This window comes from Hordeum vulgare, chromosome 6H (assembly GCF_904849725.1).
Source record: "Hordeum vulgare subsp. vulgare chromosome 6H, MorexV3_pseudomolecules_assembly, whole genome shotgun sequence".
Taxonomy (NCBI): Eukaryota; Viridiplantae; Streptophyta; class Magnoliopsida; order Poales; family Poaceae; genus Hordeum; species Hordeum vulgare.
In genome coordinates this window covers 510,928,944-511,001,032 of record NC_058523.1, presented here as the reverse complement: position 1 = coordinate 511,001,032, position 72,089 = coordinate 510,928,944, and the positions used below count along the sequence as shown (strand labels likewise).

At 43.6% G+C, this 72,089-nt stretch overlaps 3 protein-coding genes across 3 annotated transcripts; 2 read left to right on the top strand and 1 right to left on the bottom strand.

Annotated features, from left to right (window-relative positions):
* The first annotated feature begins 3,916 nt into the window (after positions 1-3,916).
* On the top strand, positions 3,917-5,356 carry LOC123403997 (glycine cleavage system H protein, mitochondrial). The gene is made up of 4 exons (XM_045097896.1): positions 3,917-4,227; positions 4,704-4,792; positions 4,864-5,034; positions 5,143-5,356. The coding sequence occupies exons 1-4, from the start codon at positions 4,119-4,121 to the stop codon at positions 5,266-5,268; spliced, it is 495 nt and encodes a 164-aa protein (XP_044953831.1). The 5' UTR covers positions 3,917-4,118; the 3' UTR covers positions 5,269-5,356.
* A 30,133-nt stretch (positions 5,357-35,489) lies between these two features.
* LOC123400978 (DExH-box ATP-dependent RNA helicase DExH15 chloroplastic) lies at positions 35,490-46,336 on the top strand. The gene is made up of 16 exons (XM_045094693.1): positions 35,490-36,026; positions 37,391-37,566; positions 37,944-38,057; positions 38,345-38,453; positions 38,536-38,622; positions 38,968-39,086; positions 40,273-40,450; positions 40,590-41,189; positions 41,268-41,546; positions 42,594-42,800; positions 43,103-43,447; positions 43,993-44,229; positions 44,701-44,921; positions 45,524-45,623; positions 45,714-45,860; positions 46,067-46,336. Exons 1-16 carry the CDS (start codon positions 35,505-35,507, stop codon positions 46,163-46,165), a joined length of 3,540 nt encoding a protein of 1,179 aa, XP_044950628.1. The 5' UTR covers positions 35,490-35,504; the 3' UTR covers positions 46,166-46,336.
* LOC123400979 (formin-like protein 16) lies at positions 46,291-50,605 on the bottom strand. The gene is made up of 2 exons (XM_045094694.1): positions 49,054-50,605; positions 46,291-47,928 (listed from the first exon to the last, which is right to left on the bottom strand). Exons 1-2 carry the CDS (start codon positions 50,298-50,300, stop codon positions 46,476-46,478), a joined length of 2,700 nt encoding a protein of 899 aa, XP_044950629.1. The 5' UTR covers positions 50,301-50,605; the 3' UTR covers positions 46,291-46,475.
* Positions 50,606-72,089: the final 21,484 nt, after the last annotated feature.

The following is a 72,089-nucleotide window of genomic DNA, read 5'->3' as shown; positions in this document are numbered from 1 at the left end:
ATAGCTTGGATGAGCTTTAAGACCCAAAACTTTTGCAACATATTCTCAATACCATATGATTTAAAAATATTCAAAAATATTTCTTTGTCCAATGGATAATTATGGCCATAATAGTTATTTCTTTTCTGACCAGAATTATCCCTTTGTGAAGCAACCCCATGATCCCAGTTTTGAAAAATTCTCAATAAATTCCTGTAGTTACTAGGGATCATACATGGTTCCAGTATGTAAAAACATCCCATAGTCCAGTAAAATTTTGAGCAAAAACACTCTGCTAAGTTTTTGCTAAAACAGGACCTTCGTGAAGGAAGTGCCAGCTAGGAGTGCACAATGGAGCTACAAATTTTTGGGCATGTGTGCACTACCAAATGACACTTCCCCACCAAATGACACTGGTAGCAAAGCTTAGAATTGAGTGCTAGGAGCTCATTTGTGTTCTGGACCAGAAAGATGGTTTCCAAAGGAACTATATTCATTTGATCTTCAAACCTTGTCAATCTTTGCCAGTTTAGAGTCTTTTCTATGCTGATTCTGCTAGACCTCTGATCTTGCTCTAATCCCAACCCTGTTGAGCTCTAGAACCTCCCAAAGTATGCTGGCAGAACCTGTTGTTGATGTTCCTAGTCGCAGCAGAGCTTGTATGTTCACACAAGCAGTGGATGGTCACTGATGGAAGGCTGGTCGACGCAATAGACAAGGTTTCAAGGCTTGCGTGGCATCAGGGTGGCCGCAACCGTGGTCATCACGGTGTTGGCATGCCACAGAGCGCGCTCTGCGCAGCTCCAGTGACAGCCGAGCCACCCCGAGCTGTCAATCGCTGCCCCCCCTTGTCCTAAGCGCCGACGAGGTCCCTGGTAGCCGCGTGGCACCTCCCGAACCCTGTGGGTCGCCGGAGAAGGCCGCCGTCGCTCCGGCCCAAGCTTCGCCACGGGCAACTCAGTGGGCTTCGGCCACTGTGGTCGTCCGCAAGCCATTAATGGCTCCGGACCCGTCCCGTCGCTCCCCTGACCTCCTCCATCACCTCACCCCCACGCCGCGACAGCCAGCTCGCCGTCCTTGCTCAAGTGGCAAGCCCGAGCCTTGCCGCTTCGGGAGAGCTCGGCAGCGCACGTCGCTGGCCTATATAAGGCGCTGCCCGAACCCCCCTAGCTCCCACCCCTCTCCTCCACCTCTGGATTAACCCTAGAGACCCCCAGCAAGAGCCGGGAGCTCATCTCCCTCAGCTCCAGCGACAAGCTCCGCCGCCAAATCCCCTCTGTCGCCAGCCTCCTCCGCCCTTCCCCAGTCTAATCCAAGGCCATCAGTGTGTTCCCTTGGTCCCTCTGGTGCTCCTCGAGCCTTCGGTGAGTCGAATCCCTGCCGGAACCGTCGCCGTCGACGACCATTGTAGCCTCCACCCGCCGGAGAAGAAGGGGCGACGTCGTCCGTCCACCTCCGGAGGAGCTACGGGTACACGGAGGACCGTCATCGAGCGCCCGATCCATTCACGTCATCTCCGAGCCTCGCCGCCGTCTCTATCGCCAGTGAGCGTCGCCGGTGAGGCGCCCTCCTCTGTTCCCCCTCCTCTCTCTCTGTTTTAAAAGGGGCAGGCCCCACCTGCCAGTGTATGTGGCCTGCGGCCGAAGCGTTAAGTGGAGGCGCCCCTCCACTTTACGCCTTCGATGTGGCCCCTCCCAGGAATTTTATTTCTTTTATTAATTCCAGATTTAAACAGAAACTTTGACCATTTAAATCTTTTTATTTACAAGTCCAAATCACTTTATTCTTTTTGCATTGGGTTGGTATTGGAATTCTTTACAATCTGGTAAATTTTGGTATTTTTCCCACACTCATAGAATTTATGGTTAATAAAAAGGTATTTAATGCTTTTCCTTTTCTTTTGCTATTTCAAACACATTTTAAGAGGGAAACTTTGAAGACCAGGAGTGTTTGAACAACCCCACTGATCAAGGCAAGCCATCATATCCATGTGATGTAGTTTTGCATAGCATAGCTCACATATTCATGCATTATACTTGCTTAACTTACTAAGAAATAATGGTTTAATAAACAATCATATAGAGATATATGCTTATGATTATGAATCACTATGGTTACTATGGCATGGTGGATGATCATGAGTCCCTGACCGGGCATAATCGTACAACCACCTCTTGCCGGCATGGGAAGGCCCTGACTTGGGTTGTCCGCGTGATCTCTCACCAATATGCCCCGAAGAGGGAGGGTTATGCACGCGTGCCACCTTGGCCCGGTGGGCGGTGATAACCCTGTGAGCCCAGTTAAGTTGAGTTGGGCCCGTCCCCGGTTGGGATAGTTTTGTTTGGCCACGACGGTGGCAGGTGTCATGAGGACACATGTGTCATGAGGGCACAGGTGTCATGAGGACACAGGGCCACCCAGGGCAGGACTCCGGAAGGGAGTGGTTGCCGGGGATATGATGAGAGAGTCACGGGTCAGGCAAGTTGCGTTGGAGCAATGCTGGTCCACCCGAATGGGATCGCGAGGTCACTGCTCCAGAGTGTGGGTAAAGTGTGCAACCTTTGCAAAGTGTCAAAACTATTCGAATAGTCGTGTCCATGGTAATGGATAGCCCGACCAGACATCAGTAGATGGTCAACCGTGTGGATGTTAGTAATGATGGAAGAACCCTCCAATTGAGGGGAGATGCTGATAAGCATTCCGGTGGTTGTGAGACAACCCCGGACGTGAGTAAGTGGATGTTATAAAGCCAAGTGGTTTTATTCCTAATTTTTTGCCATGCTATTGTTTACCGCATTGTTTGGTTATTATGAGTTTGCGAGTACATTTCAAGTACTCACCTTGTGTATCATGCTAGATGCAGGAGAAGCCGAGGACGGAGGTCCTCATGATGCGTACTAGGAAGTGTCGACAGCAGTGTCCCTGTGTATGGAGTTGCCGCTATGTTCCGCTACGCCGTAGAAGTACTTAGTAGTTTTGAGGCCCCACTATGTATCATAAATAATGTTGATACTATGGAGCACCAAGGGTGCCTTTGGCCTCGCTATCCTTGTAAGATATGTATTTGTAACCTTATGCTATCAATAAAGTCTGTTCAATTCTGTGCCAAGTTGTTGAGTGTTTCCAGAAGACATGATCTCTGAGTTGGAAACACTGGTAATCCGATTCGTTGAATCGGGGTGCCACATGTCGCTGGCCCGTGAAGACCCATATGGGGCCCAAAGGGCCCAGATCTGGGCCTCGTGGGCACCGCCAGCCTGCGCCGTCGCATCACCCCGTCGCCAACGACGAGGACGTCGCCAGAGTCCGCCCCCACCCATGCAGGACCGCCGCCTCCTTAGTGCAGTGCCCAGAGCTGCTCTGTCCCGCATCGGAGGAGCCCCTGGAGGGGAAGGGCCAGGGGCCGCTGCCGCAAGCGTCGCCTGGGCCAGGCCCGCGGCGGGAGCCGACGACGATGCCAGGGAGGGGGTGAAGGGAGGGGGCTGGTGGAGGGAGCCGCCCGGCGGGGCGTGGCGATCGCGGTCGCGGACACGGTCGGTGCGGGGAGTTCTTTGCTTCTAAGTCGCTGAGGGCATCTTCTAGGCGGATCTTCAAATCTTCGGTATATGTTTGGACCGTAGTGTTCGGATCTCTTTTACCATCCAACAGAAATTTGTATATCTCCGTTTAGCAGTTCAAACGTACAGATTTCGATATAGTAAAAGCAAAGATGGAGAGATTTACAGAAGTACGGACAAACACTTCATCAATCACATGCATGTCCCTCTTTTCTCTCTTCTCTCTCTTCTTTTTGTGTTCCCATCTGCACTTCACCAATCACATACATACCTAGGACGATTTTGAGACCTCAAATTTGTTTAACATTAACCAATCGAATTTGGACCAAGCTAAGCGGGCCCTTAATGGCTCTGCTCTAAAGCAAGGATGAGGCTATGAGCACCCATCAGCCATAGAAATCCTATCCCTGCACACCCCTCTTATTTCGTCCCCCCTCTTCCTGAGCCAAACAATCCCCATTTCCCTATCCTCCCACGGCCTCTTTCCACTACTACCACCGAGCCAACATCCCCTACAAGGGGAGGGCAGAGAACACACATTCACTTTGTTGCTTCAGGTTGCAACAGCTAAATTAGGCTACAATGGCTCTGAGGCTGTGGGCGAGCTCAGCTGCCAATGCCCTCAAGATTTCAAGCAGCGGCGCCAGGGCCGCTGCCCCCGCCTACTCGATCTCCAGATACTTCTCCACTGGTACAGCTTTGCTATTCATGCTAACTGAAGTAGTCTCAAGTAGGATTCAGCAAGATGCTTCTCCTGTTTTCGTAGAGAGCATATGCAGTGTGCAATGTTCTTGTGTATTCTCTGCCGGCCAGCTCTTTGCACTCAACACATTGTGGTTTTTTTACCTGCATATTATGTCCTTCTGGTCTGGTCCTTTCCTGTTACCCAAAAAAGGAAAGGCGGAAAAAAAATCTTCACTTATAACAGAAGGAGGGATAGTTTTTCTAGAAATGGGAATAGTTGCTCTGCAAGCAAAATAGTTTCAGCTTTCAGCAGCACAGGATGTACGTGCAGAATAGAAGGAGGGATATATTTTCTAGTTCGAATGAATGGGTTTTCTCCGTTGCTGTCTGAGCATTTAAGTTTTTAAGTTTCTTGAATGGAAATGGACGAGGGAGCTCGTTGTTTCGAAAAAAAATTGAAATGGTTTTGATATGTGTTTGCAGTTATTGATGGCTTGAAGTACACTTCCTCCCACGAGTGGGTCAAGAACGACGGCTCCGTGGCCACGATTGGCATCAGTGACCACGCCCAGGTGAACAAACAGCACCCCCTGCATGCTTCTTCATATGCCAATCCCGTGTCAGTAATAATCGCCGGGTGCAGGGCCATCTCGGGGAGGTGGTGTTCGTGGAGCTGCCGGAGGCCGGCACGAAGGTGAGCCAGGGCGGAGCCTTCGGCAACGTGGAGAGTGTGAAGGCCACCAGCGACGTCAACTCGCCCATCTCCGGCGAGGTCGTCGAGGTCAACTCGAAGCTGTCCGAGGCCCCCGGCCTGGTATGCGCGCAAAACGCCTCGCCTCCGTCGGTTAGAAATCCTTTCACCTCCTCCATGTAGTGATCCTAATGAACTTCTTTGCTGTTGCGATTGCGCCGTGGTTGGCAGATCAACTCGAGCCCGTACGAGGAGGGGTGGATGATCAAGGTGAAGCCGAGCAGCCCCGCGGAGCTGGAGGGCCTGCTGGACTCGGCCAAGTACACCAAGCACTGCGAGGAGGAGGACGCCCACTAGGGTTTCTTGCTCGCTTATCATTCCTTTTGTTGCAACCATGTCGACTACTCTTATCTACAATAATTAAACCAGCTTTACCATGCGTTCAGTTCATCGGTTCCAGTTTTTCTTGTGTTTGTGTACATGGTGCGCGAGCCACGCACAGATCCACCGGCTTGTTATACCATTTCAGTAACCATGACAAAAGAGAAGCATGTGCAGGGAAATGCACTTTGGTTCTTGCAGGTTGTATATGCACTTCATATGAAAAAAAAATCAAAATAGTTTAAAATTATTTTTGGATTAAAGTTGACTTTGTTTTGCACTAGTATCAAAAATTTCAGGAAAAAAAACTCAACATTGACTCCTGGGCAAAAAAGACAAATTTATTTGCTATTATAGATCACTATTCACACTATTTTGATCGAAATTTTATCTTTTTTTTAAAGACGTCAATGTGTAATTCTTTTTTGTGGAATTTTTTCTATAAGTATAATGAAAGATCAAATTTATTTTCAAAAATATTTTCAGAATTTTTTAACTTTTTATTAAATTGTTATTTTTTTTGCATGTATGATATATATACACCCAGGAATCAAACGTTTCCCTCCAGCATGTGCAACAGATTGTGTGTGTTCTTTTCCAACACAGCGAGCACAACGCATCCTCCCACTCTTACGAACACACATCGCACACTCCATATTTATTAACACATCTGAAACACTAAGCCGACACAACAAATTATGTGTGTTTGTTGGCTTTGCTTTCTTATTTCACGTTAGAGTGCTCTCCTCCTCCCACCTATCCTTGGCACCATAAAATATCGTAGGTGGCAAAACTTAGTAATCTTTGGAAATGTCATAAATAAACGGTGAAACAAAAATCATTTTACCTGTGGAAAATTGTTTAGCTATCGTTCGGGAAGATATTGGGCCAAACAATTAACCGAGGTCTCATTAGGCAGATGCACGTCTCACAGAGACAGAGAAACTATTTTTCTCGAGGGTTGCAATTGCAATTGTGCCTCCCTCACCCCCTTCAACGTGACCGGTTCCAGTGAGATGTATAGAGGAGTCGGCGGCGTTTATGGAGAGCATGCTATTGGCAATCTGCACTAGTCTTATTTTGCTTTGTATACTTCTGCCCGACTTGACTCGGTAAAGTTAAGTTGTGCACACTGTGGTGGTTAGTTTGGATGCAAGGACATGCATTCGAGAAATCGATCCTACAAATATGGGAGCGCAGAGAAGCTCTTCTGGGTGGAGCGGTGGAGAACATAAAGGTTGTTGTCGTCGGTCGAGGTTTGAGTATTCTCATCTTCTATAAAAATAAAACAGGAGAGTCTTTTCTCTGTTCACATTCATTATTTTTTAAATATGGGAGCCCATAGGTTAGAGAATCCACAAATTCAGCGACCAGGTCAAGATACACTTCATAAGAGACTCCCCAATGGGGGTGTGTCTGCACCCCTTCTAGCTCAAACTTGCCAGCCCTCTTGTGTGTTTTCTTGGCCTCCGGAGAATGAGATTTAGATGATTATCTCCCCATGAGCCACTTCTTGATCAAAGCATATACGTGCGATGACTGGACTAAAGGGTCTATGGAGTGACAGAAACATGCCCACCTTAAATTATGGAAGCACGTCATCCTTATAATCGTTGAGGTGGTTGAGGATGTCCAACGAGGAGAAATTATGCTCGAGATAGGCCCAACTGTCTAGTCCTGGTCATTGTGGGGAGGCCAAGGTCATTGTCGAGCCCTATCACGGGGAAATCGGTAGAGGACGTCTCCTTGGGAGGAATATGAGTCAAAATCGAGAGGATTGTTGATGATATCGCCTAGACGAGATCAACGTGTATGAAAGGACATCTAGCCCGTAATGAGGGTTTTGGTGTTAACGACATTATGATTAGACGACTAATTATGTTTCAAGTTTATTCTTAGCATACACAACATTGGAATGGAACATAAAGTTGGTCGACAACACCCTAAGCTAAAAGGATAAAAGAAGATAATGTGTCAATTTTCTGCCGGTGATTTGACGTTTGAGTCATGTGTATGTGATACGTGTTTGCTCTCTCGTAAGAGTGGTTGGGCATTCGCAAAGTGTAAGGATGGTGATGTAACCTGGCAATAAGTACTTTTTTCCTTCAATAGAGAACCAGGCTTTATCGAACTAGAAGGAGTTCTCTCGACAAACAAAGTCATTGGTACATGCACACGGAACACAACTCAAACTTGTCCCCAACACATCAAGAATGTTGTCAAGCTTCATGTCGAGCTAGTTACAAGATAAAATTGCATGGCATAATGATAGTTGGTAGAAAGGTAAAAGTGTAAAACAATACAACAAAGAATAGTAATTGTAGTGAAATTTTGGTAGTATAGAATAGACACACGTGGTATAGGTTCACTAGTGGCATCTCCCTCAAACTAAGTGTGGCAAAAGTAAAATGTCAAATTTAGAGTGGCAATTATTATACATTATTAAAGCTAAGTGTCGCAAAAGTGAAATAAAATTACTCTGCTTTTGTCACGGAATGGCAATTATTATAATTGTCAAAAGCTAAGGGTGGCAAAAGTGAAATGTCAAATTTTAGAGTTGCATGAGGAAAATTGGCAAAAGCTGGAGTGGCGAAAATAAAATTTTCCATACTAGTATGGTGTAGTGAACAAATTACAGTTGGGCAACAATTAAATAATAATATTTATATTTATGACTATGATCACTCATGGTATAATCTCATATAGGCATTACATCAATGATAAGTAGACAGTTATCTATCTACAATTACCACTAATACTCCACTCTAAAACCGCTATCCAAGATGCATTTCAAAGTATTAAGTTTAAAGAAACAAAGAATTATAATAATAATGATGGCATAATGTAGACAATACAACATCAATCAATATGATGAAAAAACATCGTTTTATCTTTAGTGACAACAATACAATACATGTCTTGTCCCTTTCTGTCGTTGTGATGTAGAACGTCACAAGATTAGAACCCAATACAGTGTGTCACTCCCTCTTAAGAAATACCATCAAACTTGGCCAAAGAAGACATATAGACTAGAGAGCATACAAAGCTATCAAATTATACAACAAGAAAATCTCAAACGATTCAATTGAATTCCACGAAAAATCTAATAATAAAATGATAATTCATTATATCCCAACAAACACATCCAACAATTAAACCGAATTGATTCTGATCATGTGAGACAGTTCAGAAGATCAAAGAGAGAGGGGGAGAGAGGGCCATCTAGATATTGCTATGGACCCTAAGGTCCTAAGGAAACTATTCACACATGGTCATGAAGGCAGCAAGGTTGATGAAGAAGTCTCCCGTGATGGATTCCCCCTTTGATAGAGTTTCAAAACAGGCTTCAGATTGGATTTCCTTGGAACAAAAACTTGTGGCAGTGAAAAAAATAAAAAAATGCAAAGGATTTCATGAAATATGGATTTTATAGGCAAAAAAATGAATGTAAGATAGTGCAATTGGGGCCCACACGACCATGGGGCGCGGCCAAGGCCCTGGTCGCGCCACCACGTAGTGTTGGGCCAATGTGGCTCCTCTCGTGTGCCTATGATGCTTTCTGGAACATTCGTGCCCCAAAAAACATATTAAATCTTTAGGTTTTTGACATACGTATATATTATTTTCTTTTAAGTAAAAAACATGCAGAAAATGACAACTGATACTAGGCACTGAATTAATTGGTTAGTCCATAAAAATAATATCAATTGGCTTAAAAGTATATACAAAGTGATAATACAATAGCATGAAACAATAAACAGTTATAGATACATTTGAGACGTATCAATACTTCTCCATAGTGTGTAATTTTGTTGTATGTTCATGCCTATTATCCTACAACTATGCAATGTTTAAAATATTTTGCTAAAACTAATCTATTAATTCATTGTATTCCTATTTTATGTTGTTTTTGTATTTCGGTAAAATAAAATACTTATGGACCCGAGAAAAGTCTAGAAAAAACATAGGGCCTTATGATGCCCGGTGGAGCACTACAGCCAAAGTCCACAAATGTGTAGGCGTCGTGTGGCTGAGGGCACCTACACATCCCACGCCCCCCTTGGTGCTCTCCTCTCGTCACGACACTACATGTACCCCTAGACCTTCATCTTATTTATCGTCCATTTTTTCTCCGTCACCACTCATGTTTCGTGGCAATCTTCATTTCTCCTCAAAAACCACCAGAGGCAAAGGTTATCGATTGACGGACAAAACCAAGTCGATACGATAGGCGAGCAAAGTGAGCGAGACCAAGACGGGCCAAACTTGTAGTATAGCAAAGGGGGGCTACTATATATATACATGATTAGTAAGCCGTTTAAGACATAAGAATAATAGTAAAGTAAACTAATGTACAATGTGATTGATCAGACGGGTACCAAGGAGCAAGAAAACATATGCGCATGCATGCGCAAGGGATGAGCGTGAAATATGTTTCTTGTTCTTTCGGTAACCCTCTTTCATTTATGGATTTGCTTGCGAGCATTCCCGAATGGAAAATGTGTGTTGCCAAGCAGAGAGACGACGTGTGATTCATGGACCTAAATTGTTTTAACTTGGCACTTTGGGCAAAGCAACATGGAAGATTTCTTTGCGTGCTAGACTGTTGAGAGCAAAATACTCCTTTCATGGTGACCTTCTGAACTCCAGTCTGAAGAAGCAAAACTCTTACACTTGGAATAGTTTATGGTGTGGTATCCAAACTTTTACAAGGGGTCACATATGAAGAGTCGGAGGTGGCTCTCAAATAAATATATGGGTGGATCCATGGATTTCGAGTAGCCCCATGCCGAAGATAATGATGACAAGGGGAAACATTGTATTTACAAGGGTCTTTGAGCTAATTGATGAAGATAATAGAGTTTGTGACAAACATCTAATTAGTGATTTGTTCTGTCCAATTGATGGGCAACACATTTAGAATATCCCCCTAGCTTTGGGGACGATGGAGGATTTTGTTCCATGGCATTTTAAACAAAAGCGTTATTTTATTGGTGAGGTCGGCTTATCATGCGGAATGGGAGCACCAATAAGGATGAAAGTTGAGGATGACAAACTCTATACATGCCTAAAGTACTAGTCTTGTTTGGCGAACCATTTGGAATCTATGTGTGCAACCAAAACCAAAATTCATGTACGGAGAGCGTTGCTTGTTGCCATTTCACGTCATGGAGTCCTAGCCAATAGTAATATGGTCACAAGCTCCCAACGTCCGGCTTGCAGCTCTGATAACGAAAGCATTAGGCACACCATCTTCCTATGTCCACGTGTAGATGAGGTGTGACATATCCTTGATATGAGGACTCCTATCACCGACCTATGCATAGTTGAAAGGGGAAGAGGTTATGTTCTCGTGGATCTTTTTTGTCCCCAAACACTACAACCCTACATTTGGTGGATGCCCATCACAATGATCTTGTTGCAACAGCGGTGTGGTATGTGTGGTGGGAACCCCCGTGATTTACCCATAGCGACAAGCTTTCAGAACCAACCACATCACCACAAGCTATCTCAGCATTGGCAAAAAAAATCAAGAGCAAAGATGAAGACTTGTTGGATTAGGAGACATGGATGGACCAAGCCACTAGAGGATTTTGTTAAACTCGGTGTTGATGTTGCATTTGACCTCGACAAAGGGGTTGGTGTCACGGAACGTTGCATGGGACACATAATTTTTCATACGAACACCCAAGATCTATTTATGGAGATGTATATCTACGAGACGGGGAGTGCATCTACATACCCTTTGAAAGGACGTGGATGTCGCCTAGAGGGGGGGTGAATAGGCGCTTTAAAATAATTAAGGTTTAGGCTTGAACAAATGCGGAATAAAACTAACGTTTAATATGTCAAGCACAAAACCTCAAAAAACTAGGCTCACCTATGTGCACCAACAACTTATGCTAAGCAAGATAAACAACTAAGTGATAGCAAGATATATGACAAGAGACAATATGGCTATCACAAAGTAAAGTGCATAAGTAAAGGGTACGGGTAAGAGATAACCGAGGTACGCGGAGACGATGATGTATCCCGAAGTTCACACCCTTGCGGATGCTAGTCTCCGTTGGAGCGGTGTGGAGGCACAATGCTCCCCAAGATGCCACTAAGGCCACCGTAATCTCCTCACGCCCTCGCACAATGCAAGATGTTGTGATTCCACTAAGGGACCCTTGAGGGCGGTCACCGAACCCGTACAAATGGCAAACCTTGGGGGCGGTCACCGAACCCGTACACGTGGCAACCCTTGGGGGCGGTTACCGGTACCCGTACAAATTGCTCGGGGCAATCTCCACAAACTAATTGGAGACCCCAACGCTTTCTCGGAGCTTCACACCACAATGATTGAGCTCTGAGACACCACCAAGCTTCTAGGACGCCAAAGCATCCACGAAGAACAATATCTAGGGTACTAAGTACCAAAGGTAATAAGCTTCTCAAACTTCACTTCCACGTATCACCGTGGAGAACTCAAACCGATGCAACCAATGCAATGGCAAGAACACACGAAGTGGTCAAGTCCCTCACACTCAAATCCCTCCACAACAACGAAAGCTATGGAGAAATATGAGAGGAAGAACAAGGAGCTCACAAAGAACTCCAAGATCTAGATCCAAGGGGTTCCCCTCACATAGAGGAGAAAGTGATTGGTGGAGATGTGGATCTAGATATCCTCTCTCTTTTCCCTCAAGAACAAGCAAGAATCATTGGAGGGATTGAGAGTAAGCAAGCTCTAAGAATGTCAACAATGGAGGTAGAACAAGAGCTTAACGGATAGATTAGGCCAAGGGGGAAGAAGACCCCCTTTATATAGTGGGGGAAGGAATCAGACCGTTACCCCCACTTACAGCCCGAGCCCAGCGGTACTACCGCTGACCCTTCGGCGGTACTACCGCTGGCTGCAGCGGTACTACCGCTGAGCCTATGATAGCGCAAAGATACTACCGGGCCAACCACCGCCAAGAAAGTCTTCGCAAAAATGTCCGACGCAGTACAACCGCAAAGATGACGGTGCTAAAAACTTGGAACGGTACTACCGCTGGCCAGGGGCGGTACTACCGCTGGGACAGCGGTACTACCGCTAGGTCGAGCGGTCCTACCGCTCGCCACTGAAACAGCCATAACTTTCGCATACGAGCTCCGAATCGAGCAAACCCAAGCTTGTTGGATTCAGGACGACAAGAGCTATCCAAACAGCCCATGGAAATCTTAAGACCATGCAGATATGAAAATGCCAATGATATAGAGATGTGAGTCCTCTATGAATGAAGAACCGACAAAAACTCCAACATCGAAAACATCTTAGTAGATGCATATGGACTCCGTTTTCGATGAACTCGAGCTTGTCACGAAGATGACCATAAGCTCTAAAACTCACAAAGAGAAACACCAAACAAGAACCAAGAAGTATGATGCAAGGATGCAAATGGTTTGAGCTCTCAACGAACGATATGATCAAGATACTCACTTGAGAGCCCCCCTTGATAGTACAACAATCTATCCTAAACAGAAAACCTATCAAGGGCAAACCTATACCTTGCACCTCGTCCTCTTGAGCTAGATGATGATGATCTTGGCTTCCTCAAGATGGACCACCTTTCTTGATTGCGTTGGCTTGATGAAGACTAGTTGATTGCTCCCCCATACTCACTATGGGTGAGCCACTCTTCAGCATATCTTCACAAGTCCATTGCCACCACAATGGATGGCAAGCTTCAAGCATGATATCTTCGTGCTGATCCACTTGAACTTGCACATCACAATCTTGATGACGATCACAACTTGACGTCATACTTCATGGGTTGTATGAGATCTTCCCTTTGACGCAAGCCCATGGAAACACACCTAACCCCCACATAGAACTCTCACGAAGACCATGGTTAGTACACAAACACGTAATGGACAATGCTTACCATACCATGGGATCACTTGATCCCTCTCGGTACATCTTGTACGCTTTGTGTGTTGATCATCTTGATTTACTCTTTGTCTGAGATCTTGATCAACCATGTGTCTCTATGACCATTCTTTGGATAATACTTTGAATACCATCTTGGTCATCATATAAACTCCTTGAACCCAACAGATGGACTTCAAGAAGTGCCTATGGACAAATCCTATAAATGTAATTTAAGGCAACCATTAGTCCATAGGAATTGTCATCAATTACCAAAACCACATATGGAGATATATGCTCTAACACCCTTATTGATCGCTAAGTGGGAAGCATTGAGAAACACGGTGGGTGTAATCGTACGTCTTCGTGATCCAATCACGATCCGTCCCGATCTAGCGCCGAACGTACGACACCTATTCGTTCAGCACACGTACAACTCAATGACGTCTCTGCCTCCTCGATCCAGCGAGCGAAGGCGAAGTAGTAAGTTCTCCAATAGCACATTGGCATGGTGGCGGTGGTAGTGGTGTTATCTCGAGAGGGCTTCACCAAGCATTGTCGCGACGCGACGGAGGAGAAGAACTACTAGAGGGAGAGAGGGAGGGATGCGTCATGGCTTGTGGTGCGGATCCCTCCCTCCCCCTCTCTATTTATAGGTGGAGGAAACTTGGAGGAGGAGGGACAGTATCGCGTGAACAGTACCATGTGAATAGTACACACGTAAACAGTATTACTTGAATAGTAACCCTCTTTCCCAAGTAATACCTCTTACCTCCTATTTTAAAGGGATTTGGTCTTATCACTTGGGGCAGACGCATGGGACAAGTGGAGTTGTTGCGCCTGTCCCATGAAAGGCTGGTGCGCCCCCTTTAGAGTCCATGTGGACCCTCTGTGGGCTTCCGGACACCTTCGGAACTCTCTGAAACCTCCTAGAAGCTTCCGGTAGAATACAAAAAAATCAAACTTTTTTCGGAAACCAAAATATGACTTTCCATATATAAATCTTTACCTCCGGACCATTCCGAAACTCCTCGTGATGTCCAGAATCTCATCCTGGACTCCCAACAACATTCGATCACCAACATACATAACTCATTAATACCATATCGTCATCGAACGTTAAGCGTGCGGACCCTGCGGGTTCGAGAATGATATAGACATGATCAAGACACTCTCCTATCAATAACCAATAGCGGAACCTGGATGCCCATATTAGTTCTTACATATTCCACGAAGATCTTTATCAGTCGAACCACGATGTCAAAGATTCATTCAATCCTGTATGCATATCCCTTTGTCGAGCGGTATGTTACTTGCCCAAGATTCGATCATCAGTATCTTCATACCTAGTTCAATCTCATTACCAGCAAGTATCTTTACTCGTATTGTAATACAAGATCCCATGACTAACTCCTTAGTCACATTGCTCACAAGCTTCTTGTGATGATGTATTATCGAGTGGGCCCAGAGATAACTCTCCATCATACGGAGTGAAAATCCCAGTCTTCATTCATGCCAACCCAACAGACACCTTTGGACATACATGTAGAGCATCTTTAAAATCATCCAGTTACGTTGTGACGTTTGATACACACAAGGCATTCCTATCATGTCACCGAGTTGCACGATCTCATGGTCATAGGAATAGATACTTGACATAAATAAAGCAGTAGCAATAAACTAACACGATCAAGTGCTATGCTTACGGTTGGGTCTTATCCATCACATCATTCTCCTAATGATGTGATCCCGTTATCAAATGACAACTCATGTCTATGGTCAGGAAACCTTGACCATCTTTTATCAACGATCTAATCTAGTAGAGGCTCACTAGGGACGTAGTATTTGTCTATGTATCCACATATGTATGTGAGGATCAAGCTTGATGCATGGTGAAACCACTCATCAAAAATTATCTTGATACTCATTTAAAAAAATCAGAGGGCCATGTTTATCTTGGTACTCATACTAAAATGGTTGTATGCATCCGTGGTTGGTGCAGAGGACGCGAAGTGAAAATCTCTCCAATTTTTAGGTTCGCCCCCATGGGCGGCCAGGGGGAAAACGTAGTTGCCGCTCGTGAGAGGCCTCTCCCTCACCTCCCCTACTCTTTTCCGCCGCCGAAGGGCATCATTGAGCAAAGCCCGGCTGGCGTCGTTGGCGGCAGAGCGATTTCCCTCCTCACCTGGTGCTATGCGGCACGAGACATAGCGTGTTGCTAAGGAGCAAGGCACTCGGGCGAGACGGCTCGGCAGCGATGCGACACGACCGTGCTATGGCCGCGGTGGTGTGGAGGCAGTTGCGTGGAATTTCTGGTAGGACGTGTTGGCATGTTGGAGGCGGGGCGGCTAGATTTGGCGGCGACTGGATCCGGTCCAAGCATGCGGCAACGAGGGTTGCGACAACGCGTGATCGTTGGCGGGGGATCACTGGCCTAGGCCAGATCTGGTCGTGGCTGGTGGTTGGATGCGTTCGTGACGTTCGATGACTCTCCCTTGGTCACCGAGTTTCAGACCGACGTGGTGGCGGGTACGGCCCACCGGCTACTGGGCGGATCTTGGCGGGTTCTTCTTGATCACGTCGGGATTCAACCCTTGTCTGGGTCCTTGACACCATAGGCAACTCCAGGGGAAACCCTGGGTCTCATTGGGATCCAGTGATGATGGTGCTTTTGTATCGTAATACCTCTCGAGGGCATCATCTTTGGAGTTTGCTCAGGTGGAAGGGACCAGTGACGCCGACGACGCACATACTATGGTGCGACTGTCGATGAAAATCGTGCTATGGTGCGACTGTCGATGAAAATCGTGCTAACTTTGGCCATGTGATGACGAGAGAATGTATATACTTCTCACCCCCTCGTTGGTTACCCCAAGTGCAAGGTTGAGATGTAGTCAGCAGCAAGTTTCCCTTACATGAAGACTGTAAGGTTTATCGAACCAGGAGGACTCTGAGGTTCAACAAGTAGGTGTCCGATGCTCTGGCGCTAGCAGAAGATGTGGACCTGCACATACAGCAAATAACTTTGCTCCCAAGGAGTACAGAGAGGTTGTCAATGGTGGAAACAATGGTGGAAATATGGACCGGAGTCTCATGATGTTCACTAGTGATGTCTCTCTCCCAAAAGACGATAAACAGCTATGTGAGGTAAACAAATTACAGCTAGGCAATTGACAGAATTATAAACGCACCACAATGCTAATCATGCTCCTTGATTGTTAGAGGCTCAAAAGTAATGGGCAGTATGCCAAGACAAGTAGACCGTTTATTCATCAGCATCTACTTACTAATCATCCACCTTGAGATATCTATCCACAACATCTCGTTGGTATTAAGTTGTGAGTACCACCCAAAGTGTAAACTCAAAGCAACGGACAACTACATTGACGAACTTTCCTTAAGGTAAACAATCCTTGCAACCGCGGTCACAAGCACCGTTGTTTTCTCCCTGGTGGCAACATCACATCCCCTAGTCTCATGTTTCTGTCACTCAAGCTAGACATGAGGGGGCATGAACCCACAATCATGCATAACGCTCCCTCTTAGAGTTACAATCTACTACTCGACCAAAGCAATAAATAGCAACGGAGAACATGCATGAACCACTAAAGAACATAATATAAAAGGAGAACCAAATATATAATACAATCTGAACATAATCTCATAATCCATCGGATCCCAGCAAACTCAACATAGCAACAGCAAGATGATTACATATGTGCCTTGATCATGTAGGGTAGCTCACAATGACTAACCATTGAAGTATAAGATTGGAGAGAAGACATCGCATAGCTACTGGTCATGGACTCATGGTCCAAGAAGGACTACTCACGGCACATCCGGGAAGCGTCCATGGTGGTGGAGAAGCTCCCGGAGATCATTCCTCCCTTCGACAGGGTGCCGGGAAGACGTCTCCTGACGCTCACAATCTCGAAAGCGCTGCGACGGCGGAACGATGGAAGAATTCGTGATTCTGGATACGGTACAAGGGTTTTCCATCGGAAGGGTAAATATAGGACAAATGCGGGCGTCAGAGGAGGTGGGGCCCACCCAGGCGGCCTGTGAGCGCGGCCAGGGGCCATGCCGCGCAGGGTGGCCGCCTGGGCAGCCTCTAGCTCCCCTCTGTCCCATCTTCGATGATCTGGAAGCTTTGGTCACACTGATATATATTTTTTTTTCTCGGGATTTTGGGGACTCTGGAAAATTGGGTAAAAGTCCATGCAAAAAAAGACATCAGCAGACAGAAACTAGCATTGGGTGCGCTGAGTTAGTAGGTTAGTCCAAATATGTGTAAAATGATACAAAAGTGTTGCAAAACATATAACAGTGCCACCCAAAAGATCATGGAACAAGCAAAAATTATAGATACGTTAGGGACGTATCGACATCCCCAAGCTTAATTTCTGCTCTTCCTCGAGTAGGTAAATGATAACAGAAATAATTTCTATGGTGACATGCTAACACACATATAAGAACTACACAGTAAAGCAAGCAAGATATTCAATTCAAGTCAAGACAATAACAAGCAAGAGTCCATATCTAGTATTGAAAATAGCAAAGTAAGAACATAAAGGTGCAAGAGCTCTCGTTGTCCGTGACTCGAGTGTCTCCAAATGGTGTTTGCGTGCAAGAAGTGGGAGATGGGTTGAGAGTATGAAAATATTTTTTAATTGAGAACTCAATCTACTAAAATTTCACACTTGGACTCCTTCGGAATCTTATTTTGACTCATCCCCGGACCACTAGTCAGGCACAAGTCAAAATGATCCTCTCCCTTTCGACTTTAAGCACTCATGCAATGGATGAGCGTAAGCAAGATATATTGGCACTTAGGATGGCAAAGAGAATAATGATGGGGAAGGAAGACAAAAAAGGTGTGAAGGGCTCACATCAATGAGGACAATAATAGGTGAGAGAAAACCAAATCATAGATATGATGTGAGGAGTAGGGATTGCCATGCAACGGATGCCCATATGAGCTATGGTAAGCTCTCCAATGGAACTAGCGGGGGGTGCATCCAACTTGTTTGCTCATGAAGACCTAGATCTCATTTGAGGAGGCTCGTCGTTGGAATATGTAAACCAAGTTCTATAATGTAAGGGTCCCCACATAGTTATGCATGAATGATAATCTCTATGTAGTACAAATATAGCAATGGAGTACGAGTGTGGATCTTTCAAAAGTAATAGTAGTGTTGCCCCTTCTCTCTTTTTTTTTATTTTTTATTCTTTTATTTTTATTTACTTTGTGGCCTCTTTGGCTCTTTCTATTTATCTCTCATTTTTCCTCTTTGGGATCTTTTCATTTTGTCCTCTTTGGGATATTTTCCTCACTTAAGGGCAACACTCTATTTTTTACAAGAATAGAAAGAAAAATCTTCAAACTTTATAAGAAGTACTCAACATAAAGAACAATGAAAACTATCATGATGTATGCAAATGTATGCCTCTACGAGTGTAGCAGGATATGCAATGATGCTAGCGCGTCATGTAGCAATAATAATAAGGGCAAAGCCCAACTAACATGCGGCTCCTCGACCAAGCAAAAGCATGTATGACATGAAGATCAAGTCATGAGATGGTGGTTGTTGCATGGCAATGTATCTCGAAAAGGCTATGGAAATGTCTTAATAGGTAGGTACGGTGGCTGTTTTGAGAAAATATATAATGATGCTTGTGTATGACAGACCGTATCATGTCATGGGTTTGGATGCACCGGCGAAGTTTGCACCAACTCTCAAGATGAGAAAGGGAAATGCACGATACCGAAGAGGCTAGAAAAATATGGATGGTGGAAGTGCCAATAATCGAATACTCACATTAGTCCAATGAACTCATGCACTTATTATCGGTAACTCTCTATCTAGTCACGAAATTCACAAAGAGACAAGCACCCCGAGGAGGATTGTTTGGGGTTTTGGTTATCCTTGCGCATCCTCGACCCATGGTAACGTGAGGGTACTCTATATATTCCAACCCCTCCAGAGGTTAGCGATCCATTTAATAGCTAGAGTTCTCAACTAGTTCTTTAGTTTTTGAAAACACACGGATTTCCCAAAATACGACACCTATCACTAATAGGCTCAAGCTCTTGGCACCAATAGTCCAAACATTACTCAAATCAGTACCTCAAAACTATTGCAAGTTACTACTATACTTAAATAGCAACCTTAATTACCTACTCATGCAAGACACACAACTCAGTGCAACAAGCCAACTCTCTAAACAAGATAGTTCAAGAGAGTTTCAAAATCAACCTAAATATAAACTCTTAAAAGATAAGCATGAAAAGTAAGAGCTAAGCATGACAACAGCTACGAGAAGATAAAGAACACACAAAAAGGATAAGCATGAAAACTCATGTTGTGTTCTATGGTGGAGTGAAGCGTGTTTCTCTCCCAAACAAAGAAGGCTAGGGTCCAACTTGTTATGAACAGCAAGCAAAACTAAAACAAACTAAAAAGTAAAGAGCGAGACGCTCCAGGCATAGCACATAACATATGAAGTGATAAAAATATAGCATGGAGAAGGACGAATTGATGATTGTTGATGGAGAAGGGGATGCACGGGGCATCCCCAAGCTTAAACGCTTGAGTCTACTTGAATATTTCTTGGGGTGCATGGGGGCATCCCCAAGCTTGAGCGTTTTACACTCCTCGATCTTCTTTCATCATCATCCATCGCATACTTGAAAACTCCCTTCATACGCAACTCATCATAAGCTGATTAGAGTGGTTAGTTCCCTTAATAAAATAATTCACTCTCTACTGGAAATAAATATTTTCAGGAAGAGTTTCTGTTTCTCAAGATTGCCAAAAGGTTTTTGCAAAGAAAAAGCAAGCTCAACCTTTGCAAAACAATGGAAATGCAAAGCAGGGTAGAATATGGGAAAAAACAGACCAGCACGTAGTAAATAATTGTTTCGGGGCACTTCTGCAACTCAAATCAAAAAACTCAGAACTGACGCTAGAAAGACAATTATAAGAGCATACTTTTAAAAAATCAGATCAAAAAGATAATCTGGTGATGTTTGGCGAATTTTTCTGTCACGCTGACAGAATCTGTTTCTGGACAGCATGTCACAACTTTTGCACTTTCTTGCAATCGGAGGCTAAAACTTGGCACAAGACTAGAAAATAAAGATACAATGATGTTTCTACAGTAGTAACAAACATCAAGTCCACTAAAACTGAAAGTAAAAACAAATTGGGTTGCCTCCCAACAAGCGCTTTCTTTTATGCCTTTGAGCTAGGCATGATGCAAAAGATTAAGTTATATCAACTCCAAAAGAATAACTTGCCCTTGTAACGGACTCATAAGGTAACTTAATCTTATTTCTAGGTAAGTGTTCCATTCCCTTTTTAATGGGAAATTGGAATCTAGTGGTTCCCTTTGTCATGTCAATGATAGCACCAACGGTGCAGAGAAAATGACGTCCCAAAATAATTGGACATGAGGGATCACACTCAATATCCATAATAATAAAATCAACGGGAACGTAATTATCATTGACAACAATAAGAATATCATCAATTCTCGCTAAAGATTTCTTTATTGAAGAATCAACAAGATGAACACCAAAAGAACTTGGATCATAAGGTTTCAAATTAAGCATGTCATACATTCTTTTGGGCATAACGGAGGCACTAGCTCCAACATCACACAAAGCAAAGCAAGAGAAATTATTCATTCTAATTTTGACCATAGGATCTTAACCATATTCTAGTTTTCTAGGAATATAAGTCTCTATCTTGAGCTTCTCCTCCCTAGCTATGATAAGAGCATTGGTAATATGCTCGGTGAAGGCAATATTGAGTGTACTAGTGTGGGGTCCTTAGCCATTCTTTGCAAAAAGGTGATGACTTCAGAAAGACTACAATTGTCAAAATTAATAACATCGTGATTAAGTAGAATTGTAGTGTCATCCTCTATTTTTGATTTGCTCTCAGTTATAAGAGTTTGGACGTCATCCCAAGTTTGGGGACGTTTAGGAACAACTTCAAACCAAAGATTTGGTTCCTTCCCGGGGAGACCATGCCTAGGGCATAATTATCCATGATAACTAGTGTAATCCCAAGGTCTATTGCTTTTATAAATTCCCATGATGGAAATTCGGGCAATAGAAGTGAGGGTAAAATCATTGTTGATGTGATTAGTGAAGTCACACAACTTGATGTTCTTAGTGGAACCCATAGCAGCAACAGCAAGCAAGAACAACGCAACTAATTATTTTGTGGTTTTTGGTATAAGACTCTAAAGCAAAAACTAGAAAGCAAACTGACAAGACTGAAAAACAAAGGTAAAGGATGGTCTGCAACTCCCCTATCTTGAGGACTGGAGTCCCCAGTGACGGTGCCAGAAACTTTGCTTGATGACGAGAGAATGTATATACTTCTCGCCCCCTCGTTGGTTACCCCAAGTGCAAGGTTGAGATGTAGTCAGCAGCAAGTTTCCCTTACACGGAGACTATAAGGTTTATCGAACCAGGAGGACTTCGAGGTTCAACAAGTAGGTGTCCGCTGCTCTGGCGCTAGCAGAAGACGTGGACCTGCACACACAGCAAATAATTTTGCTCCCAACGAGTATAGAGAGGTTGTCAATCTCTCCGGCCTTGTAGTTTGCAAAGGATCAAAACACAAGCGGGGATAGTAATGGTGATTGCAATGGGAAAGGAAATAAAACAATAAATGATGGAGGTGTAAACAGTGGTGGAAGTATGGACCGGAGTCTCATGATGTTCACTAGTGATGTCTCTCTACCAAAAGACGATAAATATCTATGCGAGGTAAACAAATTACAGCTAGGCAATTGACAGAATTATAAACGCACCACAATGCTAATCATGCTCCTTGATTGTTAGAGGCACAAAAGTAATGGGCAGTATGCCAAGACAAGTAGACCGTATATTCATCAACATCTACTTACTAATCATCCACCTTGAGATATCTATCCAGAACATCTCACTAGTATTAAGTTGTTGTTGGGAAACGTTGCATGGGAAACAAAAAAATACCTACACACACGAAGACCTATCATGGTGATGATCATCTACGAGAGGGAGATCGGATCCACATACCCTTGTAGATTGGTAAGCGGGAAGCGTTAATAAACGTGGATGATGTAGTGGTATGTCTTCACGATTCAAATCGCCGTCCCACGAACAGCCCCACAATCCGTCCCACGAACCGTCTCGCGATCCGTCCCGATCAAGTACCAACGGACGACACCTCCGCGTTCAACACACGTACAGCTCGATGACGATCTCCGCCTTCTTGATCTAGCAATATAGAGGGGGAGGAAGATGAGTTCGCCGGCAGCGTAACGGCGCTCCGGTGGTGGTGGTGATTTTATTCCTGCAGGGCTTCGCCTAAGCTCCACATAAATCCGATCTAGAGAGAAAACTACGAAGTAGAGGTGTCGGGATGCACGTGGCAAAAGTTGTGTATCAAACTCCCAAAACCTCTAGTATATATAGGAGGAGGGGAAGGGCCTTGCCTTGAGGCTCAAAGGAGCCTCAAGGGTTCGGCCGAAGGGGAGAGGGAGGAGTCCTCCTCCAATTCGGTTTGGAGGGAGGAGTCCTTCCCTCTTGTCCCACCTCCTCTCTTGTTTTCCTTCTCTTTGGTTTTTCCTTCCTTAGCCGAAATACCCACTTGGGCTGCCCTTACCAGCCCAATAAGGGCTGGTGCGCCTCCCTAGGGTCTTTGGGCTGACTCCCAAGTGGGTGGGGCCCTCCCGGTAAAACTCCAGAACCCATTCGTCACTCTCGGTACACTGCCGAAAATGCCCGAAATCTTTCCGGAGACCAAATGAGACAAACATATATATCAATCATCGTTTCTGGACCATTCCAGGACTCCTCGTGACGTCCTAGATCTCATCCGGGACTCCGAACCAAACTTGGTAACCAGCACCTATAACTCAACTATACTGAAACGTCACCGAACCTTAAGTGTACAAACCTTGCGGGTCTGAGAACTATGTAGACATGACTCGGGACACCTCTCGGTAAATATCCAATAGCGGGACCTGGATGTCCATATTGGATCCTACATATTCTACGATAATCTTATCGGTTGAACCTCTATGCCAAGGATTCATATAATCCCGTATACCATTCCCTTTGTCCTTCGGTATGTTACTTGCCCGAGATTCGATCGTCGGTATCTAATACCTTATTTCAATCTCGTTACCGGGAAGTCTCTTTACTCGTTCCTTAATACAAAATCACGTGTCTAACTCTTTAGTCACATTGCTTGCAAGGCTTGTTTGTGATGTTGTATTACTGAGTGGGCCCCAAGATACCTCTCCATCACACAGAGTGACAAATCCCAGTCTTGATCCATGCCAATCCAACAGACACCTTCGGAGATACCTGTAGAGCACCTTTATAGTCACCTAGTAACGTTGTGACGTTTGATACACACAAGGTATTCCTCCGGTGTCCGGGAGTTGCATGATCTCATGGTCATAGGAAGAGATACATTGACATGAAGAAAACACTAGCAATAAACTGACACGATCATATGCTACGTTTATAGTTTAGGTCTTGTCCATCACATCATTCTCCTAATGATGTGATCCCGTTTATCAAGCGACAACACTTGTCCATGGCTAGGAAACCTTAACCATCTTTGATCAACGAACTAGTCAACCAGAGGCTCACTAGGGACGGTGTTTTGTCTATGTACCCACACATGTATTTGAGTTTCCAATCAATACAATTATAGCATGGATAATGAACGATTATCATGAATAAAGAAACATAATAATAAATAATTTATTATTGCCTCTAGGGCGTATTTCCAACAATTCTGAGTCCCACCCAAAGTGTAAACTCAAAGCAATGGACAACTACATTAACGAACTTTGTGTAAGGTAAATAATCCTTGCAACCGCGGTCACAAGCACCGTTGTTTTCTCCCTGGTGGCAACAACACATCCCCTAGTCTCATGTTTCTGTCACTCAAACTAGACATCAGGAGGCATGAACCGACAATCATGCATAACGCTCCCTCTTGGATTTACAATCTACTACTCAGCCAAAGCAATAAATAGCAACGGAGAACATGCATGAATCACTAATGAACATAATATAAAAGGAGAACCGAATATATAACTCATAACAATCTGAACATAATCTAATAATCCATCGGATCCCAGCAAACTCAACGTAGCAACAACAAGATGATTACATATGTGCCTTGATCATGTAGGACAGCTCACAAGGACTAACCATTGAAGCACAAGATTGGAGAGAACACATCACATAGCTACTGGTCATGGACTCATGGTCCAAGGAGGACTACTCACGGCACGTTCGAGAAGCGTCCATGGTATGCCATAGCAGGGTGCCGAGAAGAGGTCTCGTGACGCCCTGATCTCGAAAGCGCTGCGGCGGCGAAACGGTGGAGGAATTCACGATTTTGGATACGATACAAGGGTTTTCCATCAGAAGGGTAAATATAGGCCAAAGGAGGGCGTTAGAGGAGGTGGAGCCCACCCAGGCAGCCTATGGGCGCGGCTAGGGGCCAGGCCACGCAGGGTGGCCGCCTGGGCAGCCCTTGGCTCCCCTCCGGACCATCTTTGGTGATCTAGAAGCTTTCGTCACGCTGATTTTTATATATTTTCTCGGGATTTTTGGGACTCTAGAAAATTGGGTAAAAGTCCGTGCAAAAAAAATACATCAGCACACAAAAACTGGCACTGGGTGCACTGAGTTAGTAGGTTAGTCCAAATATGTGTAAAATGATATAAACGTGTTGCAAAACATATAACAATGTCACCCAAAAGATCATGGAACAAGCAGAAATTATAGATACGTTAGGGACGTATCACCATGGTAGACGATGGCGGCATCTCCGATGTCGTTTCCCTATCGAGGCATCGTCGTTGCAGTTTACGTCATTAGTCTTGGAATGCTCCAAGGGAAACCCTATATGTTGGTCTCTTGGATCGGACAATGACAGCGCCTTTGGTGCCATTCGCCCTCCTGAGGGCATCATTTTGGAGCATGTGTTGGCTGGATGGGACTAGAGGAGGAGTGGTATTCCATCTACCGCAAGGCCGATGATGGCCTAGACGACATGGTAACGTAGAGTTTCGGCGACGGGCACGAGCAGATGGATACGTGCAGGATGGTGGCGCTGTCTGGCGCCGTGGTGGCGTCGATGGCAGGCTTGAGAAGGTCGGTGCGTCAGTACCTACTCTAGAGATGGATCAGTGGAAGACAGTGGCGGTGGCTTCTGAGAGTGCGCATGGACAGGTGTGTGACACAATCTCAGTATGTGGCTCGGCTGGGGCATCCGGCTTTAGATGTTAGGCTTTGGTGCGATGTCTGTTTGGTATTCAGCTCAAATATTCGACACCCCTTCATCAAGGGCATAGGAGTAGCGACAAGTGTTTTCAAGATGGTGGCTTAAGGCTTACTGATGTATTACTTTGTAAGTTTTTTCTGAATGATTAATAAAATGACTACATGCATCACCTAGATGCACAAGCCGGGGGTGTGTCCTCCTTTTTTTTAAAGTTCTATTAAGTTTTACCTTTGCCCTATCAAAGTCAATGTGGCGGCCAATGTGCTCGCCAGTTTTTTTCGTGAGTATGCAATTGCGTACCGTATTTTTATAGAAGATAAATAGTTACAAGACTCCACTAGTAGATGCGAACATATATAGCGGAACACCCACACCCACGCCAACACCCTCGCTAGACTACTCTCTCACAAAACGTTGCGAGGCTCCTACTTCGTCAAATGCCATTTTTCACTCTTTGATTTATTCCAGAATGAGATCCACTAATCCGTTTTCCTACATCTATTGGTGCTTTATGTTGAACACTCTCGTGTTATGATGTTTCCATAGAGCTCAAGTGGTGCTGATAACGAGGCTATCAAAGCCTCGTCTATCCACAGATCTGTATCCCTTTCTATTGGTAAGCCATCAATCGATGAGAGTGTTCGACTCCGAATGCATCTGGATGTGAAGGCGAAATTTGTCGAGGCATTGATGCCAAACCTCGAATGCGTAAGTGCATTGCATGATGATGTGCTTGTTAGTACTCCCTTCGTTCCTAAATATACGTCTTTTTAGAGGTTTCACTAGAAAACTATACACGGATGTATATAGACATACTTTAGAGCATAGATTCACTCATTTTGCTCCATATGTAGTCCCCTAGTGACATCTCTACAAAGACTTATATTTAAGAACGAAGAGAGTAAATCGGAACTCTCGCGATTGTTTGGTTCTGATCAACTCGTCGTTGACGAGTTTATTAATGTATCTGATGGGATTCTATAGCCTTAATGAACCCCTTCACCATGATATCGTCAAGTACCAGTCCCGTTTTTTCTGGACGAGGAAAGGCAATAAGCAAAAATTTCACATGGTCAAATGGTCTAAGATATGTAAACCCAAGGACTAGGGCGGTCTTGGGATTATTCCATCTAAACGAGATGAATATTGCCCTCCTAGCTAAATGGCTATGGAGGATTGCCTCCGGTGAAGGAGGCCTATGGTTAGATATTATTCGGGCAAAATACCTTCATGGAGAGCCAGTGGCGTTCACCCCTGGGTCTGGGGGATCGCAGTTCTGGCAATCCATTGTGTGACTCATGCCTGTCTTGCGGATAGGCTCCTCCATCGAAGTGGGGAGGGGCAACTCCACTTTATTTTGGCTTGATCGATGGTGCGACCCCGAGGACTTCGCCTCTCGTTTCCAGCCTCTATTCTGCATCTGCGCGCAACAATTCATCTTCGTTGCACGCGCTTTACCGGACCTAGCGGGTATTGCCTTCAGGAGGTCCTTCGGTCCCGCTGAGCGGGACCTCTGGGATGAGTTAGTTCAGTGTGCGGCTTTACACTCTCTGTCCCTAGAGGAGGATGTAATCCAGTGGCACCTTGAGCCTAATGGACAGTTCTCTACCAAATCTCTATACCACGCAATCTTGCCTACTCCAGGACCGACCGAACTGAACATTGATAACCCACAAGTATAGGGGATCAATTGTAGCCTTTCTCAATAAGTAAGAGTGTCGAACCCAACGAGGAGATAAAGGTAGGACAAATATTCCCTCAAGTTCTATCGACCACCGATACAACTCTACGCACAATTTACGTCCGCTTTACCTAGAACAACTATGAAACTAGAAGTACTTTGTAGGTGTGAAAGGATAGGCTTGCAAGAAAGTAAAGAACGCGTAAATAAAAACTATGGGCTGGTTAGATAAAGAAACAATTACGTTAGTTTAACGAGTGTGGAAAAGTGGTGGTAGGAGTTGCGGAATTGTCCCTAAGCAATTGACTAGGTTACTAGACCGATAGCAAGTTTTATGTGGGAGAGGCCACTTCTAGCATGTCATCCCTTACTTGGAATTCTATGCACTTATGATTGGAACTATTAGCAAGCATATGCAACTACTAACGTTCATTAAGGTAAAACCCAACCATAGCAATAAGATATATTGGTCCCCCTTCAATCTCGTATGCACCAATTTCTATGCTAGGCTGAAGCTTCTGTCACCCTTGCCCTCCAATACAGTCCTATCAACATACTATTAAACCTATGGTGTGATCCACGCGCGCTCTCATATGATGGGCACCAAAGGACAGCAACATAACCACAGGCAAATTAAACCAATCATAGCAATTCATCAATCACCGATAGGACAACGAAAATCTACTCAGACATCACAGGATGGAATCACATCATTGGATAATAACATGAAGCATAAAGCACCATGTTCAAGTAGAGGGTACAGCGGGTTGCGGGAGAGTGGACCGCTGAATATACATGGGGGAAGGTGATGGAGGTGTTGGTGAAGATGACGGAGGTGTTGGTATAGATCGCCGTCGCACGATGATGTCCCGGGCGGCGTTCCGGCGCCGCCGGGAGAGAGGGGGGGAGAGCCCCCCTTCTTCTTCTTCTTCTTCTTCCTTGACCTCCTCCCTAGATGGGAGAAGGGTTTCCCCTCTCGTCCATGGTCTCCATGGCGGTGGAGGGGCGAGAGCCCCTCCGATATTGGATCTCTCTCTCCGTGCCCTTCTGTTTCTGCGCTCCCAGATTTTGGCTTTCACCATTTCTTAAATTCCCAGAGATCCGTAACTCCGATTGGGCTGAAATTTTAACACGATTTGCTTCCGGATATTATATTTCTTGCGGCGAAAGAAGGGCCCCAACCGCCTTAGGGATTTGTCACAAGCCTGCCAGCCGCGCCCTAGGGGGGCGCCTCCTGGGCTTGTGACCTCCTTGGGCATCGTTTCGCGTAGATTCTTCTTCCCAAAAATCATAAATATTCCAAAAAAAATCCCCGTAGGTTTTTTATTGCGGTTGGACTTCGTTTGGTATGGATAATCCGTGAAACAAAAAACATGCAACAAACAGGAACTGGCACTGGGCACTGGATCAATATGTTAGTCCCAAAAATAGTATAAAAAGTTGCCAAAAGTATATGAAAGTTGTAGAATATTGGCATGAAACAATCAAAAATTATAGATACGACGTAGACGTATCAGCATCCCCAAGCTTAATTCCTGCTCTTCCTCGAGTAGTTAAATAATAAAAAAGATAATTTTTGATGTGGAATGCTACCTAGCATAATCTTGATCATATAATCTAATCATGGCATGAATACTGAAACACGAGTGATTCGAAGCAATAGTCTATCATTTGACATAAAGACAATAATATGTCAAGCATACTAACAAAGCAATCATGTCTTCTCAAAATATAATGGCCAAAGAAAGTTATCCCTACAAAATCATATAGTCTGCCTATGCTCCATCTTCCCCACACAACGTATTTAAATCGTGTACAACCCCGGTTTTAGCCAAGAAATTGTTTCATACTTTAGTGTTCTCAAACTTTTTCAACTTTCACGCAATACATGAGCGTGAGCCATGGACATAGCACTATAGGTGAAATAGAATATGGTGGTTGTGGAGAAGACAAAAAGGAGGAGATAGCCTCACATCAACTAGGCGTATCAACGGGCTATAGAGATGCCCATCAATAGATATCAATGTGAGTGAGTAGGGATTGCCATGCAACAGATGCACAAGAGCTATAAGTGTATGAAAGCTCAAAAAGAAACTAGTGGGTGTGCATCCAACTCGCTTGCTCACGAAGACCTAGGGGCAATTTGAGGAAGCCCATCATTGGAATATACAAGCCAAGTTCTATAATGAAAATTTCCCACTAGTATATGAAAGTGACAACATAGGAGACTCTCTATCATGAAGATCATGGTGCTACTTTGAAGCACAAGTGTGGTAAGGATAGTAGCATTGTCCCTTCTCTCTTTTCTCTCTCTTTTTTTGGTGGGCTTCTTTGGCCTCTTTTTTTTATTTGGGCTTCATTGGCCTCTTTTATTACTTCCTCACATGGGACAATGCTCTAATAATGATGATCATCACACTTTTATTTACTTACAACTCGATAATTAGAACAAAATATTGCTCTATATGAATGCCTCCGACGGTGTACCTGGATGTGCAATGATCTAGCGTAGCAATGACATCAAAAAATGGACAAGCCATGAAAACATCATGCTAGCTATCTTACGATCATGCAAAGCAATACGACAATGATGGCGCGTGTCATAATAAACGGAAGTTGCATGGCAATATATCTCGGAATGGCTATGAAAATGCCATAATAGGTAGGTATGGTGGCTGTTTTGAGGAAGGGTATATGGTGGGTGTAATGCACCGGTAAAAGTTGTGCGGTACTAGAGAGGCTAGCAATGGTGGAAGGGTGAGAGTGCGTATAATCCATGGACTCAACATTAGTCATAAAGAACTCACATACTTATTGCAAAAGTCTATTAGTCATCGAAACAAGGTACTACACGCATGCTCCTAGGGAAAGGTTGGTAGGAGTTAACCATCGCGCGATCCCGACTTCCACACAAAGGATGACAATCAAAAAAATAAATCATGCTCCGACCTCGTCACATCACGGTTCACCATACGTGCATGCTACGGGAATCACAAACCTTAACACAAGTATTTCTATGAATACACAATTACTCACTAGCATGACTCTAATATCACATCTTCATGTCGCAAAACTATTGCAAGGAATCAAACATATCATATTCAGTGATCTACAAGTTTTATGTAGGATTTTATGACTAACCATGTGAATGACCAACTCCTGTCAACTCTCTAAATAGGTATAAGTGAAGCATGAGAGTTTAATTCTTTCTACAAAAGATATGCCCCTCTCTAACAAATATAAGTGAAGCAAAAGAGCATTCTACAAATGGCGGTTTTCTATGTGTAGGGAAACAGGCAATCCAAACTTTAAATGATATAAGTGAAGCACATGAAGCATTCTATAAAGCCACCAAGGACTATCTCATACCAGCATGGCGCATAAAATAATAAGGAAAAATAAACACAAAAGACGCTCCAAGCATTTGCACATATCATGTGACGAATAAAAATATAGCTCCGAGTAAAATTACCGATAGATTGTAGACGAAAGAGGGGATGCCTTCTGGGGCATCCCCAAGCTTAGACGCTTGAGTCTTTCTTGAATATTACCTTGGGGTGCCTCGGGCATCCCCAAGCTTAGGCTCTTGCCTCTTCTTATTCCTTCATCCATCGTGGTCTCACCCAAAACTTGAAAACTTCAATCACACAAAACTCAACAAAACCTTTGTGAGATCCGTTAGTATAATAAAGTAAATCACCACTTTAAGTACTGTTGTGAACTCATTCCAAATTCATATTAGCATTATATATAATGTAATCCAACTTCACCATGGTTCATACCCCCCGATACCACCCATAGATTCATCAAAATAAGAGAACAATGCAAATAAAACATAATCTGTCAAAAACAGAACAGTCTATAGTAATCTGAACATTTACCATACTTCTGATACTCAAAAAATTCTGAAAAATTATGAAAATCAGGTAAATTTTCATATCAATCAGCATAAAAAAGAATCAACTCAAAATCTCTTTCTGGATAGGAATTAAAAATACTTTCGCGAGCACAAAGTTTCTGTCCTTTTCAGCATGATCAAACAACTATCACCCAAACTAATCATAAAGGCTTTACTTGGCACATTATTTTTATAATACAATGGAATTTTACAAGGGGATAATTATTTTTGCGAGAAACTTCCATGAAAAATTCTACATTGTTTCCATGAGCATGAACACAAGTGTTCAAGGTCGACCCTCACTTCCGCAATGCATCACCTTTCAATCGCTTCTCTTTTTGAAAAAGTTTTAAGTTCCCTCTATATTTTTTTTGTTTTTAAACTATATAAAATCACTCAACTTAAATAAATTACTCTCTAAAACTTCCGGGTTGTCTCCCAGGCAACGCTTTCTTTAAAGCCATTAAGCTAGGCATAAAGTGCTCAAGTAATGGATCCACCCGGATCCCAAGATATATCAAAGCCAATTTTAATTAACAATTATTTGTAATTTAGTAGTGAGCACAAGTTAACATATATCATGCAATGACGAAGTCTAACTCTCTTCCTATGCATTGGGTCATAAAAGAACAATTCATGCACATCAAGTAAAGGCCAATACATAGCATAAGCAGTTTCTTGCAATTTTATCGTATTGGAAACATAGAGAGGTGGAGATGTAGTTCCTCTCTCATAATAATTGCAAGTAGGAGCAGCAAGCACATGCATATTATATTCATCAAAATCATCATGTGTAATAGTATAAGGCAACCCATCTATGTAATCCCTAATAAGAGCAAACTTCTCCGATATAGTGTAGTTGGGAGAGTTCAAAAAGATAATAGAACTATCATAAGTGGGTGCGATAGCAACAATTTCATGTTTAACATAAGGAACTATAGCAAGTTCATCTTCATAAGCATCATTCATATTGGCATCATGGCCACAAGCATAGCAAGCATCAAGTTCATCAAAAAGGGATATTTCAAATGAATCAAAGGGATCATAGCAATCAACATATCATTCATCCTTCGAAGGGAAATTAAACAATGTATGAGTTGAAGAGTTACTCTCATTAGAAGGGGGGCATGGGTAGCTAGTATGCTCTTCCTCCTTTTGTTCTTCGCTCTCCTCGTCATCTTTTTCATGTAATGAGCTCACAGTTTCAGCATTTTCTTCTTCCATAGTTTCCTGCAAAATATTAGTCTCTTCTTGGGCAGCGCAGAATTTCTCCATAAATCGATCAATATGGGCATTATATTCATAATTAGTATAACAATAACGAAGCATAACCAAATTTTCAGATCGGTAAGCAGCATCACCATTATCATCACACCTTTTAAACAAAGCTTCAATTTCATAAGCACCCATAAAAGCAACAAACTCTTCTCTTTGTTCCACATCATAGTAATCATATATACCATTAGTATAAGAAGCCAAGGTTTCATTAGCATTAAATTTACAAGAAAAGGGAAGGTGTTTAGCCTTCATCCTAGAGCCACAAGTAATATCATATCTCGAGCATAGCTCCCAAGCATACCATTTCAACATATGAATTTGATCCCATAATAGTTTCCCTTTTTGAGTCAAGCGATAATCCCTAAAGTATTCACGTTGATCCAACGTGTATCCCATTATAAAATTTAATGGTGTTTTCTCAGGATTATTAAAGAAGTGCATAATATTTTCCACATAACGAGCATCGAGGGTTTTAGGAGGTTCCCCATCTTCATGAGTAGCAAGTACACCTATTTTTTTGGGTATTTCGTGTTCCATATCCATAACTAAAGATAGAGAACAACTTAGAACAGCAAATAAATCTACTTAGTGATAAAGCAAACATGCACACACGAGAATATTCACCCCACGCTATTGCTCCCCGGCAACGGCGCCAGAAAAAGGTCTTGATAACCCATAAGTATGGGGGATCAATTGTAGCCTTTATCGATAAATAAGAGTGTCAAACCCAACGAGGATCTAAGGGTAGGACAAATATTTCTATCGACCATCGATACAACTCTACGCACACTTTACGTTCGCTTTACCTAGAACAAGTATGAAACTAGAAGTACTTTTGTAGGTGTGAAAGGATAGGCTTGCAAGAAAGGAAAGAACACATAAATAAAAACTAGGGGCTGGTTAGATAAAGAAACAATTACGTTAGTTTAACGAGTGTGGAAAAGTGGTGGTAGGAGTTGCGGAATTGTCCCTAAGCAATTGACTACGTTACTAGACCGATAGCAAGTTTTATGTGGGAGAGGCCACTTCTAGCATGTCATCCCTTACTTGGAATTCTATGCACTTATGATTGGAACTATTAGCAAGCATATGCAACTACTAACGTTCATTAAGGTAAAACCCAACCATAGCAATAAGATATATTGGTCCCCCTTCAATCCCGTATGCATCAATTTCTATGCTAGGCTGAAGCTTCTGTCACCCTTGCCCTCCAATACATAGTCCTATCAACATACTACTAACCCTATGGTGTGATCCACGCGCGCGCTCATATGATGGGCACCAAAGGACAACAACATAACCACAAGCAAATTAAACCAATCATAGCAATTCATCAATCACCGATAGGACAACGAAAATCTACTCAGACATCATAGGATGGCAACACATCATTGGATAATAATATGAAGCATAAAGCACCATGTTCAAGTAGAGGGTACAACGGGTTGCAGGAGAGTGGACCACTGAATATAGATGGGGAAGGTGATGGAGGTGTTGGTGAAGATGACGGAGGCGTTGGTGTAGATCGCCGTCACACGATGATGTCCCGGGCGGCGTTCCGCCGCTGCCGGGAGAGAGGGGGAGAGAGCCCCCCTTCTTCTTCTTCTTCCTTGACCTCCTCCCTAGATGGGAGAAGGGTTTCCCCTCTGGTCCATTGTCTCCATGGCGGCGGAGGGGCGAGAGCCCCTCCGAGATTGGATCTCTCTCTTTGTGTCCTTCTGTTTGTGCGCTCCCAGATTCTGACTTTCGCCGTTTCTTAAATTCCCGGAGATCCGTAACTCCGACTGGGCTGAAATTTTAACACAATTTTCTTCCGGATATTATCTTTCTTGCGGCGAAAGAAGGGCCCAACAGCCTTAGGGATTGGTCACAAGCCTGCCTGCCGCGCCCTAGGGGGGCGCCTCCTGGGCTTGTGACCACCTCGGGCATCGTTTCTCGTAGATTCTTCTTTCCAAAAATCATAAATATTTCAAAAAAAAAATCCCTGTAGGTTTTTTATTGCGTTTGGACTTCGTTTGGTATGGATAATCTACGAAACAAAAAAACATGCAACAAACAGGAACTAGCACTAGGCACTGGATCAATATGTTAGTCTAAAAAATAGTATAAAAAGTTGCCAAAAGTATATGAAAGTTGTAGAATATTGACATGAAACAATCACAAATTATAGATACGACGGAGACGTATCAAACATCTTGTGGGAATTCAAGTTCCCTCTCAAGATCCGTATATTCCTATGGCAGCTGCTGCGCGGCCGGGTCCCATCCGGGACGGAGGTGTTGAAAAGGAACGGACCATCCGATGGGTTGTGTCCTTTGTGTAGGGTCTCAGAGGATTGCAACCATATCTTCTTCACTTGCCCGACCGGTAGGTTCATGTGGAGCTGTGTACGGGAGGTGGTTGGGGGCAGTTGGTGTCACGACAACCTGCCCGACATGTTTGTCGAGGTGCTTCTTCGGTCTCACAGCGCCGCTGTGAGACCGACCCTCTCGGTTACCATCGGTGCCCTCCTCTAAACTCTATGGAATATTCGTAATAAGCTTGTGATAGAGCATGTAATTCCTATCCGCGCGACTGATGCAATTTTCAAATTGTGTGGCTTTCTACGGCTATGGTGGCCGCTTAGTCGGCGCAACGACCAACACTCCATCGACACGGTTGGCGCTGCATCGAGGGGCGTTGCCGCCCGCATGGCTTCCGCCTCAACATCGCTGCTTCGTTCTCCTCCAGACCCAGATTAGCCTAGCTGTCATTGACTCTTCCTTGGGAATTATTGTGCTGCTCCCCCGGCAAGACTTCATATTTTCGTTTGTACTTTCATCATGGTTGTGTTCCAGTTGGCGTTTGCGTGGGTGCGTTAAACCTTGTGATATCTTGTATGCTTTGACCGATGCTTAATTATAATATATAAATATAATAAAGCGGGGTAAACCCTTTTTCGTTGTTTGGAAGCCAAAGCCTACTGATTTAACCGCCATGAAGGCATTCCCTGAAAAAAAAAACTTGAGGCTGGCGTAAACCCAGGTCGTTGGCGTATTTCCGGTTAGCATGTGGAAGAGCGAAGATTAAAATCCTAGCATTATCTCGTCTTCCCCCGCCTCTTCCGGCCGAATGACCAGTTCACCTTCACCACACCCTCCCGCCATGCACTGCCTCGCCCCCCACTTCCTGCTCCTCCTCCCGCTCCCCACCGCGCCCCGCCACGCGCCACCCCAGACCCCACCGCCGGCCCTCCTCCCGCCCTGCCGCCCAGCCCAATCCCAAGCCCACGCCCACGCCCACGCCGCCCCGCTCCACCGCCCCTCCGCGCGCTCCCCCTCCCGCGCCGCCGCGCCGGTGTCCGACGAGGACGAGGACGAGGAGCCCGACGAGGAGGAGGAGGAGGATGAATACGAGCTAGACATCCGCGACGTGGACTATGACGAGGACGATGACGGGGAGGGCGACGAGGAGCTGGAGGAGGGGAGCGGCGGCGAGGACGACGAGGAGGGGGATGCGGCCGCGGAGGATTCGCGGCAGGAGACCGCGGAGCGGAGGCAGCGGTCGGAGCAGTACAAGTCGCAGCAGGTGGCCAAGCTCGTCGCCGAGGTGCGGGAGTTCGGCGACGATATCATCGACTACAATGAGCTCGCTGGGATCTACGACTTCCCCATCGACAGGTTTCAGGTACCTGACTCGCGCCGATGAACTAATTCTGGTTCTACTCACTGAAGCTGTATGGGTTTCAGTGAGAGCTTGTCGATTTCGGAGTCTTGAAATGTTTTGGCATTTGTTGCTCTAGCACTGCCAGTATCTTATACTTGTATCTAGTTTCAAACTAGTACTTTGTCGAATCCGTCCATCTACTCCCTCCATTGATGTTTTGCGTATTTCAATATGGACTATGTACGGACTGAAATGACTGAACAAGCACACTAAAATGTGCCTACATACATTCCATTTAGAAAAATAATAATTAGAACATCTTATAATAGTGAACCGAGGGGAGCACCGCCAGCTTATTTAAACCAACTTAGTTGAACCTAATTTTAAAAGCTTGGATTCCATGGCTGGCCTAGAAACACAGTGATCAGAAAAGGGAAATAAAAAAAGAGGTGGTAGCACTGCTTAGAACTCAATAAGCTCAGTCACATAACGCGACAGATATCTCAAGATAAAACAAATCATGCTAATTAAACATATAATCAAATATTGTAGCTGTATTTTGTTTGCAAATATAATTTTCGCAAACCAATTGTTTTGTACCGATACTGTAACACAGTAAACCATGCAATTGTGCGGGCCAATCTGCTAGTTAGATACATGCCATTACACGGGGGACATCTCTTGTGTTGTCTACTGCAATACACTTCCTAACTTGTGGCATCATGGAGCTCACTGAGGTCTTGCTTTTGTACTGTGCTTTCCCGTGGTAGATATCTTCGTGCTATAGGATGATTTTGGAGATCTTCTCTTCTTAGGGAGCTTACTAAAATGGGATAATCTTGGATGGTTCATATATTCAGACTGCAATTTATATCATCAATTTACCTTAAGACGGGGCCATCTTGTCTGGTTCAATTTCAATTTATCTTAAGATGGGGCCATCTTGTCTGATTTACCTTAAGACTGCAGTTTATATCATCAATTTATGTCATGTTCTCGTTAAGCACTGCAATTTATGTCATCTATTTTATTTATTTCAGATGGCATTGTTAGTTGATAAGCTACTTTCAAGTTGTTTTGTGTAATGAGCAGCACTAAGGCTGTCATGTCTTGATAAAAAGCTAGCTTACTTGTGCTGAAATTGTAATGTTGAGTCCATTTCCAGCTAACTGGCTGAAACAGTTAGGGGGTAAATTTATTGCTTTGGTTTTCTGCAAACAAATCTACCTCTTCCCCTTTGGCAATAATAAAAAGTTTCAAAGCTTGAGACATAATTCCTTCCTGATTATTATACACAGAGATGAGATAGTGAACATTCCTTCCTGATTATTCTTTGGAGTGACATAACATGTTTTTTTTTTACACTGTTTCCTATCTTCTTTTAGCGCCTGGCTATACAAGCATTTCTAAGAGGCTCGTCCGTAGTAGTTTCTGCACCTACAAGTAGCGGGAAGACACTAATCGCAGAAGCTGCAGCTGTGGCAACTGTTGCCAGAGGAAGGCGTCTCTTCTACACGACACCGTTGAAGGCCTTGTCAAATCAGAAGTTCCGCGAGTTCCGGTAAAATGCCACTTTCATGATTCATGCCATCTGTTTTACAGATTTATGACTAAAACCTGCAAGGACTACCTTTTGTCTTGCGTTAGGCAGGACATGCCTAGAGTTATCATCATAGTGACATCCTCATGCTCCCAAGTTCTAACTGACAGGGAGCCTTGCAAATTATCAGTTTAGGTGTAAGTTGAAACTTGTGTCAGTTCACTCATCCACATGATTGTCTGGAGAACATTTATGACTGTTGGAAAATTCCATCAGCTTGTCTGTTGGAGTATTTATTAGAGTAGTGCAAGGCTGAGACTGTTATATAATTTTCCTAGATAGTCAGACTCCGAGTAATGCATTTATTTTGACACATTGCTATTGTACAATAATTTCAGGAATACATTTGGTGATCATAATGTTGGTCTTCTTACAGGAGATTCTGCTATCAATAAAGATGCTCAGATCCTAATAATGACGACAGAAATTCTGCGTAATATGCTGTATCAAAGGTATTTATGCATGAACAAGTATTTTAACACTTTTCCACTTCCAGCACTGGAAGCAAATATTGCAGATGCATTCCATGACTGGAACAACTACACTAGTATCATAATTCAACTATATATATGTTCAGTATTTCGCATTTGAGAATAGCATGATTTATTTTATAGCTACTTATGTTTGGGGGGTTGAGGTGCGAGGAGATTAGGCTTTAGCAGTAGTTAATTATTGGTTGTAACTGATGTTGCTTGTCCTGTTTCTGAAAGAATCCCGCCATCTTTTATTTGGACTGCAGTGTTGGTATGTCAGCATCGGATGGTAGATTATTTGAAGTTGATGTCATTGTTTTGGATGAAGTCCATTACTTAAGTGATATCTCTCGTGGAACTGTTTGGGAAGAAACAGTATGCTACTTTATTACTCTCTTGTTAGTCTTCATGTGTTTATATTGGTCATTTGACTTATCTATTTTCGTCACATCCTTAGGTGATATATTGTCCAAAGGAAGTTCAGCTTATATGCTTGTCTGCCACTGTTGCAAATCCTGATGAATTAGCTGGCTGGATTGGTCAGGTAACTGTAGCTTTCACTTATCATTTTGTGCTGTATTGATGATACATGATTAGTGGATTAATTGTATTGTACTCGCTCCCCAATTTTCGGTAGCATCGTAGGTGTAATAGTTTTTCCACTTCCTATTGTAATGATTGTATATGAAGCACCAGAAACACTTGCACAGTTTGCTGAAAGAAAATACATTCACCAGCACATGCGGGTATAAATTTTGGGTTTGCTGTGATCATTAGCATTCTCATGCTTGTGCAAATGCCGCCAACACGTTGTAGTTTTCCTTTATTTCTGGTCTGGTACCACATGATTTTGTACTTGCAAAATCAGTTCTTATGTCTGTCTTTGTAGATCCACGGGAAAACGGAGCTGGTGACATCGAGTAAACGCCCCGTTCCACTAACTTGGCACTTCTCGAAGAAATTTGCACTTCTACCACTTCTTGATGGAAAGGGAAAGAAAATGAATAGGTGATGTTCTTGTTAGCACCATAAACTAGCTTACTTTCCAAATCAACATGCATATAAAGAAGTACTTCTAATAACAATATGCAACCAGCTGATTTGTTTGTTTTAACAACGTTCACTCCCGTTGATAAATTGGACCATCCCATCAGAATGTGGGCAACTGCCATTGATTGATCTAAACAGTTGCATCATATCTGCCAAAAAGTTAACTGTATATTCTTCACTGAAAATTTAACTCGTCTAGTACTTTACTCTAGGTGCCTGCGTGGGCGTGCATGCCTCATTACCAATTGTCCAGTAGTCAAGCCAGCGGTTTACTAAACGGTTACCAAGATTAGTCAGGTACAAGACGTATAAAGGGCACTTCAATGTCTATTGGTAATCTTTAGTCATGGAGCCCCCAAAAATATTAACCCGCATGATCATCTGGGGATGACATAGCTGCACTTTAAGGCAGCTTAAATGGAAACAGGTGTGCGCTAAGTGCAGTATGTTCAGCTGCCAAATAAGAGGGTTTATCTGAACCTAGTAGGGCCTACTTAGGTCAACCTTGCTTACACCATTAGCTATGTCCATGCGCGTTAATATTATTTGGATTATCAGAAGTATTCCTGGAAATGTATTTAGCTGTTTATCTACTTTCTATCATATACTTTATACCCTTTTGTGTGAAGGGTCAAATGCCTGCAAATAAAGAGAACTAGTCTATGCTTATCACTGTCTTGGATGCTGATTCTGACAAGGTTTGCTTTGATAGTCATGACCAAACTTTTTTCATTTTTTGTTATTACTGGTAGTATGAAAACTGAACGTCGTTCGGTTGGCTAGAGGCGTGTGAGCTCCCAGCCTACCCTTGTTCGAGGCCTAACCTGCTATCAAAGATGCCACAGGTGCTAGAGCCTGTTGGTCGAGTTTTATTTTATTGGAAGTATCAAGGGCACACATGATTTCTTCAAAGTCCATCTGGTTGCTTATGTTGTATACTTATTCGTTCCTTATGGAAATCGATAATTGTTTGACATCCATACCATTAACTGGTTATGCTACCTTTGTGGGTTATATGACACTGGATGGCACTTTAAGAAACATTGTAGGATATCTCGTGCATTCCAGTATAGCCTCATGCACATTATTTATGTTTGTACCAAATTTAAGTCATGTATTCATCATTTTTGTTCTATCCATACAGGAAGTTGAGAATGTCTCACGTCCAGAACATATCTTCTCCAAAAAGTGATTTCTATTACGTGAAAGGAAAGAGGAAGGTTAGAACAAATAAAAATGAGCAAGGTAATAGAAGCCCATTGGACATATCAAAACAGGTTCAATTGTCCAAGCACGAGGTTACCAATATGCGCCGTTCCCAGGCATGGACTAGACTCACTTTTATGACATGCATTTTTGCATAATGGCTTTAAACTGCTCATGTTCTTTTTTGTGAGACCATGTCAGATTAAAGGGTGCTATGACTAATGGGTGTCATTTCTTGATTACATCACTATGCAGGTTCCACTAATACGTGACACTTTATCACAGCTTTGGGAAAATGACATGCTTCCAGCTATTTGGTTTATCTTTAGTAGAAGAGGATGTGATGCAGCCGTTGAATATATCGAGGATTGTAGACTTCTGCATGATTGTGAGGCTAGTGAAGTTGAACTGGAACTTAGGAGGTTCAGGATGCAATATCCTGATGCTGTCCGGGAAAATGCTGTGAAAGGACTCTTGCGAGGAGTTGCTGCCCATCATGCTGGTTGCTTGCCACTGTGGAAGTCTTTCATTGAAGAACTGTTTCAGCGTGGCCTTGTTAAAGTAGTCTTTGCAACAGAAACCCTTGCTGCTGGGATCAACATGCCTGCTAGGACAGCTGTGATTTCTTCTCTCAGCAAAAGAATTGATGCCGGGCGCCAGCTCTTAACCCCAAATAACCTATTCCAGATGGCAGGTCGTGCTGGAAGGAGAGGGATCGACACAGTTGGGCATACTGTTCTTGTTCAGACTACTAATGAAGGGCCTGAAGAATGTTGTGATGTTATCTTCGCTGGACTTGAGCCACTTGTTTCACAATTTACGGCTTCATACGGGATGGTTTTGAATCTCCTTGCTGTATGTATCTTGCTGTAATATATCTGCATATTTTCTTGTTTTCTCGTATTGTCTGATGAGTTGGAATGTGTCGCCCAGGGTTCGAAAGTTACTCATAAGCAGAAAGAATCAGGTGATGTTAAGGCTAAACGTTCTGGAAGAACATTGGAAGAAGCTCGGAAGTTAGTGGAGCAAAGCTTTGGGAATTATGTTGGGAGCAATGTAATGGTTGCTGCTAAAGAAGAGCTTGAGAGAATTCAGAAAGAAATACAACACCTCTCTTCAGAAATTACAGATGAATTCATTGACAGGAAATGCAGGAAGGAATTATCAGAGGAAGACTATGCTGAGATTTCTCTTCTACAAAACAAATTAAAGGTAATGTGTATTACTTGGTTTGGTTTATGTATATATTAAGAACATGGAAATCCATCTAAGGCCCTGCTTGGGATGCCGTTTTTGTGCCGAATACACTTGTAAAACAAATACACACCTCCACCCACCGGTTTAGTTTTCAGCTGGTTTTATACTTATGACCGGTATAATACCTCTGTAAACTATTACACCTGTAAAAACAAAACGAGTTTCCAAGCGGGGCCTAAAGTACTCCCTCTGTAAACAAATATAAGAGCGTTTAGATCACTACTTTAGTAATTTAAATGCTCTTATATTTGTTTACGGAGGGAGTACCTAATATTCTTACAGTTCCACTTATAAATGCTTAATAATTTGTGTCAATGTATTAATGACAGACAAACATGATCTCCCTCGATTCTTTGGGCTGACACAATACCATGGTTCTTTAAGAATTAGATATGGTGCATGTAGCTCTTCTTTGTATCATTACTTCATTTCATGTTTACAAAAATAATTATATGCCTTTGCAGTTTACGGCATATTAGAAAACACTTTAAAAATCAAGACGGTCTTAAGTATACATGTGCCCCCTTTTGTTTTTAGCAGTCCTCTTGTTTCAGTCTGTCTATCGACTTCTATTTCTTTCAGAGCTTAGTTTAGGATTAGGTTTGGTGGTCTTTTGTCGGGAAATTCATCTCATTGGCAACTGAGTAGTATTGTTTTGTTTTGTTTACAACATCGAAACCAAAACGACAACTGAAACCCTTTCTATCTTAATGCAAACATGTGAAGCCATCCTTCGTGCTCTAGAAGACCCCCACCATGGGGGCACTTGAATTTACCTAGCATGCTAATATTGACATATGGCTTTGCCTATAAATGTTAAAATTTAAAACCTAAAATGATCCATCAACTTCAAAACGCAGTCGCTTTTAACTCATGGACACTTCCAAGAATTCGAGTAGAAGGTATCACATAATTAAAGTTTTTTTTTTCATAACTTGTTAACCGAGGTACTGCTTATGATGTATTATTAGACCTTATATGTTCTACGCACTTGTTCCTCAGGAAGAGAAGAAGATACGAAATGAACTGAAAAAGAGGATGGAACTAGAGAGAATGGCTGCATGGAGAACTCAATTAGAAGAGTTTGAAAGTGGTCACCTCCCTTTCATGTGCTTGCAGTATAAAGATAAAGATTCAGTTCACCACACTATTCCTGCTGTTTTTATTGGAAGCCTCAGCTCGTTTGATGATCAAAAGATTGCCAGCATGGTGAGTGAATAAGTTTCATATTGCATGAGAATCGTAGAGGGAAAAGCTACATGGTTTTACTTCTGGGATTGTGTACATCACTTATTGTGCACATTCTTGGCAAATGACAAGCATTAACTATCGGATATGCACAAACGAAAGTTCCGAACCACAGTAGTTTACAGCCTTTGCTATTTGTATATCTAGATGTTTGTTAGGCATGCCCCAAGATATGAATTGTGAAAGTTTTTTCTACCGCTTTGTCTTTGTGATTACTGTCCTAGTGTCCTCCTCGTGTATTCTTATGAAAATAAATATTGCAGCTGGAAGATGATTCTATTGGTCCAGTCAAGCAGGAAGTTGATAGCGAGGGGCAACTTCATTACCCATCATACTATGTTGCTTTGAGTTCAGATAATTCATGGTATCTATTCACAGAAAAATGGATAAAAACTGTTTACCAGACAGGGCTACCTGCTGTTCCTTCAGTGGAGGGTGGGCCACTCCCTAGAGAAACCCTGAAGCAGCTCCTTTTGCGTGAAGACATGATCTGGGATAAAATCGCAAAATCAGAACATGGTTTTTTATTATGCATGGACGGATCCCTAGACACATGGTCCTGGAGTCTAAACGTTCCTGTGCTTAATAGCCTCTCAGAAGACGATAAGGTTTGCACTTACTCCTTGGCTTTCCCAATATTTTGTGCTTTTATTGTAAATTAGAGTTATCTCTTAGTATCTTTAAAAGATATTGATTTCTCACAAGATTCACTAAGTGTTCATTTCTCCCATCTGTCTTGTAATAGGTTGTTCATAATCATAGTGGTTGGACCATAGGACTGTAGGAGTAATATACCGTACTACTGACAGTTCTTTTAATCCGTGTCTTCTAATAGGTTGGTGAATCATGTGGTCAGACCAGTAATACACTGTGCTACCGAGCACTGACAGTTCCTTCTAATATCGGTAGATAACCAACGTAACATGGACATCCTCATTTCATATATTATCATGTACTGCTATTCAAATCGTGTCTGGTACAAAGTTACGAATTATCATTTGCAAGTTGCAGTTCTGCTGACATTTCGGCATGCAGTCCTGTTGACGTTTTGGCATTGAATTAGCAACTTGCAGTTCTGTTGACGTTTTGGCATTGTACTTGCAACTTGCAGTTCTGTTGGCATTGAACTTTTTTTGTTACTCTTTCTTCACAGGTGGAACGATTCTCCCCGGAACATCAGGCCGCTGTAGAATCTCACAAGCATCAGAGGAGGAAGGTTTCACAATTGAAGAAAACAATCAGAAGTACTAAGGGTTTCAGAGAATTTCAAAAGATCATTGACATGAGAAACTTTACAAAAGAAAAGATTGAGCGTTTGGAAGCTAGATCTCGTCGTTTGACTAGGCGCATAATGCAAATTGAACCAACTGGTTGGAAAGAATTTTTGCAGGTAACCATGTATGCTTTTATATGTTTGATGAACCTATCTAGTTGTTGAAAGCACTCTAGTATTTTTTGTATCGTATCATTATATGTATAGAGTACATTGAGTTAGTTGCTTCCACTTCATGCATTCAGTAACTACGTAACTGAACAACATGAGACCGAAAATATATTGAAGTCATTGTAGCATCTCCTGTTGCTTCCTATCGGGCCCCCATTCAGCCCCAGCCAGTGCTCCTTGACCACCTTTCAATGTTCCGCTACACTAATTAAACACCCCCTCTGAACCATCTCATGTGTAATATTTTGTTGAAATTATATGTTGTTTCTCTATTAAATGCCATGATTTGGTGAAGGCATTCAGGATCTTGTCAATAACCAGTATGATTGCACAATACTAGGTTACAGCCTTACGCTTGTCATTGGTAAGTAGTTTCTCAGACATTAATTTTTTATTCTCTAAATGGATGTTTACCAGATTAGCAAAGTCATACAAGAGGCTAGAGTGTTAGATATCAACACCCAAGTAATCTATCCTTTGGGTGAAACGGCCGCAGCCATACGAGGGGAAAACGAACTCTGGCTTGCTATGGTTCTTAGGAACAAGGTCCTTTTGGATCTGAAGCCATCTCAACTGGCAGCAGTGTGTGGAAGCTTAGTGTCAGAAGGGATCAAACTTCGTCCTTGGAAGAATAGCAGGTACACATTTGACAACGGCACCTATTTCTCATGCTTACAACTTGCTACGGCTATTGGCTTGCAAAGCCTCCTGTTATGTCATGTTTATATCTCTACAGCTGTCCCTATCCTTCATTGTTGTGGCCTGAATCTGTGGAAATGCACTGACATATAATATAAACCAATTGGACCATCAATCCCACGTGCTGTGCTAAATTGCGGACCAGCACATTTGCTGCCCCAAATATGCTTTGTATTGGTGCAGTTAATATTTAGACAAGTACATGACCAAATATGCTTTGTATTGCTGCTCCAATGGTTGGTCGATATGCTTCAACATCAATAAAATATGGTTATCCAATCAGTTGTCACCATACATTGCCATGGCTTATTGAGTGACAAATATGTTCATACCATAGAAGGTGCAGCCAGTAATATTTTCTGTTATCATTTGCTTAAAGTGATACCATAGAAGATGCAGCCAGTAATATTTTCTGTTATCATTTACTTAAAGTGAGAACTCTAGTGCATTCAATCTCCAGCCCAGTTTTTGTCAACGTTTTTGAATAAAAATACTTCCTCGTGCGTTTTCTTAGACATCAGTCATTGTTTGAATTTTGCAGTTTTGTGTATGAACCATCTTCAGTTGTTATTGGTGTTATAAACTACTTAGAAGAGCAGAGAAATTCACTCCTGGATCTTCAAGAGAAACACGGCGTAAAGGTTTGGCACATGATGTTCCTATACTCTTGTGTCTTTAAATCAATAGTTGCTCTTGTTACTTCTCTCATCTGCCTGCTTCACGACATACAGATACCTTGCGAAATAGATACCCAGTTTGCTGGAATGGTTGAAGCTTGGGCGTCAGGGTTGACTTGGAGGGAGATAATGATGGACTCTGCAATGGATGATGGAGATTTAGCCCGGCTGCTCAGACGAACGATGGACTTACTAGCTCAGGTATGTTATTGAGCTTGCAGGTTCCATGCATCTCCAATGTGCTGTTAATTTTATAGGCATTTTTTATGGTAATATTGTATTTTCTTGATTTGTTTTGGTTCCACAAGTTCGATGATATGTTAATACTGTTCTTTCTTGATTTATCTTGATTGTACTATACTATGATCAGCATTACATTGCATAATACTCTTTATGTCATATTCCAGATTCCAAAATTGCCAGATATAGATCCAGCTCTCCAAAAAAACGCACAGATTGCTTGTAGCGTCATGGATCGAGTACCGCTAAGTGAGCTTGCTGGCTGAAAGCCAGGACATTGTAAGTACTGCATTGGTCATTTGTTGTAGGTAGGCAATTCTTTGTTGTACCATGAACAAACGGTTACCAGTTAGCTAAAATATCATTTTCACGGGCTGTTGATATCTGTATATCAAATTCAATGTCTGGATATATATAATTGTATCTACTGTTGTCGACATGGATCTTATATAAAGAACTGGACAAAAGAACCAACTCAAACATTTCATTATGTACAGTCTGCAGCTAGCCTACACCTCCAAAAACAACCAATTCAAACCAATGCAAACAATCTCCATTTACACCTCCCCATACATTCTATTCCTCATCACTACTTGAATCAGAGTCCGCGCCGTCCTTCATAAAATGCGCTGGCAAGTTTGGGAATCTTGGCATGACCCTCTTCCTTTTGCTATCTGCTTCTTCTGGTGGCGGTTTCTGAGCCGGTGGTGTGGCTGCTGCACCACTAGCTACAGCCTTAGCGGCTTCAGCTGGCACCTTGGCACCATCAGCTGGCCCCTTAGCGGCTGCTGCGACAGCCGTTGTTTGCTGTGATGATGAGGGTGGTGGTTTCTTTTGCTGTAGTCTTCTCTTGATGTCCACACATGCCTGGTCCACCATCCCCAGGAAATCCCTCACTATGACGAACAACTGGAGGGGATGAGCGTTCCTGTCCTTGGTAGCACCTGCATGGTAGTACTCCGTCGTCCGCTGAACCAGATCAAGCACCTTCTCCTGCACTCCACTCAGTTTCTTCAGCTCTTGTTCCGCAGCACTGACAAACCCTCTCAACCCTCTTGAGAATCCGTCGTCCCCGCAGGTCTCCAGGAGCCTCTTGATGCCCACGAGTCGGTTGCCAAGAATTGCGCATTCATTGGCAGTCACATCGTAGTCCACGGTCGCGGCCTTCTTCACATTGGTAAACTCACTGCTGAGACCTCCAACAATGGGCAATCCAAGGTTCAAGTATTCATTCTGCCTCTCCTCTCGCGATGGCCCCTGGCTTACGGAGGCAGCTGCTGAGATCCCACCATCGATGCTGCTCTTTGTGAGGCTACCAGAGCGGCGAACGCTGTAGTTGCGGTTGACAGCAAGGCGTTTCCCCTCCGCGCGCACAACCTCCTCAATGACAAAGTGGAGCAGCGTGGTGCCACCATCAGTGCTCTTCACGTCATTGAGCTTGCGCAGTGCTGTGAGGTTGAAGGCCTGTGCGTTCCCCCTCGCCGTGCCGGCATTCATCCGGTTCCCCGCCTTGAGCACTGCCTCGAGCAGTTTAAAGAACAGCCCCTTCGTCCTCAGCTCCTGGCTCGCCATCTCCAAAGTCTGGAGCGATTGCTTGAGCACAGCAATCTCAGAAGCGTAGTTTACCTTGAACAGCAGCGCATCAACACGGGCAAACGGGTTGGGCACATCAAGCAGGAGCCGGAGAAGGAAGGCCTCCGCAGGGGCAAGCCTGTCGGGGTTTCCAGAGAACTTGAGGATGGTGGACTCTTCCTCCTTGGAGATGCTGAGCCGGGACAGCTTCTCGAGGACGTCCGTGCCGAGCTCGGTGTTCCCATCGCGCAGCGCGTCGATGATCTCGTCCCGCCCCACGGTGAGGGACCGGAGGATGATGGAGATGTTGTGCGACTTGCGTGGCTCAATCAGGAATATCTGCTCCTCCGAGTTGGAGCGCCCGAGGCCGCTCGAGGAGTCCTTGGCGTCCGCGGATTTGGTCTTGCGGTTCACCGCCGCAGTGCCGAACAGGGCCTCAATGGTGCCTTCGTCCAAGCTGCAAACACATCAGAACAAGACCGTCAGAATGTTTCACGCGCAAAGCTAGAAACCACCAGTTGTTGAAACACTAGCTAATATCGTTGCCAATCCATGTAGCAACATTAGAGAATATACTAGCAACACAGATGAGTTGTTGAAAAGAAGTATCCAATCAAGCACACCATAATGTGTTGTTGGAGCTACGATTTCTCTTATTATCACTAGCTTATGATTCTCTTATGACTGGAGGGGTGACGTGGCAGAGCCAATAATGTCCAGCGCAAGCTGACGAAGAGAAAGTGGGTGACATCTTGACCGAGTTCAAGGTGTCCACATCCCCTTCCTAAATCCTCCCATCATTGCTTTGGAACTGGGGCTAAGCTACAGCAGCACGTCCCCATCCAGATTCTTACGCGATCAAACAAGCTAACAATACTAGTAGTGCAGATCCATAATTATACGGTTGATTCTGTCAAGGCAGCAAAGCAAATGCAAATGCAAATGAACTCCATGCTCGTTCAACGAAAAGCACGCCGCGCCAACCAACCCCTGTACCCATTCCACGAAGCCCACTTGCTGGTATACCCAAGAGAGAAACCAAGGAGTAGCCGTCTGTCCTTGTTCCAGCTTACCAACAGGCCCAGAAGACCAGAATGAATGAATCCCGAGCGAACACACGCGCCCAAAAAGGCGCCCTTTCGAGGATGCTGCGACGTGAGTCCACCGGAAAAGCCACATCCTGGTTTCCCGATCCCATCGAAGAATCCGCCTCCGATTATGGCTGCCACGCCAGCCAAAAGGGCCTTTCTTTTCCACTGCGCCTTTGCACATTCATCATCGCCCCATTCAGTTTCCACGACACTACAGCTAAAAATGCTAGCCGAGCGACCTTCAGAAATCAATAATGCTAGTGGGATTTAGGGGTCCATGCATATGACTCCCTGTTCATACCGCCCATGCGATCAGTAATCACAGGTAGTGCTCTGTTCGTTCCTAGTAGTACCGGCGAGCGGTAATGCACGAAGAAGCGCCGGGAGAATTAAACGTCTACACGAGTACGTACTATATACGGGCTACGGCAAATGGTGAAGTGAAATGAGAAGCGGGGGAGGGGAGGGCGTTTAATTCAGGAGCTGCTTACTTGAATGAGCCGCCGGTGAGCTTGTCCCACACCATGGAATGGTCGGTGGCCGCCACGTTGACCTTGTCCCAATGCAGCGGCTTCAGCTTCGTCCGCGGGTCCTCTGCGCCGGACGGCCCGCCTGGGGCCGCCGGTGGCCTCGAGGACGACGCCCAGGCGGGCGGCGGGGGCGGCCCTCCCTTCTTGCCTCCCGGCGGTGGCGGCGGCGGCGGCCCTCCCTTCTTTCCTCCGGGCGGCGGTGGCGGAGGTGGGCCTCTGGGTGCTGGTGGTGGCGGTGGGCCTTTGGGTGCTGGTGGCGGTGGTGGGCCTTTGGGCGGTGGCGGCGGGGGTGGCGACGTGGTGGCCATTGGTGGTGGTGGTGGTGGCGGGCTTCCTCTTCCTGGTGGCCGCGCCAGCGATGCCGATGCCGATGCGCTTGGTGGGGCGGCAGGGGCTGGTGGCGGGGACGGACGGGGGACAGAGCTGACGGCGATCGCTGCTGGCGGCGGCCGCGCGTATGCCTCGGGGGCGGCCACGGAGAAGGACGAGCTGGAGCTGGCGCTCGGCGGGCGGGGCGACTCGTCGAACACGGCGGATGCGGAGTCCAGGGAGCCCCTCGGTATGAGCGGCTCCTGATCTATCTTTCCCTTCCTCGGCCGCGGCGGGGACGGTGCCGGCGACGCCTGCGCCTCCGGCCACCTCTCGGCGCGGCTCTGCCGGGGCGGCGGCTGCGGCGGGCGCCAGCCCCCCGCGGGCTTCCTGCCCCTGCCGCCGCCGCCGCCCTCGCCCTCCTTCTCGAACTCCCGCCAGTATATCGCGTCGAGCCCGTTCTCGTCCACCATGCCGCCGCGGGGCGGCCGCTTGGGCGCCCTCTCCGGCAGCTTGCCGGCGAGCGCGGCGTCCTGGGGCCCGCCCCCGGCGCCGGCGCGCGTCAGCTCCTTCTTCTTGCCGTGGCGGAGGAAGAGGAAGAAGGCGAGGCCGCAGAGCGCGAAGCTGCTCAGCGCCGTGCTCACCACGGCCACGGCGATGTCACTGCGCTTCGCGGAGGAGGACGACGAGGATGAGGCGGACTGCGGGGGCGGGACGGCCGGGCCGGTGGGGGACGGCGACGGGGGCACGATCGGCGGCGGCGGGGCGGCGACTGCCGGGGTGCGCGTGGAGGGGAAGCGCGTCTGGACGTTGCGCGGCTGCGCGGCTGCGAGGGGGCAGACGGCGGCGGCGGCGAGGAGGAAGAGCAGGAGGAGGGGGAGGAGACGGGACGGAGCCATCGCCTGTTGTGGCCAGGGGCGGGGAGGACGGACGGAGGTGAGGGAGGCGGGATTGACTTGCGGAATCGATATTCTGTGCTCTGGGCTCTGGCTGGTGCCGCAGTTGTTGCTGCCCGCCTCTGCCTTGCCGGCGGCTGCGTTGTTGTTGGGTTGGGACTTGGTGGCGCGTATTGACTTGTTCGGGTGCGGTTGGGTTGGGTTGGGTTGCGTTTTGTTTACTTGGTCCGGCGGAACGGCACGATGTTTGGGTGCTCGCTCGGGGTCCGGGAAACGAAGCGACGACGCGTTGCGTGGCGCAGTGGCACGCGCCGCGGGGAAGGGGAGGAGAGGAAGGAGGCAAAAACAAACAAACCGCGCGGGCGCCGCGTCGGGTGGTGCCGTCGCCGTTGCGCTGCATGCGCTGCGCTGCCCTTGTTTGCTCTGGACGCGGAACGGACGCAGCGGGTTCCGTGATTCCTGACGATTGACTGACCGCACGCGGCCACCGGCCAACGGAGCGGACCACCACTCCCAGTCCCCACGCGCTCCAAATGCGCTACTTTGTGCTGCACAGAGTATGAACGCACTGCGGTGCTGTGCTTGCCCGAGTGGTGGGGTTTGGTTTGGTTTTTGGTTTTGGACGCGCGCGCCTGCTGGACGGCCGGGCGGGGTTCCCGAAACACGAGCTCGCGAGGCCGCGATCTAGAATTTGGCTGGCAGGGGCAGACGAGACGACGCCAGCCGCAGTGAGCTGGTGGATCGTCGCCCAGTGCCACAACGAGGCCGAGCGTCCGGAAACCTGTCCTGCAGGCCGGAGTGCGGCTAGGTCGAACAGTGAGCTTCGTGACCATGGTGGGAGAAGGACAGGTGGTGTAGGACAGTCACGCGGAAGAGCTGGCTTCGCTGCATTCCCGGGGGCGTTTCGGCACTTCGTCGCGCCCGTAGGTGGTGGGTATGCCATTTGCCCGCGGTCTAGCGCGGACGTTGACGCCCGCCCGGTGACATTGCTCATGGGCACGCTATCGGTCTCAATCTATCTACGGACTGCTTGTCCCGTTACTTTAGGGTTTCGGCTAGCGCGGCGACCGCGCATTTCCGCAGCAAGGTTTCCCACGGGATGGAGAAGAAAAAGAAACTACCGTGGGTATTCTTTTCCATCTTACAAATTTTCTAAGCGATAAACACAGCACATACACCCCACCTATATGAGCACATATTGAGCCAAAACAACATCTTAAAATTGACGAAGCACTTTGTTATTTCCTTCAACCACCTCATTAGCATTATTATGGATACTCACAAATAAGTGATTAATCATTTTTGGAAATCTAATTTGGCTTCCGGGTGCACGTGCTCCTACGGGTGAAAATTATTTTTGAAATGTCAAAAGAATCCCAACAAAAATTCTATGTATTCATAGTCACATTCAAATAATATCTACAAATTGTTAGGCGAAATGATTAAGCATTTTGGACTGTGAATAATAGTAATAAATAAATCAAACACCAAATGTTACCCTCAAATTTGTTTTTTTCACCGACGAAACACCATTGCTCCGTTTCGCGTGAAAATTGTCAAAAATGCTTGCGATACTAACACGAGCAGATTTACTATTTTTTTGATTACTGTTTATATGGAAGCAAATGCTCCCAAAAGCCAAAATGTCTTCATCGTTTTCTCTTTACTAGCAAAAGAGCCCGTGCGTTGCAACGGAAGAGAAAATAACACACGCTCTGAACGCAATATATTTTCACATGGCATCACATTTGTGTAGCCGACGATGACTTTAGTGCTCACACAATGAAAACGCGTTTTAATATATAGTCACTTGGAATAAGATGAGAAATATGTTGTTTCTCCCCACGATCTTTTCCAAAGGTGTGCATGTGTTGTTAACGATGTTTTCTTTCCTCTCAATTTGGTTTTAATTTAATGGATGTTTATTGCAATTCGTATCGTCGCCGGAAAGAGAGAAAAAAAAGGACCGTGCACTACAGATTAAGTTTGCTCCAAAGATAATATTTAAGAAGTATTCAACAACTAAAAATAACATCCTATTTAGATTCTATATATTTTTTTAATCAAATTTCATATATAACATGTTAAAATCGGAGTTACGGTTTAAAAGATATGGATAATTTTGTTTTAGATAAAATGTGGATTGATTAACTGAAAAGTTAGTTTTTTTTTGTTAAAATACGGAGGGCGGGTTGATTACCTGAAACATCAGGGGGTTTATGGAAAAAGGCAAAAAAATATTTGTTTTCTGACTTAAATCCGGATTGCGGGTTGATTACCTGAAACATCAGTTTTTTTTTAAATGCAAATTTTTTTTCGTTTTTTGACTAAAAAACGGACTGCGGGTTGAATACTGGAAAAGCGAGGGGTGTTTTTGCAAAATGACCGCGACGGACGACAGAAGCGCTCCGTGCTTTATTATTAGGAAGAGATATCTATCTTGGTAGCGCAAGGCTGTGTTGATTCCTTCGTGTGATAGCACACAAATAGCACGCCGGCGTTGATTTGTTTATTCTTATCTCGCGATGAATGCATGCCCTGTAAACGTTCCTTGTACTTCCTTCGTTCTTAAATATATTTTTTAAAGATTTTATTATGAACTATATATATATATATACATAATTTAAAGTGTGGATTCATTTATTTTGCTTTATATCTAGTCCGTAGCGTAATCTCTAAAAAAAACTTATATTTAGAAATGAAGGGAGTATATGTTTATGCTCTTTGTTTTTTCTCAAAATACACTTTCACAGTCACTGCCCGCTGCCATGGACTTTGTCAGTCGGAACCTATTCATTGATGATGGTTCCTCTCGGATTTATTTTAGTCTCCTCCAGTTCTTTTCTTCTTTGTCTATACAACCAAAAATAATCCATGTTGATGCCTATATGTGGGCACCATATTTTTTCTTTATTATTTAACTTTATTTAGTATTTTGGACTTCATATAAACATTCCTCATCTACCTAACATGTAGTTGGATGGTTAGGAGGAAAGTGATATACCCAGCACACTCGGGTTTAAGTCTTAGATTTGACATATCTGTTCGTATTTTTCTGCATTTATTTCAGTCCTTCTAATGATGTGTGTTCACTCGAAGGATACGTTCGCATCAATTATGGAGGCGGTGTATGTCGTGACTTCGTTAATCTTAAAGTGATGCGCCAACTCAGTCTCTCGAAGGTGATCGTATGGATAAGATGGGTGTGGTGCGTTCATAGAAGTAAGTGTATGTGCGTATGTATGAGCATGTGTGTATGTATTTGTTCAAAAAATATTTTCTATATAATGTGTACTCATATTTTAGGATTTAGAATTTACATCGTTGTTTGAAGGAAACAAATTAATGATCTCTTCTTACTCCTTCCGTTTCTAAATATAAGTCTTTTTAGTGGTTCACTAGCAGACTACATACGGATGTATATAGACATATTTTAAAGTATAGATTCATTCATTTTGCTTCGTATGTAATCCCTAATGAAATCTTTAAAATGACTTATATTTAGGAACAGAGGGAGTAATTACTTTCCAAATTTCATATAATGAATGTGTGGTCTTCAAAATGTATCTTCTAGTATTGAACAATATGATATTCTAATTATAGCCATCTATAGACTCTATATGGATTTCACATGAATCTTTACATCTTTCTTTTATCTCTTATCCCAAACTTCATATGTGGAAAATTGTGTGTTCCTTCATCTGCCTTGTAAGAACTTTTGATGTATAGTTTATGCCAAGTATTTATAGTACATATTTCATATTAAGTGTGTACGAAAAGCGTGTTGCAATTTTGGCTTACCTAGAAATTTCATACAAATTTGGGTTTGCTACATTTTTCTCTTAATAGGTGTCTTTTATATTTAATTACTATAAAAATATATATTCGCCATTTTGGTTTACCTGACAATTTTTTCATTTATCTCGTGATGAATACATGCCTTATACATGTTTATGCTCTTTGGTTCTTCTCAACCTACGGCTTCACAATAACTACGTGTTCCAATTAACTTTTCTATCGGAACCTGTTCGTGAATGTTTTCCTCTCGTATTTATTTTACACTTCTCGAGTTCTTTTCTTATTTTCCTATATAGCCGAAACCATTCATGTTAATGCACATATGTGTGTATGTACCATTTTTATCTTTATTATTTCATTATATTTAGTATTCCGTACTTGGTATAAATATTTTCCATCCACCTAATAATATTTTCTATAGAAATTATATTCATTATATAGGGTTTGCAATTTACTTCAATACCGGTAAGATTTTTTTAATGATTTCTTCTTAATTGACATTCCAAATTTCATATAATAAATGTGTAGTCTTTAAAATGTATCTGCAATTATAGCTGTTTATAGACTTTACATGGATTTCACATGAGTTTTTGCTTACTTCTTTTCTTTTATCTCTTATCTAAAGCTTCACATGTAGAAAATGGTGGGTTCTTTATCTGCCTAGTAAGAACTTTTGACATGTAGTTTATGCCAAGTATTGCTAGTACATATTTCATACTAAGTCTGTGCAGGAAGTGCGTTGCGATATTTTGCTTACCTGCAAATTTTGTACAAAATTTTGGTTTGCTACGTTTTTCTCTTAATTGGTGTTTTTTGTATATTTATATACTATAAAACCTAGATATTTTTGCATGTGACACGAAATTTGTATGAAAATAAGATTGTTAGTTTTCTAACAAAACTATTTTGTATTAAATATATATACAAGGCGAGAAGAACCTCAACGACCTTTTGAGCAATCAAAGGGAAGTTGTATCTAAGGAGGGACTTGGGTTTTTAGCCAAGTCAAAGAAGACGAACTCCAAGAAGAAAGGCAAAACCAACCAATCTCTCCCTCTTAAAGAAACATTTGTCAAATAGGGAGAGGGTGCTCCTAAGGAGAATAAGAACAAGGTGATGAGTGGAAAGGCCAAAAGGGGCAATGCCACTCATCCCAACAAAGTCGGTGATTTTAACCCTTCATATGTTTTATGTCGTGCTAGTGATGGGCATGTTTATGCTAAATTTGTTGGTTCTCCTCATGAGTACATTTAATGGTCTATTTGGTTCGTAAGACCCTTGTTACTAACATCAAAGGACCCATTCAAGAATGGTTACATAAAACCAAGCATTAATCTTATGTAGGACTTTGCTTTCGGAGGAGGTTCATGGTTGCTTGATAATGGGGCAACAAATCATATGACCAGAAGCAAGGACTTGGTGGTGGAAGTCCAAGCCAACTCATCTTTGGCCACTCAAGTCCAATTTGGTGATGCTACAACTTCAAATGTATTGGGTATCGACAAGGTGGTGATCTCTCCGAATTTAACCATTGAGAAAGTCATGCTTGTTGAGACCCTTGCACACAATTTACTTTTCGTTCGTCAATTTGTACTCATGGGATTTTCTACTTTCTTTGATATTGATATTGTGGACCTCTTGTGGAGCAAGACTCTTAAAGTAGCCTATGTTGGATATGTTGAGAGCGGTCTCTATGTGGTCAACTTCTCGGAGAAGCCCACTAAGACTGCAACATGTCTACTAGCTAAAGTTGATGTGTGATGGCTTTGGCATCGCCATTTATCCATGTCAATATGAGATATTTGCAAAGTATCCTCAATGGGGACCATGTACGTGGACTAACAAATGTTAGTTTTGTCAAAGATCGTGCTTGCAGTGCTTGTATCAAAGGAAAGCCTCATGAGACGCCTCATCGCTCCATGACTACTATTTACTCTAAGAGGCCCTTAGAGATCCTCCACATGGATCTCTTAGGTCCTCCATCCTTTGATAGTCTTGGAGGAAGAAAATATTTCTTTGTGGTTATGGATGATTATTCAAGATACACATGGGTATATTTATTCAAGAGGAAGAGCGAGACCCAACAAACCGTCGTCGACTTTGCAAATGAATCTCAATGCCAATATGAAGCAAAGATTTTGATGATTCGAAGTGATAACAGCCCCGAGTTCAAGAACTACACCTTGTCTGAGTTTTTAAGTGACGAGGAGATCAAGCACCAATACTCCGCGCCATATAACTCTCAACAAAATGGTGTAGCAGAGAGGAAGAGCCGAATGTTGATGGACGTGACAAGGACCATGATGGCGGAATTCAAATCTCCGTACAACTTTTGGGCCGAAGCCATCAACACTGCATGTCATGCATCCAATCGGCTCTACCTCCGTAAAGGCATGAACAAGAGTCCATATGAGATACTCATCGACAAGAAGCCCAACCTCAAGTACTTTCGGGTGTAAATGTTTCATTCTCAAAAGGGAGCTCGTTTAGCTAAGTTTGAATCTAGAGCTCATGAGGGCATATTCGTTGGTTATGCTACAAACTCGCATGCTTACCGTGTCCACAACAAATTCAAGTGACTCAGTGTGGGGAGATGTAATGTGGAGTTTGATGAAAATAATGGCTCCCAAGTGGATCGAAGTGGTCTTTGTGATATAGGTGATGAAATTCCTCCCCAAGCCATAAGAACAAAGGGTGTGGGACACTTCCTACCCATTAAGGAACCCCTTGTGTCCGAAGGAGAAGGACAATGTTCTACGCAAGTGGAACCCTCTCCAACACTTGACCCACTCGTTTCTGAATAACAAGATGAAGGCCCTCGGTCAAATGAACAAGATCAAGGGCAAGATCAACCTCATGATGATGGTGACTCTCCAAGTGATGCCCAAGATCAACTTCATAACTCCGAGCAAGCTCAAGATCAAGAACAAGCTCAAGGTCAAGAGCAAGCTCATGACGACACTCAAGATGTTGTAAATGGTGCTCCCCAAACTTCCTCGGAGGAGATTTTGGAGCGTCGAGCCGCCAAAGTAGCCTCACTACAACGTCATCAACACGTTTAGCTCACTTTTCCCCGCTCGCTTGTCCGGAACCCTCGCAAAAGCCTAAACTGGTCGTTTGCCATGGATTCAAGCTTTGACCGTTAACTCTGACGAGTGGGGCCGGCCATTGGACCTGACAGGTGGGGTTGCGTTGAAGGGTGCTTCTTTGACTGTTGGCCAGCCATTGGACCTGATAGGTGGGGTCGCGTTGAAGGGTACTTCTTTGACCGTTGCTTACTGACGTGTGGGTATGAATCTGCAACTGAGACCTGATCGAGCCACTCTGCCGCTGTCGTGCCACCTTAGCCACCGTCGTGCCACCTCCACCGCTGTCGTGCCGCCTCCGTCGCCATCGTGCACTGCACCTACCCTAGTCCACCCCCGCCACCATCGTGCCCTTCGCCACATTTACCCCCACACCCCATATGGATGGATATAGGAGAGGATTGGGTGGACTCTGTGGCGGATAATTGGATTACCCTTTGGTAAGCATCGTTTCCTCTTTAATTGATGCACTGCTTCGTTTGTTAGGTCGTATTTGACCGGTGGTCATGTGAATTTTTCCAATTTTCATGGACTAACTCGCACCTTTATTTGGTAATCGAATAGGATTGATCTTCCACTTGCTTTCCGGCTGGCGGTTATAATGGAATTTAGTGTGCTATGTGGTAGAAAACCGCATTTGATGACTAGATTTATCTATACGAAGGTGGTAGAAACCAACATTTCTTTCAAAGCTTTGCGGGATGCAATCAGTTCTCCACCATATGGGTGGACTGAAGGCGATGCTATTGAACTGAAATATTTCAACAGTATCGAGCAAAAAATTGTCCCACTAACTTGCGTCGAGCATCTGGGATTGCTGTTCACTTTGAATGCTCAAATCCGCTTTGGTAAAATTCTTGTCGAGGTGCTTCAACCACACGACAATGATCGGGACAGTGTGAAGGGTGTTGGGAAATATTGTGTCTCTAGTAATAGCGAGCGCCTCGGCTCTCCTTGTAGGTCGAGACCAAGCAGAGCTAGTGGTTCTGAAAATCACAATATGACTGCTGCCTCTTCTTGTGCCAATTCTCCTGTTGTCGCTTCTGCGGCCAACATGGAACAAGATGCAGAGCCAGACGAGGAAGTGCCTCGGCTTGATGATGAGGATGAGAAGATGTACCCTGAACTTGTAGATAAAGTCAGCCAACAAGCAATGGAGGATGAATATCAGGAGGAACCTATCATCCGTGCTAGATTTGATGACACTGAAGATGAAGAGAGGGAGGAGAACATTGATAGTTTAGTAAATGAATATGATGGTGATGGCATGCCAACAATTGAGTGGAACAGGGAAGTTCCTCAGCTTGTTGTCGGCACCGTATTCCAGTCAATGGTGGACTGTCATAATGTAGTGAAAACATTCTGCATTCTCACTAAAAATGATTATGTGGTTATCAGGAGTGGGCCAAAAAGGTTTAGTGTTAAATGCACATACACCAGGTGTAGATGGAATTTTAATGCATCAAATATGTTGAGGAGCAAGGTTATTGAGGTTTGTGTGATTCTATTTTTAGTTAATTGTGTGTTGTTTTATTAACTGTACTTGATATCATTTTTTAATTTGTTTTAGATAAAAAATAATGGACACCAACACACTTGTCCACCTGGTGCGGAAGGGGGAAAGACTAAAACAAAGCTAGCAAAGACTAGGTGGGTGGTAGATGCAATATTGGATTGGTTGAGACAAACACCAACACTTGGTCCAACAACACCCCATGGAAAGCTATTTGAGAAGTACAAGATTGATATTCCTTACATGAGGATTTTTTATGCTAAGGAAATAACTCTTGACGGGATTAATGGTTCATGGAATGAGAGCTTTCACTTGCTTTATACATATAAAGCTGAAGTGGAAGCTGCTAGTCCAGGGAGTGTTGTAGAGATTGACAAGCATATAGTTAAATACAAAACAAAAGCTAAGTCATTTGAGAAGGAGTGCGATGGAGGCAGAGTCGAAGGAAAGTTGGGTCCGGTTTCCCAGTTCATTTGGTGTGGTGGAGGCAGAGTCGAAGGAAAGTTGGGTCCGGTTTCTGTAGAAATTGCGCAACATTATAGGTAGACCCCCAGGTTTAGCTATACACATAGATGCTTGCAAGGGTTTGGAGAGTCTACACATAGACACTTCATGGAAAGTTGTGGTCTAGAAGCAAATTGAATGACATCAACAAAGTAGACTATGTGACCAATATCTTGGCACAATGCTTCAATGCAAAGATCAAGTCACTCAAAGGGCTTATGTTGTGGCAAGCATTTGATAAGAATAGGCAGATGCTCATGATAAAAATGGCTCTTCGCAAAAGAATTGCAGAAACACAATATTTTGGCCATTTGATGCTGTCATCTCTTATTAAGTCATTGCATGCCAAGGCAAGTGGTCTCAAAATGAAATGCATTCGATCTTCCATGTATGACACAGAGGTAACATATATTGACAGTAAATATAGGGAATGGAGATATCCAATGAACCTAGCAACTAGCGAATGGAGTTGTAGGCAATGGCAGATCCGTGGGAAGCCATGCATACATGCCCTACATCTCATGACTATTATTGGGGTGAAGAGGGCGAAGTAGATCAGTACATATCTGAATATTTCTCTGTTGCCAAGTTTAGGGCTGCTTATGCTTCCAGTGTGCTTGCACTCTTGGGAAAAGACCAATGAAACATAATAGATCCAGGGTTCAAGCTCAATTCTCCTGTATTGACTAGACCACCAGGAAGACCAAGGAAAAACAGGTACACAACAGGTGAAGAGGGTCGTGTTCCAAAACATCACAAGTGCAGAAAATGTGTAACCCTGGGGCACATTGCTAGAACTTGTACCCATGTAGTGGATGCATCATTTGGAGAAGAGGAACGATGGGCAACAGCAAATGGAAAGGAAAATGTAGCAGGAGAGGCGATTGCAACAATTGCGGAGGAGAATGGAGTTGAAACATTATCTGAATTTGAAGCCATGGCTTATGAAGGTTTTGAAGCCTTACGGGATGATGAAGAAGCTCTAGTTCCTTTCAGGATTGTTGAGCGTGCAAATGACCGACAAATGGTCATCACTTGCGGGAGTGCTCCATCTGCATCTCCAACCCCACCACCCCCGAGTGAAGAGGAACAAGAAGCTGATTCAACACCCTATCCCACTTAGGGAAACTAGGAGAAAGGCGGTGAAGCCATCCGGACATAGAAGAAGCAAGTCGAAAATTTAAATTTTGAATGCTAGTCGTAAACTTTGAGGTTTTAGAATTTGGGCTAAGGTTTTGTTGTCAATTTGAACTTGAATGTGTAATAATGCTATTTTTATGATGATGTGCAATAATGCTATTTTGAATGTGTAATAATGCTATTTTGAATGTGTAATAATGCTATTTGTATGATGATGTGAAATTTGTCAATGTTCAATGCTAGTGAGGCAAAATTCGTGGTGTGATGTTGCTAAGTTTTATTTACCAGAATTTGAGGTAAAGTTTCTTTTCCGTAGTGAAACTCGTAGCAATGACAAATGTGTTAGAAATGAGCTCTAAAGCTAGGGTAAACGACCCGAGTTGTAATCATTTTTTTGACCTTGTCTAAACGAGGCAAATATTTTTTTAGTAAGATCTATTCAATCTATAGAGTGTTAATTCGAAGTCTCAATATTTAGTGAATTAAACTTCGTACTTTTCAATTTTTATGTTTAAAAAGATGCTTTAATAAGAAAAGCAATTAAAATTTTGGAAAATGAAAAACTAAGTTCATATACTCTTATTCACCCAAAGATGAAGCTTTGGTGGTTTTTCAAAAAAAATCATTTTTTTTGTAAACCTAAACCTCTCTCGCTCTCATCCTTGAACTCTATACATCATCGTACGTGATACCTCATTTTTGTGAAGGGTTTTTACTCAAATGTTCTAAAACAAAGTTTCTTATTTTTGTTTAAGCCATGTCACATAACACGACATTATGCACATGTTTTTTTTTTTTTGTTTTTTTGAATTACTTCTGCCCATTTTAAGTTGATTGTGGTGCCTCAATTCAAAAAATGTTTTTTCATAAAATTATCCGTATACCAAGTTTATATTTGAAAGATTTAACGCAATCAAATCAAGCTTTATACCTGGCTCTTTACCTTCATAAAGTTACCAACCTTCAGAGTTGCGTTTAATCATTTCCAAAAGATCCCATTTGAATTCAATAGCCTCCTTCATAAAAGAACTAGCAGCACAAGAATCAAGTAACGTTCGATCATCATGAGAAAGCTGTAACAGCCTGGAACCGACGCCCAGAAGATTCCCCTTTTATTCCATTATCGTTGTGTGTTTTATTTTTATTTTGCATCATGTCATCATCTTGCATATATTGCGGTGATTGTTTTTTCCTTGTTTGTGTTTGCAACTCATTCTGTTGCAGATCCTTTGATCTTTCATCTCCCTTAAGCCCTTTCACCACTTTCATTTATTTCCCAAAAGCCAACTTTCATTTCTTCTTCTTTTATTTATGTTTTACAAGTGGCGTTTTTCATGTACCAGAAAAATGTTCACTCTATTCCTAAAACCCCTAAATCGTGTCAGGACCCACTCCTCCAATTTTCAGCCATGTTGGAATTGTTTTGGTTAGACTATGGATTTAATCAAGTTTCAATAAATTCAACTCGTTTAGATTGTGTTTCTTGTTTTCAATCCTTTCAATTATTTCGAGGTTCTCAACCTCATCAAGTTTTGATTTATACTGGTGCAATCTCTCTTTTCTAATCATTTTTTTCAATGGTGTTTTCTTTTAGTGGGCCCATAACCCACATGTTTTCCCAGGATCTTACTTGGCTCTTCTAATCTATCCCGAAGATCTCTAATTCTTTTCAAGTGTGACGTAAGTATGTATTCCATCAGTCATATCCCTTCTCCAAGATCTATTGGAATTAATTTCCTTCAATGGCTCAATTTTTCATTCTTCATTATTCCGGAGTGTCTCGGTAATTCTTGGTGGTGTTTCTCGTCATCATTCTCAGCTCGAAGACCGAAGAAGTGTTTCTCTTAAATCTTTCTCCATTCTTTTGAAGATTTGTTATCTCAGCTTGTGTGTCTCTTTCAAATTGTTTTCGATCATGAGTAATCCCTTCCATATCTATATGGTGCATTTCAGAATTGTTTTCTTTTCTTGATCCTCCGAAGGCCATCATTTCATAAGATTTCTTCGTTATCAGATTTCGGCTTTCATTCTCAAATTCTTCTCAACTATTTTCTCTTCGTTCATCTCTCAATTATTTTGGTGCCTCATTCAAGTTTTGTGTTAGGCGGCTCAAGATCTCTTCGTTCCCATGTATTCCATCCATTCCTAACATCCCCATATTTCAAAATTCTTCAGGTTGGTCATGACCTCTTTGTTCTCATGTATCTTCATTCATTAATGGTATTCCCATTCGTTTCTAATTCTTACCGGTGGCTTGTTCAAGTATTCTCTAATCGAATCATGCCCTCTTTGTCCTCATGTAGCCCAGTTTATTTGTGTTATCCTCTTTCATTCCAAATTCTTACCGGTGTTTATTCCAATACTTCTTCAAGTTTGTGCTATTTCTCTCTATCTCCAACCTTTTCAAGAAGAGTAAGTTGTATGCTAAATCCGTTGCTTGTCATCAATTTAATTTCATGAGGATGAGCATAACATAATTCTTATTCTTGTTTCATCAAATGAGTTCAATTCTTCTTTCGGGTGGCATGATATCAAATTATTTATTCCAAGTGATTCATGTTTTATTTTTCCAGAGTTCCAAATCTTTCTCAAGTATCTCTTGCGAAGCTTCATCTAAATCTTGGAAAGGTTAATTTTATCCCGTTCAACCTTCAATTCTTTTCTATCATCCTTTGATTTTGTAGTCCTTCCCAATGGTTCTTGATGGTGGTTTGTTTAGAATGTAATTCATTCTCAAGGTGTTCTTCAAGATTCTTGTGATAGTACCTAAAGTATTCTTTCTGTTGCGTTTCAAAGTGCAATTCTTCCTCCTTTATCTTTGTGGTGGTGTTATAGCATTTTGTTTCATGAGAAGTCTTGAAGAGAGTTTGTTTCAAGAATGAGATAATTAAACCCACCAATTGTTTGATCATGAGTTATTTCAACCCATCTTTTCTTCCATTGAGCTATCTTGGTTTAGATTTCACCTAAAGCTTTTCCTAAGGATTTTTGCTATTATGGTGATTATCATTGATCCAAGTTCTTAATATATCCTCTTGGTGTAAGAAGTTTTGCGTCTCTTGTTGTTTCCAAGCAATCCTTGTCTCCTTTAGTGGCCGGTTGTCAACTCATTATTTGAGATGGTTTTCATAAGTTCACAACAAGCTTGTTCTTTTGTTGTTGGTTTTCCAACAACTCCGTTCAATTCTTCTTGTAGCATGCTTGTCAAATCCAATTGTGATGCAGTTGGCATTTTCTTCTCCATTCTTTCTTCCCAATGATCTAGTTTCTATTCTTTTGTTCCCGAGGCATTGTGTTGTTGCTCCCTTCAATTTCTCATCTTGTTTCATCAAGATCATGTTCTTTCCTTGATTGTCCATGTAACTTGTGTGTGGTGAAATCTTTTTAATTTCCTTCCATCGTATCTAAATTTTCCTCTGTTTCCTACCGAAGTTTTGCCGAAATTTCTATTGAATTCTTGCTTGTTTCTCATACCATTCTCTATCTCTTTGCAACCTTCAAGATTCATTGGTTTCACTCGTTTTTCAAAGAAGCAACTATGTTTTACCTCTTGCTTTCTTCTTCCTCTTCCCCTTTCATTCTTAGATCTCGGGGCGAGATCTCTTGTTAGTGTAGGAGAGTTGTAACAGCCCGGAACCGACGCCCAAAAGATTCCCCTTTTATTCCATTGTTGCTGTGTGTTTTATTTTTATTTTGCATCATGTCATCATCTTGCATATATTGTGGTGATTATTTTTTCCTTATTTGTGTTTGCAACTCATTCTATTGCAGATGGTTTGATCTTTCATATCCCTTAAGCCCTTTCACCACTTTCATTTATTTCCCAAAAGCCAACTTTCATTTCTTCTTCTTTTATTTATGTTTTACAAGTGGCTTTTTTCTTGTACCAAAAAAATCTTCACTCTATTCCTGAAACCCCTAAATCGTGTTAGGACCCACTCCTCCAATTTTCAGCCTTGTTGGAATTGTTTTGGTTAGACTATGGATTTAATCAAGTTGCAATAAATTCAACTTGTTTAAATTTGCAGTCTCTAAAAATTGCCAAAACTATTTCTTATAAATTGTGCATATTTCTAGGGCTCCAAGAGTATATTTTTTTATTCTCTGAAATATTCCACCCCTAGCACCTCTTTTCTTTTTTCTCAAATTTCTGTCTCGAGAAATAAACAAAAAGAGAAAAATCAAAGGGAGAGAGAGAGGCCCACCCACCTACAGCCCACTGAAACCCTAGCCTCTCCCATTCACTCCTAGCCTCGATCCCCACTTCTCTCGATCTCCCTCGTCTCTCCCGATCGCGCCGCCACCTGCCCAAAAACCCACACAAACACCCACAAATTCCAAGAGTTTTCTATCCATCCCCATCTCACAACCTCTCTTTCCCTTGTCCATCACGAAGTGCGCACACACACATCATGCCGGAAACTCCAGCTCCCCTCTCCTGATCCAGCTCCTTTGCTAGCCCCTCCCCTTCGCTCGTTTGCCATGGCCGCCCACTCCAGCGACCCCTTGCCACCTGCTGTCGCCGGCCAGCGAGCCAGTGCCGCCATCGTGCCTTCCCCTCCTCGCGCCGCCAAGATCCCATCTCCCCGTCCTCCTCCTTCCTCGCCTCGACCCCGTGCTAGGGACCCCATTCATGTTGTTGCTGCTGCCGCTATTGACCTCATGAGCTCCGCCTCCGGCCAGGTCCGACGAGCCGGCCCCTACCAACCGTCGTGCCTCGGCCCTACCGCTCTTTCTTCCCCGCGTCACGCCGGACCTGCCGGCCCTGCAGCCCCTCCTCACTACCGCGTCCTGTGCGCTACCTCGCACCGTCGGATGGAGCTCGAGAGCCCGCGCCATGGCCGTCAGCCAACAAATCCAGCATCTCCATCTTGCTCTGCTGCTGGTCTTTGCTGTTGGGCCTCCCTTCCTCTCTGGCACACTACCACCATGTGTTGCAACAGCTGCTGCAGTGCTGATCCTTGCATGCCCTCCGCCCTTTGCGCCAGGGCGTCGACCCATAGCTCCGTTGAGCTTTGCCTTCCATGGCACTGCTACCGTTTCTGCTTCTCAGCTCCACCGTAGACTCTTTGCATGCGTCTCATTCCTCCTGGTTCCCTACGGGCGAGACTATTGCCGTTGCTCTGTTTGTGATGATCCTCTGCTCAGGACACTTCGAGACCAAGTTTGACAGTGGGGCTTTGATGACCCACAAGTATAGTGGATCAATCGTAGTCCTTTCGATAAGTAAGAGTGTCGAACCCAAAGAGGAGGAGAAGGCTCTGATAAACGGTTTTCAGCAAGGTAATAACTTCAAGCACTGAAAGTAGCGGTAACAAGTGCTGGTGTAGTGAGGTGAAACGTAGCAAGCGAAAAGTAACAAGTAACAAGTAGTAGCAACGGTGAAGCAAGTGGCCCAATCCCTTTTGTAGCAAGGGACAAGCCTGAACAAAGTCTTATAAGAGGAAAAACGCTCCCGGGGACACACGGGAATTTCTGTCATGCTAGTTTCATCATGTTCATATGATTCGCATTCGTTACTTTGATAGTTTGATATGTGGGTGGACCGGAGCTTGGGTACTGCCCTTACTTGGACAAGCATCCCACTTATGATTAACCCCTCTCGCAAGCATCCGCAACTACGAAAGAAGAATTAAGACAACGTCTAACCATAGCATTAAACTAGTGGATCCAAATCAGCCCCTTACGAAGCAACGCATAGACTGGGGTTTAAGCTTCTGTCACTCGATCAACTCATCATCTACTTACTACTCCCCAATGCCTTCCTCTAGGCCCAAATATGGTGAAGTGTTATGTAGTCGACGTTCACATAACACCACTAGAGGAAAAACAACATACAACATATCAAAATACCGAACGAATACCAAATTCACATGACTATTATTAGCATGACTTATCCCATGTCCTCAGGAACAAAAGTAACTACTCACAAAACATAATCATAATCATGATCAGAGGTGTAATGAATAGCATCAAGGATCTGAACATAAACTCTTCCACCAAGTAATCCAACTAGCATCAACTACAAAGAGTAATCAACACTACTAGCAACCTTACAAGTACCAATCAGAGTCGCGAGACGGAGATTGGAGAGGCGATGGTGCTGATGAAGATGTTGATGAAGATGCCTCCCCTCCGACGGGAGGAGTGTTGGTGATGACGAAGGCGATGATTTCCCCCTCCGGGAGGGAAGTTTCCCCGGCAGGATCGTCCTGCCGGAGCTCTAGATTGGATCTGCTCGAGTTCCACCTCGTGGCAGCGGCGAAACCACGAAAAAGCTCCCGGTTGATTTTTTCTGGAATGAAACCCTTCATATAGAAAAAGAGGGGGGCCAGTGGGCCGCCAGGATGCCCACAAGCCCTGCTACCGCGGCCAGGGGGGTAGGCCACGGCAACCAGGCTTGTGGCCCCCTGGTTGCTCCCCTCTGACACTTCTTTCACCCAGTATTTTTTATAAAATATAAAAAAAATCCACGTTGATTTTCAGGGCATTTGGAGTTGCGCAGAATAGAGGACTCAGACTTGCTCCTTTTCCAGTCCAGAATTCCAGCTGCTTGTATTCTCCCTCTTCAAATAAACCTTGCAAAATAAGAGAGAAAAGGCATAAGTAAGGTTCCACAAAGTATAATAACAGTCCATAAAGCGATAAATATCAACATGAAAGCATGATGCAAAATGGACGTATCAACTCCCCCAAGCTTAGACCTCGCTTGTCCTCAAGCGAAAACCAAGACCCAAAACATGTCCACATGTTTAGGGACGAAGGTGTCGATAAAACAAAATACGGACATGAGGGCATCATGATCACACATATAACAACAATGCATCATAGAGATTCTTATGAGAAAGTAATCAATTCCTTCACAAAGCAAAGTATGAAACAAAAACCTTACCGAGAAGTGGCCAAGAACCGTCCAAAGTCATTGAAGCAATTGCAATTTATCATATTATCAGAAAGAGTCAAGTAAGAGCTTGTAAAGCAAATCCACATACTCAATCATCTCTTTTGTTTTCCACAATTGTTACAACTCACGTGGTACTCATGGTATCGAAGTTTCAGTTGGACACCGAGAAAGATAGGGGCTTATAGTTTGCCTCCCAACCATTTACCTCAAGGGTAAAGTCAACAATAATAAAGCATAAGTACTCAGCTCCAAGTTGATATATGAATATAGATCTTTCCCAAGCATATGACGTTCACCAAGAAAAAGGCTAAATAAGGAATTGGTGAAGATCACCATGATCTCCTGATTTTTTATAGAATTTTTGGGAATATATAGGCGCAAAACCTAGGGCAAAGGAGCTTCAGGGAGCCCACAAGCCAGGGGGCCGCAGGCTCCCCCCTGGACGCGCTATGAGGGCTTGTGGGGTCCCTGGTGGACTCGTGCCTTGATTCTCCGGCTTTCCGATCTTTTTCTGTTCCGGAAAAAATCTTTTTGGCAGTTTCATTCCGTTTGGACTACGTTCAAAATCCTCCTCTGAAAGGGGTCAAAACATAGAAAAAACAGGAACTGGCACTTGGCACTGAGTTAATAAGTTAGTCCCAAAATATGTATAAAAGGCATACAAAACATCCAAAGTTTAACAAGATAATAGTATGAAACCATCAAAAAATATAGATACGTTGGAGACGTATTTCAAGGGTAATGTCAACAATAATACTTCATGAATGCTTACCTCCAAGTTGACATATGAATATAGATCTTTCCTTAGCATGTGACGTTAGCCAAGATAAAGGAAAAACAAGGAATTGGTGAAGATCACCATGACTCTTTCAGGGACAAAAAGTAAAGGTACAAGATAGGCCCTTCGCAGAGGGAAGCAGAGGTTGTCATGCGCTTTTGAGGTTTGGATGCGTGTCCTCTTAGTGCGGGGGAACGTCACTTTATATTGCCTCCTGTGATAAAGAACTTTATTATGCAGTTTGTCGCTTTTATGTCTTCCTCATCATAGGTTCGTACAAAGCTTATTTTCCACACACTAATAGATCATACATATTAGAGAGCAATTTTTATTGCTTGCACCGATGACAACTTACTTGAGGGATCTTATTCAATCCATAGGTAGGTATGGTGGACACTCATGGCAAAACTGGGTTGAAGGTTTATGGATGCACAAGTAGTATCTCTACTTGGTGCGGGAGTTTTGACTAATATGAGGTGGAAGCAATCGTCACATGCCAAGGGATCTCTAATCATATAACATTGTTTGGAACCAAGCAAACACAATTCATTATGTTGTCTTCCTTGTTCAACATCTACTTCTAAGCATGTAATAGTTTGGTGAGTGCTCACAATTATAGAAAGTGTCTAAGATGATATATTTATATGTGAACCTCTATTTCCTTATTACCTCTTATTAATTGCAAAAACGACTGAGGTCTATGTTGGTCTACTCTCAACACGTTTCAATCATCATACTTGTTATAAGTGAAGCTATCACTTTCCATAAGATCATCTCATGATCTTTCATGCCATCGTTCTTTTCATACTTTTGATCACGGCACAAAACAAAGCCCTTGACTAAGATACTCTTTATTATATAGCTCGCAAGCTCGAATACATCAGGGGAGACACAAAGCAAAAGACTCAAACTAAACACTAAAGGCTTATTCCACTAAGAGAAGAAATAAAAACTGAAAAGGAAAGAACTAAAACAAAGGTAAAAGCAAAAGATATAAAGGTGATATGATACCAGGGCAACTCCCCCAAGCTTGGCAATAGCCAAGGGGATTGCCCATACCAATGCTTAGTTGTCTTCCTTTGGTGGTGATGGTGGTGGTGTTGTTGAAGCGGTCTTGAGCTTGTCTAATTTCCACTTGAGCAAAAAGTTCTGCTCCCTCAGATCGTCATTTTCCTCCTCAAGCTTCAACACTCTATGGCAAAGTTCCTGCTTACTCTCCTGCAAGAAACGAGAAGGGATAAACAAGGTCTTAGGCTTCTTCCTTTGGTCAGGGAGGCTTGACTTCTTGAACTCCACATGAGTGCGTCCAGGTTGGGGTAGAGGAGCCTCCTCTTCATCGGAACTCGTTTGTTCCTTCCCCTTGGGCTCATAGTCCTCTTCCTCGTCAATGGTCCAGCCATAAGGTTCCAAGTCCCCATTAATCCTGGAGTTAGCATGATCACCGGCCACATAGATCTCTTCTTCTGAATCTTGAGAAGACATCTTGACCTAAATCTGCGACAGACAACAGGCTCGAAACGAAAACAGAGGAAAACTGCGCGATACGGAGATAAAAACCCTCGGGCGAATATATAATGATTTTTTCTGGACCAGAAGGAGTGCTCCGCAAGAAAATAGAGTCCGGGAGGCACACGAGCTGCCCACAAGCCCTGTTGCTGCGGCCAGGGGGTAGGCCGCCGCAACCAAGCTTGTGGCCGCCTCGTGCGCTCTCCGGACTGCTTTTTTATTTTTCTAATTTTCCATAAATTCCAAAATGGAGAAAAATTCCTATTGGAAAAGTTTCGGAGTCCAATTACTTACCGAAACAGATACCTCTTGGTTTTCAGGGTCTGAAACACGCTGATAAACATCCCTTATGTACTCCTCTGGAGTTATGATATTGATGATATTGGTCTCAACATTTATGGGAGTACGAGAGATGTAATGCTTGATTCTTTGCCCGTTTACCACCCTAGGAAAATTACCTTCCGTGTTATTGATTTTGATGGCACCGGAACGACATACTTCCTCGACAACGTAGGGACCTTCCCATTTAGAGAGAAGCTTGCCTGCGAAGAATCTTAAATGAGAATTGTATAGCAGGACATAATCACCTACATTGAACTCTCATTTTGTATTCTTTTGTCGTGCCATATATTAACCTTTTCCTTGAACAACGTGGCATTCTCATATGCCTGGGCCCTCCATTCATCTAATGAGCTAATATCAAACAACCGTTTCTCACCGGAAAGTTTGAAATCAAAGTTGAGCTCTTTGATTGCCCAATAAGCTTTGTGTTCTAGCTCAAGAGGTAAATGACAGGCCTTACCGTAAACCATTTTATACGGCGACATGCCCATGGGGTTCTTATAAGCAGTCCTATAAGCCCATAGTGCATCGTCAAGTTTGCTAGACCAATTCTTCCGAGATCTATTGATGGTCTTTTGTAAGATCAATTTGATCTCCCTATTACTCAACTCCACTTGACCACTAGACTGAGGATGTTAAGGAGATGCAACTCTATGGTTGACATCGTACTTAGCGAGCATCTTGCGGAAAACACCATGAATAAAGTGTGAACCGCCATCAGTCATCAGATATCTAGGGACTCCAAATCTTGGGAAAATGACTTCTTTAAGCATCTTAATAGAGGTGTGGTGATTAGCATTTCTAGTGGGGATAGCTTCTACCCACGTAGTGACGTAATCCACAACAACTAAGATGTGAGTATACCCATTGGAACTCGGGAAAGGTCCCATATAATCAAAGCCCCAGACATCAAATGGTTCAATGACGAGTGAATAGTTCATAGGCATTTCCTGACGCTTACTGATGTTCCCTATTCTTTGACATTCGTCACAAGACAAAACAAACTTACGGGCATCCTTGAAGAGAGCGGGCCAATAGAAACCTGATTGCAATACCTTATGAGCAGTTCTGTCTCCAGCATGGTGTCCTCCGTAGGCCTCGGAATGACATTTCTGCAGGATTTGTCCCTGTTCATGTTCAGGCACACAACGTCTAATAACACCATCTACTCCTTCCTTATAAAGGTGAGGATCATCTAGTGTCTCAGATCAAAGAAGAATTTCTTCTTTTGCTGGTAGGTGAAACTGGGTGGTATGTATTTGGCTACGATATAGTTTGCGTAATCAGCATACCACGGTGCACTATGTGAAGTGCGGATGACATTCAATTGCTCACCAGGAAAGCTGTCATCTATAGGTCGTGGGTCATCAAGGACATTCTCTAGCCTAGACAAGTTATCTGCTACAGGGTTATCAGCACCCTTTCGGTCAACGACGTGCAAATCAAATTCCTGTAGTAGGAGAACCCATCTGATTAGCCTAGGCTTAGCGTCCTTCTTCTCCATAAGGTACCTAATAGTAGCATGATCAGAGTGAATAGTGACTTTGGAGTCAACTATATAAGATCTGAACTTTTCACATGCAAACACGACTTCTAAAAACTCCTTCTCCGTGGTGGCATAGTTTCTTTGGGCACTGTCTAGAGTTTTACTAGCGTAGTGAATGACATTCAACTTCTTGTCAACTCTTTGTCCTAGAACAGCACCAACAACATAATCACTAGCATCGCACATGATTTCAAAGGGCAAGTTCCAATCAGGTGGTTGAACAATAGGTGCGGTTATCAAGGCCTTCTTAAGTATTTCGAAAGATTCCTCACAATCCTCATCAAAAACAAAAGGAACATCCTTCTGCAAGAGGTTGGTAAGAGGCCTAGAAATCTTAGAGAAGTCTTTAATGAACCTTCTATAGAAACCAGAATGACCTAGGAAACTTCGTATACCTCTGATATCTGTGGGGCAAGGCATTTTCTCAATTGCTTCTACCTTAGCCTTATCAACTTCAATGCCTCTCTCAGAGATTTTGTGTCCTAAGATGATGCCTTCATTAACCATGAAGTGGCACTTCTCCCAGTTCAAGACGAGGTTGGTATCTTTGCATCTCTGTAAGACTCGATCAAGGTTGGTGAGGCAATCGTCAAAGGAAGAACCGTAGACGGAGAAATCATCCATGAAAACCTCAACAATCTTTTCACAAAAGTCAGAGAATATAGCCATCATACA

Excerpts from the sequence above, each read along its gene's own strand:
- LOC123403997 (XM_045097896.1), top strand. The coding sequence starts at position 4,119 with ATGGCTCTGAGGCTGTGGGCGAGCTCAGCTGCCAATGCCCTCAAGATT. Across the intron at positions 4,793-4,863 it reads GCATCAGTGACCACGCCCAG|GGCCATCTCGGGGAGGTGGT; the intron begins GTGAACAAACAG and ends CGCCGGGTGCAG. Across the intron at positions 5,035-5,142 it reads TGTCCGAGGCCCCCGGCCTG|ATCAACTCGAGCCCGTACGA; the intron begins GTATGCGCGCAA and ends CGTGGTTGGCAG.
- LOC123400978 (XM_045094693.1), top strand. The coding sequence starts at position 35,505 with ATGCACTGCCTCGCCCCCCACTTCCTGCTCCTCCTCCCGCTCCCCACC. Across the intron at positions 38,454-38,535 it reads GAACTGTTTGGGAAGAAACA|GTGATATATTGTCCAAAGGA; the intron begins GTATGCTACTTT and ends TCACATCCTTAG. Across the intron at positions 44,230-44,700 it reads GTTGGAAAGAATTTTTGCAG|ATTAGCAAAGTCATACAAGA; the intron begins GTAACCATGTAT and ends GATGTTTACCAG.
- LOC123400979 (XM_045094694.1), bottom strand. The coding sequence starts at position 50,300 with ATGGCTCCGTCCCGTCTCCTCCCCCTCCTCCTGCTCTTCCTCCTCGCC. Across the intron at positions 47,929-49,053 it reads CTCACCGGCGGCTCATTCAA|CTTGGACGAAGGCACCATTG; the intron begins GTAAGCAGCTCC and ends ATGTGTTTGCAG.